The 71,119-nt window shown below is 50.5% G+C and overlaps 4 protein-coding genes and 2 pseudogenes across 4 annotated transcripts; 2 read left to right on the forward strand and 4 right to left on the reverse strand.

Annotated features, from left to right (window-relative positions):
- Nucleotides 1-6,206: 6,206 nt before the first annotated feature.
- Nucleotides 6,207-7,064, reverse strand: LOC119448786 (CCR4-NOT transcription complex subunit 7). Its single transcript, XM_037712004.1, has one exon. It carries the CDS (start codon nucleotides 7,062-7,064, stop codon nucleotides 6,207-6,209), a length of 858 nt encoding a protein of 285 aa, XP_037567932.1.
- A 14,668-nt stretch (nucleotides 7,065-21,732) lies between these two features.
- On the reverse strand, nucleotides 21,733-22,764 carry LOC125944992 (CCR4-NOT transcription complex subunit 7-like). Its single transcript, XM_049666504.1, has one exon. It carries the CDS (start codon nucleotides 22,762-22,764, stop codon nucleotides 22,087-22,089), a length of 678 nt encoding a protein of 225 aa, XP_049522461.1. The 3' UTR covers nucleotides 21,733-22,086.
- Nucleotides 22,765-28,976: 6,212 nt separating this feature from the next.
- Nucleotides 28,977-29,913, reverse strand: LOC119448787 (CCR4-NOT transcription complex subunit 7-like; annotated as a pseudogene).
- A 930-nt stretch (nucleotides 29,914-30,843) lies between these two features.
- LOC119448788 (CCR4-NOT transcription complex subunit 7-like) lies at nucleotides 30,844-32,839 on the reverse strand (annotated as a pseudogene).
- Nucleotides 32,840-35,311: 2,472 nt separating this feature from the next.
- Nucleotides 35,312-36,193, forward strand: LOC119448789 (protein DEK). The gene has a single exon (XM_037712005.1). The coding sequence runs from the start codon at nucleotides 35,312-35,314 to the stop codon at nucleotides 36,191-36,193; it is 882 nt and encodes a 293-aa protein (XP_037567933.1).
- A 3,742-nt stretch (nucleotides 36,194-39,935) lies between these two features.
- LOC119448790 (CCR4-NOT transcription complex subunit 7) lies at nucleotides 39,936-40,918 on the forward strand. The gene has a single exon (XM_037712006.2). The coding sequence runs from the start codon at nucleotides 39,936-39,938 to the stop codon at nucleotides 40,791-40,793; it is 858 nt and encodes a 285-aa protein (XP_037567934.1). The 3' UTR covers nucleotides 40,794-40,918.
- Nucleotides 40,919-71,119: the final 30,201 nt, after the last annotated feature.

Here is a 71,119-nt window from a genome sequence, read left to right on the forward strand (position 1 = left end):
AGCTATTCCGCAAGCAAACTGATATGAAGTGGCCAAGTTCTTCGTCCGCCACATCGTCCTACGACACGGTGCACCGTCTGTTCTCATCACCGATCGCGGTACATCATTTACAGCCGAACTTACGCAGGACGTTCTCCAACTGACGCATAGCTCTCAGCGCAAGAGCACTGCGTATCATCCTCAAACAAATGGATTAACGGAACGATTGAACGGAACGCTGGCTGATATGCTTTCCATGTATATCGACGTGCAGCACAAGACGTGGGACGAGATTTTGCCATATGTGACATTCGCATATAACACTGCTGTACAGGAGACCACACAGTTTACGCCGTTTGAACTTGTATACGGGCGCCGCGGCACGTCAACACTCGACGCCATGCTACCTGTGGCTGATAATAGCCCGACCAGCGAACAGGTGGAAGAGTTCATTCAAAATGCCGAAGCAGCACGCCAGCTTGCTCGGCATCGTATCCAGAGCCAACAGCATACCGACGCTCTTCGATACAACCAGGGTCGTCGCGACGTCCATTACAATACCGGCAGCCGCGTGTGGGTCTAGACGCCCATCCATCACAGTGGACTTTCGGAAAAGTTGCTCCGCCGGTATTTTGGTCCCTACAAGGTTACACGCCGCCCCAGTGACGTGACCTACGAAATCGTCCCCTGCAGTTCTAACCCCGGTTCACTCCGTCGTCGTCCCCACGCTGAAGTTGTTCATGTAGTGCACATGAAACCATACCATGCGCGTACGTGAACGTCCAGATGCACCTCAGAAGCTCCATTTCTTGCCGTCTACTTCGCTGACAGAACTTTTGACGCGACCGAGACGGTCGCTTTTCGCATGGAGGGCAGTTGACACAGTGGTGGGGCTTCCGCACCACGGGACGGTGAGCGCAAAGGTCGGCGCCATGAAAGACGATGAAGCGCGTAACCTACTCGTTCTTCTTCTGGCCCGCCATTAAAGGGGCGCGTCCATTTTTTTCAAGACTCCGTCTTCAGCCTACGTTACAATATATCTACTGTATGTCTGATTGAAAAGAAAGATATGCCAAGGTCGATGCAAATGGTCGCGGAGCTTCGGGCGAAAAGCGGTTCAGAATGAATTGTCACCGATATCAGCAAGGGTGGTTATGGGAGCAGCGATTGAAGAGCGACTATGTTTGGAGGGAACAAACATTGCGACAGAAAAAAGCGTTTTTTAATTAAAGCGATACACAGTTAGATTCACTCAACAAAAATAAAACTACTAATCAATTTTATATACGCATGGCGAGAAAAAAGCAACACTATTCTACTTGATCCTTATCAATAAATACCTTTTTTTCAGCGCCCACCGTAACAGAACCCACCGATAGCCGCTGGAGTTGACGCCGCTATCACTTGCAATGCAATGCAGCTCTTGAAGTAGGCAGAAAGGGGCACTCGTAAAGTTCACTTGTTACAATCCGCCCCCTCACATGTTGTGTTGCTTTGCTTGTCGACGTTTGCCTGAATTTGGTGGCGCGTGTAGTTTCATTTTTCTTAACCTGTTCCGTCAAAAGCAGTGAGTCGCGACCGCCAGATAATTGTTCACTTTAACTCAACGCCCTTATTTGAAAGGTTGTGAAACGAGCCCTCGGCCTCCCTATCACCACTTCCACGTATAAACTCCTCGAGCTCGGCGTGAACAACACGCTATGAGAGATCGCCGAGGCTCAGGAGCGAACGCAGATGATCCGACTCACGACCACTAAGGCGGGCCGCCACATTCTGCGCAAGCTCGGCTTTTTCTCCTCCATGACCAGGAATCCCCCAGATTTGACGCCGGTCCTCCGCGAGATCCGAGACCTTATCACGATCGCTCCCATTCCGCGAAATATGCATCCCGACCTAAACAGAGGCAGGCGCCTTGTGCGAGCGACCGACCTTCTGAGGCGCATAGACATGAAAACGGACGATGCCTCGTTCGTGGACGCCGCTGCCTATCGCAACAACCGAGCGTTCGCCGCGGTCGTGGTCTCATCCTCGCAGCGGATCCTCAACTCCGCCACGATCCTCACTCGAAAGCCCGAAGTAGCGGAGCAAGTAGCCATAGCCCTAGTTGTGCTCGACAGCAAACGGCCAGTCATATACAGCGACTCCAGACCGGCCATCAAAGCCTTCGAACGCGGCGTCGTCTCGGACCAGGCGTTACGCATCCTCCGCAGCGCAGATAAGAGTACCCTCAAGCACCACACCGTCATCTGGTTCTCCGCCCATCTCGGCCAGGTGCCGGGTGGCCCGCCAAACCTCAACGAGATCGCCCACGACGCAGCGCGTGCGCTTACTGACCGCGCCGTCCCAGGGCAACCCCACCTCGCCGAGATAAAGACCAACCGGGATGCACCCATAACGTACAATGAAATCACAAAACACTTCTATTCTACCTTGGACGCCGCATCTTTCCACCCCCACACCCCAAACTTAACAGACCGCAGGCGCCAACCCCACGCTTATTACAAACAGACACGTACCCAAACCCCACCAAACTCCACGTTCTCTATCATGACCCCAGCGACATGAGCCCCTCGTGCGGATACACAGCGACACTCGCACACATGCTCTGGGAGTGTAGAAACGCTAATCCCGACTCTACCTCGGACAAGTGTGAGAAGCCCCTCAGAAGCTCGCTTCTCGCCGACCAGCAATGGGCCGTCGAGCAGGCCCACGAAGCTTCCGCCAGGTATTCCCTGTCGGTCCCTACGTGGGAGACGCTCGCTACGCCCTAAGCGCGTCCTGCAGGACCCAAATAAAGTTTGTCCAGTCCAGTCCAGTCCAGTCCAGTTGTTTTCGTGGGACAGCGCTGGCCGATGGGCTTAGCGTTCGACGAAAGGACGAGCACTCTATGCCGAAAGCGTTCGTCGGCCTCCAAACAAAGTATGTTCTGCGCAAGGGTGCAGTTTCGACACCAGTATGGCTGAACTTTTCCTGCATCGGTTTCCGCGCGGAAAGCTCGAAACGCCCATCACGTCGAGTGGCGGGGCATTTGAATATACAGCTCTAAAGGCGGGCCCTCGAAAACAAATGTCGCACCTTTGAGAACAAAATCACGTCACTTCTGTTTTTAACGGATATAACGTCACATTATTTTCTTCCGCCGGAAGTGGTCCCTCCTCACACAGATGGCGCTAAGCCCCATGAACTGCCGACGAACCGCCTTTTTTTGAACGTATGGGCTTCTATGGAAGCTTCGCTACCAGGTGTATTTACCTTGGATATGCCGTTTGCTTTCAATTGTTAACCTGGCGTTTTGTGTTTACGCCACGAAATTTTCCGACGAACGAGAGGTATACAACTTCGCTCTAAAAATTATGCGTGGCTCTGCTACCGCAAACACCAGAGACCAGCAGAGCTGGAGTAGTGGCAAACCACACACTTGGTTTCCTGGCGCTCAGGATTTCTTCGCGATGTTCTGCGTAGTATCGCGATGAATTCAATTGGCCACGTTCACACGCCTCCGGATCTTCATTTATTCGCCGAGCCATTGCGGAATTGTCGGCAACGACAGCGCAGATGAAGCGGCACGCTCGGCTCATCACAAACATCACCTGGTTCCTATACACCACTCTCAAGAACGGATGCTGAGCAGCGACTTCAATCGATTGCTCTCCAAATCACACTTCTGCGATGAAATTCACCTGGTTCACCAACTCACGTTTGCACACTCTTGACCCTAACTTGCGACTTCGCCTACCACCTGTACTCTCCCGTAGTGAAACAACTTTACTGTGTCGCATTTACCAACGCCTATTCGTTCCTAATAGGGATGACTAACAGTGCGGCGCGCAATTTGTGCGGGTGCGACGAGACTCTTGAGCACCTTCTGTGTCACTGTCCATCTTTTGACACTCAACAACGTATTCTCCAAGCTAAACTCAACCTCTTAGATAACAGAACGCTCTCGGAAGAGAAGATTCTTGGGCCTTGGCCTATACATCCTTGCATGCAAAAGGCCACAAAAGCCCTTCTGGAGTTCGTGAAGAGTACTGGATTGTACGAACGCTTGTGATAGCGGAGATTCTTCTGTGACTGTCTCTGCGAATGACTGGCTTCATTTTTGTAGCGTTAGCTACACTGGCCTAGCCAAGCCCGTTTCGAGCGGCACATCAAGAGCCGTGCTGCGCATGCGCAAGGATCAGTGATGTCACACGGCTGGCGCACCGGAGCCACCGGAGCCGGCACCTCTCGCGCACTCCGCCGCCGCCGCGCGCGACTCACCGCCGCCGGTCTGCGCATTCCAGAGGAGTGACGTCGTAGCCGTGGTAGACGCACTGGCGCCGGCGCGCGCTCGCTGTGCAGTCGCCGTCTGACACTGCGCTGGAGCCGCTGCGCTTCTGACTGGCGTTTGCCAGTGTGGTATAGCCATGGAGAAGGAGAGCGCAAATGCTGCTCAACAGCGCAGAAGAACAGAGAAGCTTGACTCATAAGAATAATCTTATCTTAAGAATAATCTTAAGAATAAGCTAAGAATAATCAGCTGAACCTTTGCTAACGCTACGTATATCCTGGCATAGCCGAGCTAAGCCACTGCAACTTTTTTCTTTTCTCTCCTTATCTATTCTGCCCTTTCCCCCTCCCCAAGTCTAGGGTAGCCAACCGGGCACGTCCTTGGATAACCTCCCTACCTTTCCCTCTCCGTTTGTCTCTCTCTCTCTCTCTAAGCGAACTCTCGGCTTCCCCCAATATAAACTCAGGACGTTCTCTTCTGCGACGCTTGGTTTCAGCTTCCCTAGCTCTCGCTTCAGTCTTTGGGAGGCAACCAGTGTCCAGTTGTCTGGTCGAAATCTGCCGAGCCGCCGCCAGAGGCATCGGCTGCAGTCACGAACACCGTTCGAGTTCGGCGCGAACGCGGGCAAACGCGATCGGGGTCCGCAGCAGCTCTACGCGTCCCACTACCTCATCCCTTCACTCCTCTCCACCTGGCATCCGCTATGCTGCGCGATGCTATTTTTATACGCTGCTTTCACTCTCTCTCATCTCTCTCTCTCACAGCTCGACGAAGCTATCGCACAGCTGGTATGGGGTATGGAGTTTTCTGTTTACGCCACGAAAGTTTCCGACCAACGAGAAGTCCACAGCTTCGCTGTAAAACAAAGCAAACATACTGTTGCCCGAAACAATAAAGAAAAAAAAGAAAGAACCAGAAAGCACCAGACCAACTACAATACTTGCTCAGTAAAAACATTCAAGGATCTTTATCTATTTCAAGTTGAAATAACTGCCAATAGCTTTAAAAGTAGTGTTCTCCAATTGAATCGCTTCGCTGTTTAATCCATTTAGTAATCTTGGTAGGCTATTTCGAAGCGTCTGCTGTCCATATAATGTTCTTACTGTTGGTACTTTCCGGGAGTACTTTTTGCGTGTTGCATATATAGTGGTATTGCTTTATAACTTGGCAAGTTGCCTAAGAAAAAGAAAAAAAAGTATAATTGATAAGATTAGAAAATTTGGAGGCGTAGAATAGGGTCGGGAAACGCAGTAAACGGAGATCGCCGGGAGAGACCTTCGTCCAGAGTAGTACTTAAATCGGCGGATATAATAATGGTGGCGATGTAACTTACCTTTCCACTATCCTGAAAACTTACAAACGCGCGTTAACACCAGTGCCTTCTTGAAGTCATAACCGCACAAAAAGTAAGAGTATTTTTAAAATACATAGTGCTGTAAAGCCACCAACAATCTGAACCAGCGCCAGTGCCAATTTCCGCATACATTGCAGCGTTGCTTCGGTAGGTTTAGATTTACTGATAGCAGCGGGTTATTCAGCACGTCGCCTTAAGCACTAATACAACTGATGTGCTCTAATCACCTTCGGCGTTGGCGGTGGTAGTTTTGAAGCGCATTGTCATACATAGCAAAGATCACGTGAAATACAATATAAAAAATTATGAGCCATTCAACTCTGTGAAGGTGGATAACCAGCGCAGCTGTTTAGCGCACGAAACAGAGGTGAGACAATTTTTAAGAAACGTACGATCATATTTATTGTCCTAATGGGTGGTGATCGGTGGTGATCAGTGGTGACGACTGGTACGCGCACACATTCTCGAATCACCTTCGTAAATAAAATCTACACAATTCTTCCTCAGAAGCCAACACTGGTCAGGGTAAACTGCAGCGGCACAGTCCAATGAGACGCCAAAATGGAAGTGGGCTGGGCGACGCTGGGACCAGTGTTGGCAACCTTATGCGGCACAGCCCGCCGACGCTGCCATCTTCTCGGCGACGCTGGAACCTACCGCAAAAGCCGTGGGCACGTTCTCCGTCTCTTCTCCGGGCTGCGGGTGCAAGATTTTTGGCTTGGTCAGGCCGAGCATGTGGCCGCAGTACTTGCATTGGTCGATGTAGCCTTGGAAGTACAGTTCGCGCATCCTGAAGAACGCCATGCCCTTCAGCAAGCTGTCGTTGCTCGCCTGGTGTTGTGGCCAGACTCGTTCAACCTGCAGCTCCTCGGCCAGTCCTTGCAGACCTCCTCTCAGGTTTCTGCAGTCCTTCATGAGGCACGTGAGGTCGTGGATGGCCGGGAAGGATATCTGCAGGAGCTCGAAGAAGTCGACTTGGCACGCAGGCAGGTTGTCAGCCGTCAGCAGCTTCAGCATGTAAGCGAAGTCGTAGCAGCTGTGAAAGGCGAGCCACGTGATCTCGTTGGACAGGACCATCCCCGAGGTCTTGATAAGCTGGGCGAATTCGTACGGGTCGATGCCTTCGTTGTTGTGCTTGCCGAATTGTATCCCCGAGTGCATGAGCAGGTCGAGCGAGTCCTGCACGTAGGTGTCTTCCGAGAGACTGACCTTAAAATTAAGCTGCCAGGTGGAGCCTCGGCAGGCGACGAACGGCGATGAACGCCGTGGTGCTGTCTGTCTCGGCAGCGACAGAAGCCTGGGCGAAGCCCGACCACGGCAGGATCCGCCAGGTAGCTGAGCCTCCGAGGACATCGCTGTAAGCCAGGGCGAAGGACGGTTCAGTAGGGTCAGGCCCGGTGACTTCGGGAAGTGGCCCGCCGCTCGGCCCACAGTCATCGGCGAGAGAACACCGTGCTGCATGCCCCGCTCCGTTCAGCTCGTCGGCCCCGTCGCTCGAGCCGATCTGGCGGGACACGCGCACAAATCACGTGCACACTCGCGCTTTTCGGCCCCGCATGCCGACACCAGCACTGATTCCGACACCCGCGCACTTCAATTGCCGTCCCCCCACTACGCATGATGCCTTGCCAAGTCGGTTCTTATTACCGACTGGCATGTTAAGAGCGCGAAAAACTTCGGGGCAGCTTCCACTGGTGGCGTAAGGCTAAAGACACAGCGGAGCTGATCGGTTCCTAGCTGGTCCTGGCTATTGACCCTTTTCGCGGAGCAGTTTGTTTTAGAGAAACGAGATGGCGCTCACGGCGGCGCGCCATACCTCTCCTCAGCGACCGCGCACGAATACGAAACCATTACCGCTTTTACCGCTTTTTCTGTGCGATCAGCTGTCAGAAATGCAACTGAGTTTTCGCTCACTCACTGTGCTCCAATCATGCTAGATTTAATCATGTGTATTGAAGACGTGTGCAGTAGTTGGCTGCAAAAATAGTGACTGGCATGTTAAGGAATAGAATGATTCTGTGTGGCCAAGTTCGCGGACCACTGCTCCAACTGTCCGAACGTGTTACCGGCACTTCGTGATGTACGGCTTTCCTCGAGGATACAGAAATTTGCTCATCCGCCAGCCTTGTATCGCTAACCTTCAAGGAAAGGGCTTCACCCCCAGAATGTCGGAAAGAGTGAGTACCACTCGTTAAACAATGACAAAGGGAGTAGCGCTGCTTCCTGTCATAGTAAGTTTCGCGCACGTTATCTATATACATCTGTCCCAAATGGCAAGAAAGCTTATGCCCACTCTATAGCCGACGCATCAAGAATAAGTGAATGGGCGCACACTTGAATATATGCGCACTGCATACGCACAATAAATGACGGACTACACCTATGGCGCACGAATGGTCGAAGCTGAATGTTTCGTGACGGTCCACAAGAGTAAGCGATTTGATAGCTGTAATATATATTTGCTACAAGGTATTACAATGTACAAAACAGCTACGGTTCAAGCATTGTGCGCAGCAAGAACAAATCTATCGGAACTGAGCACACCCGCGAGCGATTAGGCAGAAAATGATCAGATAGTGTCCGCACCGAAGAACTTCACTGAGTCAGAAACTGACAAGCCACTGCTTCAACATATTTGCCGAATAAAGAACAAAGAGTAAAACACACTTATCCTGACTCAATTCATAATCTGAAAGCTTGGATAGCTTGTTTTACATATTTAGCCCCGCCTTTAGAACAAGCACCATATACGCTGCTTGCGCCGTTTGGACATAGCCTAATCAGCTCCGAAAGCGCTTTGCATGTTCTTTGAAGCTGTGATCAAAGCTTCGTGTCGTCCACCTAGTCACCGTCTACGATATCTCCGAAAACAGAGGTTTTCTAAGCCGCGCCGGCGTCATACACTTCCATTGTAAACAAGGAGGCAACGGAGGCAGTTGAGGCAAGCAATGGGCTCGTCACCACGTGATAAAACATGGCAGCGCCCACGGGATCGCCGCGAAAAGGGTCAATACAAGCGATGCTGTAAGTTATACGAAATAGTAATGCCAAGTGAGTAAGTTATATGAAGTGTATACGCATTTCCTCGTGGTCGCGGCATCGGGGAACGCCTCGCGAAACACTTGCAGTCCGAGCACACGTAGTCCGGGAAGTGGGGCGAAAGCTGTGCACAGTGTACGGGCGGCGCGCAGCAGATGACGCGCCACGATGACGTCACGGCGTATGCGGAGTAGCGCGCAGCTTGAAACAGCGGGCGCCGCCGCGAGCGGCGCCTGCTGCAATCACGGACACCGCGAGCGTTGGCCGCAATGCGGGGAAACGGAGAAGCGCGGATGGCGCCGGCAGCACCTCTTTGCGTTGCCTCGTTGGTTCTGCTACAATTTGTTTCTCTGTATCTCTCTCTCTCTCATTTTATCTTTCTCTCTCCCGAGCATAGCGCGCGACGCGCACACTCTCTCTCGCTTTCATTTTCTCTTTCTCGCTCCCGGGCATAGCCAATGCCACCTATAAAAATTTTGTTATAGACTGGCTGAAGGCCGGGGGGCTGCCTCCATGACGTAGACGGGATGGGGCCGGCGTAAGCATAGGAACCCTTCAACAGAAGTCCGTATAACAGTGTGCTCTGGCCTGACTTTTTTTTTCGGCTAGGCGTGGAATACACTTAATAAAGTGAGACAGAAAAGGGCAACAGAGAGCCAATCATGCATGTTTTTCAAACATGCATCGGCTTTCTATTCATTCATTTGTTAGAGTTTGCAGCTTCCGCTTCTTACCCCCGTATTCAGAAATGCATCCTAACTTGAAGCCCATGCTTCACTTGATTTTAATGACGCATGTCGTGAACGCGCGGTAGGAAGCTTAATGCTCGTTTTGGGCTTATTTACGCCAGACATCGGGCTCGCGACGCAGCAGAGAGGCTCGGCCTTTCTGTACCGACGTGGCAGTGGCCCGCTATGCTTTGACGCAAGTTCTGAGGGACCGTAATAAAATTTTCTCATACTATACCATTACTTACAAGGAAGCTTTAGCTTGGGGGCTCCTATCTAAATACATGGGAAAGGAGAAATCGTTTATCTCGGCAACCACCGACGAGGTTTGTTTCATTTAAAGAAAAAGTTAAAATCTGTAACTGTTAGTTGCGAATTTTTATTTACGTTGTCCATTCTTTAATAAAAACTGGCAAAAATCCAAAATTCTCAGAACATTAAACTATCATGCTTACAACTTTGTAACTCAGCAATAAAGAACGAATAATGCAAGAACAAAAAAATTACACCATCTTCCCGTAGGGGAACATTGAGTAGTATGCGAAGCAGCCATGGGGTCGACTCAAGTTCCCATTAGTTTTCAGTTCGTCGTTTCCGTTAGGTTGAGGTACGTAGCTAGCGTTATATTTACCGTGCGTTGCGGGAGGAGAATGAGAGGAGCGGAGCGCGCGCGCGCGTCATTATACCGCGAGCTACAGTGGCGCCCCCCAGCGGAGTATGCAGCGCCTACCGTCGCTCCTCTAACCTAAGCTGCTTCGCGGAGCCGCAGGTGTTGCCATTCGTTGCGCAATCCGGAGAGTAGAGGAGCGTCGGAGAGGAGAGGAGGAATGCCGAAAGGAGAGGAGACAAGGAGAGGAGATGAGGGGAGGAGGATGTGCATGCGCAGTAGGGGTGTGGACGCCGCACGGCGGATGGATGGATGGAGGGAGGGAGGCAGTGACATAGCCCCGACTATAAGGTGCTTCGCATCTAAAAAAATGTCCGCACTTTCACTGAGGTGGAGATGGAATACAAGCTCAGCTGTACTACGGTGGGAGTCATGTATATTCAATTATGACTATTGAGATGTTATGGTGTAATTGGTTATTTGAATTATGAAAGAATGAGATATATATATGATCCGGTGTTTTGGATTTAATTAATGATCACAGGGACCATGGCCTTATGGTCGCTACGGTACACCGCCATAGGCTGTACGGCTAAGGTTGGCACTGGGGAGTCTACATGCAAGCGCTTGCATGTAGGCTCCCTAGTTGGCACGTTCTTCATAAACAGGTAACCAACGCCACGCGCGTTCAGTGCGAACGTGGGCAAAACGCCGCCGCCGTCGAAAACAGTTCTGTGCATTGCTGGTGCTGCTACATGTCCAAATTTATACAGCTCCTCAGAATTTTGAGAATGACAGCCCATAAACAAAAGTCATGAAACAAAACACGGCTGCGCATGCCTTTTATGTTAAATCTTCTCAGACTGAAATATTAAAAGTGCGAAACAAAAAGCCGGCAGATCCCACGCCCTGTAGGAATCGGTATTATGCGAAGCATAACGAAACGACCATGAGAGCACCAAGACGTAGGCGGATTTTATTGCGATAGCAATTATATGGACGCTCCAAGGCGGATTTCTGCCGTGGGCGTCACCGTCGCCGTAGCCGTGAGGTTCCGCATAACGTCAACGGCGATGAAATTGTTGCCGCGCTCCGGACGCTGTATGTGCGAGTGAAGGAACGCGAGGGACGCACGCTTTCACGGGAAGCGTACGCACGGCGGAGAACAAACGCGCGTTCTGCGCCGTGTCTCCCTGAAGGGCTGCAGAATTAAGCGTCTCGACGAGTGTCCCATTCTGATCTCGTCGAAAACCTCTGAGCCGCCCCCAGAGACACCGGCAACAATCACCAACGCCGCACGCGTTCGGTGCGAGCGCGGGCAAAACGCTGACTGCGTCGACAACAGTTCTGCCGTTGCTGGTGCTGCTGCATGTCCAAGTTTGTACAGAAAATAAAACTACTATACTTACTCCGTATAGCTCTCTACTAATTTGCTATTGCAATTGATGCTTCGCCTTTCGGGTGAAACTGCGAGAAGTGTTTAGGGGCGAAGCTCCTTAGGACGTGGGTCTGTCCTTCCTCCGTATGTAGCCACCTGTAGTTATATGAAGTGTTCACTAGATGGCGTAAGTCCGCAGCTCTGGTTGGCATGGAGACCGCTATGTATGTATGTATACGCATATATATATATATATATATATATATGTATAGTATAACCGGAAGCCGACTTCCGCTTCCGGTTCCGCTTCCGCTTCCGGTTCCACTTCTGGTTCCGCTTCCGTTTCCACTTCCGGTTCCGCTTCTGGAAGCCAGCTTTCGGCTTCCGGAGAACGCTTCCGGCGTTTTTCTCTCTCGTCCGTAGCTAGGTGCGCTGCAGTGCACAAGGGCGTTCGTTCCCAACGCGCGTTCTCTTTCTCTCGTTCCCGACGCGCGCTCTCTTTCTCTCTCGTCCGTAGCTAGGTGCGCTGCGGTGCACAAGGGCGCTCGTTCCCGACGCGCGTTCTCTTTCTCTCGTTCCCGACGCGCGCTCTCTTTCTTTCTCGTCCATAGCTAGGGGCGCTGCGGTGCACAAGGGCGCTCGTTCCCGACGCGCGTTCTCTTTCTCTCGTTCCCGACGTGCGCTCTCTTTCTTTCTCGTCCATAGCTAGGGGCGCTGCGGTGCACAAGGGCGCTCGTTCCCGACGCGCGTTCTCTTTCTCTCGTTCCCGACGCGCGCTCTCTTTCTTTCTCGTCCATAGCTAGGGGCGCTGCGGTGCACAAGGGCGCTCGTTCCCGACGCGCGTTCTCTTTCTCTCGTTCCCGACGCGCGCTCTCTTTCTTTCTCGTCCATAGCTAGGGGCGCTGCGGTGCACAAGGGCGCTCGTTCCCGACGCGCGTTCTCTTCTCTCGTTCCCGACGTGCGCTCTCTTTCTTTCTCGTCCATAGCTAGGGGCGCTGCGGTGCACAAGGGCGCTCGTTCCCCACGCGCGTTCTCTTTCTCTCGTTCCCGACGCGCGCTCTCTTTCTTTCTCGTCCATAGCTAGGGGCGCTGCGGTGCACAAGGGCGCTCGTTCCCGACGCGCGTTCTCTTTCTCTCGTTCCCGACGCGCGCTCTCTTTCTTTCTCGTCCATAGCTAGGGGCGCTGCGGTGCACAAGGGCGCTCGTTCCCGACGCGCGTTCTCTTTCTCTCGTTCCCGACGCGCGCTCTCTTTCTTTCTCGTCCATAGCTAGGGGCGCTGCGGTGCACAAGGGCGCTCGTTCCCGACGCGCGTTCTCTTTCTCTCGTTCCCGACGCGCGCTCTCTTTCTTTCTCGTCCATAGCTAGGGCGATGCGGCGCTGCACAAGGGCGCTCGTTCCCGACGCGCGTTCTCTTTCTCTCGTTCCCGACGCGCGCTCTCTTTCTTTCTCGTCCATAGCTAGGGGCGCTGCGGTGCACAAGGGCGCTCGTTCCCGACGCGCGTTCTCTTTCTCTCGTTCCCGACGCGCGCTCTCTTTCTTTCTCGTCCATAGCTAGGGGCGCTGCGGTGCACAAGGGCGCTCGTTCCCGACGCGCGTTCTCTTTCTCTCGTTCCCGACGCGCGCTCTCTTTCTTTCTCGTCCATAGCTAGGGGCGCTGCGGTGCACAAGGGCGCTCGTTCCCGACGCGCGTTCTCTTTCTCTCGTTCCCGACGCGCGCTCTCTTTCTTTCTCGTCCATAGCTAGGGGCGCTGCGGTGCACAAGGGCGCTCGTTCCCGACGCGCGTTCTCTTTCTCTCGTTCCCGACGCGCGCTCTCTTTCTTTCTCGTCCATAGCTAGGGGCGCTGCGGTGCACAAGGGCGCTCGTTCCCGACGCGCGTTCTCTTTCTCTCGTTCCCGACGCGCGCTCTCTTTCTTTCTCGTCCATAGCTAGGGCGCTGCGGTGCACAAGGGCGCTCGTTCCCGACGCGCGTTCTCTTTCTCTCGTTCCCGACGCGCGCTCTCTTTCTTTCTCGTCCATAGCTAGGGGCGCTGCGGTGCACAAGGGCGCTCGTTCCCGACGCGCGTTCTCTTTCTCTCGTTCCCGACGCGCGCTCTCTTTCTTTCTCGTCCATAGCTAGGGGCGCTGCGGTGCACAAGGGCGCTCGTTCCCGACGCGCGTTTTCTTTCTCTCGTTCCCGACGCGCGCTCTCTTTCTTTCTCGTCCATAGCTAGGGGCGCTGCGGTGCACAAGGGCGCTCGTTCCCGACGCGCGTTCTCTTTCTCTCGTTCCCGACGCGCGCTCTCTTCTTTCTCGTCCATAGCTAGGGGCGCTGCGGTGCACAAGGGCTGCTCGTTCCCGACGCGCGTTCTCTTCTCTCGTTCCCGACGCGCGCTCTCTTTCTTTCTCGTCCATAGCTAGGGGCGCTGCGGTGCACAAGGGCGCTCGTTCCCGACGCGCGTTCTCTTTCTCTCGTTCCCGACGCGCGCTCTCTTTCTTTCTCGTCCATAGCTAGGGGCGCTGCATTGCACAAGGGCGCTCGTTCCCGACGCGCGTTCTCTTTCTCTCGTTCCCGACGCGCGCTCTCTTTCTTTCTCGTCCATAGCTAGGGGCGCTGCATTGCACAAGGGCGTTCGTTCCCGACGCGCGCTCTCTTTCTCTCTCGTTCCCGACGCGCGCTCTCTTTATCTCTCGTCCGTAGCTGTGGTTTACCCGAATGATCACCCGGTGCTTCGCCCACTCATCATCATTCACTTCGTGGATATGCTGCGATTTTTTTTCATGACCTACATGACACGCATGTCATGAGATTCACGTCATGAGTTCTCAGCAGTCGCTTTAGCAATGCCCAGGATACCTTAAGGTGAAAGCTTTAGCCATGCTCATGACTATGACTTCAACCAATGACCTTTAGCCTTTTCCTTCACTTAGTACCACATCCGAACCCATTTCATTGGTTTTTGAGTGTTCATATTTTTTCTCTGAGTCATTGTCATTTTTGATGAGTCATTATCATGACTATGACTTCTAACCACCATCCTTTACTGTTTCCTTCACTATGTACCCACGTCCGAACCTAATGCAGTGGTTTTTGAGTGTTAATCTCTTTTGGCTGAGTCACTGTCATTTTTGCTCCATCCTGGTCATGACTCTTACTTCTACTATCACCGTTTAATGTTTCCTTGACTTAGTATCAATGTAAGAACCCATTTCACTTGTTTTTGAGTGTTTAATTTTTTGATTTTGAGTGAGTGAGTGAAACAACTTTATTTAGACCAGCGGATTGAGGCCTGGGCCTAGGCCGCGCCAGGGGCGGTAGAGAGACCCTGTCTCCCGGCCGCCTCTCGAGCTCGCTGGATGGCCCATAGTTGATCTTGCAGATCTGAGCTGATCAGCGCGGCTTTCAACCGCGCCCCAAGCTGTTCTGGGGAGACTGCATATTCATCCTGAACATGTGCGCACTCCCAAAGAATGTGTTCTAGGGTGGCGTGTTCTGTCCTACAGAATTTGCGCAAGTCATCTGGGTATAGTTCGGGGTAGATGAGATGTAGGTGCACCGGGTTGGGGAAGGGTCTAGTTTGAAGTCGCCTCCAGTCAACCGCCTGAGATCTGTCTAATTTGGTGCTAGGAGGTGGGAATATGCACCTCGACTTTTGGTAGAAGCGGGTGACGTCGCAGAATCTGAACATTCTGTCCTTCTCCTTCCAGGTCTCGCCTCCCGTTCCTTCGGGGGAAGCTTCTTCGCGAGCGCGGTAAATGAGACCTCGCACGACGCGGTGGGCTTCCTCGTTGAGGTTGGGAGCTAGGGACTCACAGGAGGTGTGGGCTGGCAATCAAATTATGTATCTGTCTTCGAATTCCTCTGATGATATGAACTGTGCTTTCCCGTGGAGTATGTTAGCGGCCTCGGGCGATATTCTTCCTCGCGCATAGTTTCTGATGGCTGACTGCGAGTCGCTGATGACGTATCTACATTTGGGGGAAATTAAGGCCTGAGCGATAGCTACTTCTTCTGCAATTTCACTGTTATTAGAGTGTATCGAGCATGCGCTTATGTACTCGTGGTCGGAGTTTATTACTACTGCAACGTAGGATTCGTGACTCGGGTACTCCGCTGCGTACACAAACAACGCCTCCTTGTCTCTAGCGTATGCCTTGAGTATAGCTTTAGCTCTGCTTTCCCTCCTTCCCTGATCAAGTTCGGGGTGCATATTTTTAGGCAGAACTGGGGACCTGGATCTTTTGCCTGATTATCTTGGGAACCGACACTTTACATCCTTGTTGATGGTGATAGGTTATCTCTAATTTGCTGAGGATATTCCTGCCCGTGCGCGAACCGGCTAGTATCTCCAACGGAGCAATCTGTTGAGCCTCTATCAGCTCCTCTAACGTGTTGTGTACACCCAGTTGAAGTAGTGGCTCGGTGCTGGTGCTATCTGGAAGGCCTAGAGCTTGCTCGTACGCCTTTCGTATGAGTGCGTTGATCTTAGCTTTTTCGGCTGAATACCAATTGAGGTATGCTGCCACGTATATAATGTGAGTTATGGCGAAGGAATATATAAGTCTGACGACGTTAGCTTCTTTCATTCCTTGGTGTGTGTGACTCCGTTGATTAGCCTTATTGCTTTGGTGACTTTAGTTACTAGCCTCTTGACGGTTTCTCCGTTAGTGCCCTTGGATTCGACGATGAGTCCTAGGATTCTGATCTGTTCCACTATGGGGATAGTCCTGCCGTTTTTGGTGCGAATTTGGATTTCTTCGTAGGCTCGGTTCCGGTTGTAGCCCTTGGGTGGTCTGCCTTTGAGTGTGGGTCGATAGAGGAGGAGTTCGGGTTTATCCGGCGAGCACTCGAGGCCAGTACCTTCGAGATACTCCTCGATCGTGTCGACGGCCTCCTGTAGTCTCTGCTCTATCTCTCCGTCGCTACCTTCAGACACCCAGATGGTGATATCATCTGCATATGAGGAGTGATGTATTCCATGTACAGAGTTGAGCCGTTGCGGAGTCCTATCATTATTAGATTGAACAGCATGGGCGATATGACTGAACGCTGCGGGGTGCCAGCGCTACCCATGTGTCTCTCCTCATATCTGAGTTCTCCCACTACAAGGGATGCCGTTCTGTCCGTTAGGAAGTCCTTGACATAATTATATGCTCTCGATCCTAAGCTTAATTGGCTTATCTGATTTAATATAGCTGCATGCGCTGCTTTGTCGAAGGCTTTCTTGAGGTCTAATCCTAGTATCGCCCTAGTTGATCTTGTTTTATTGTCTAGGATCTGCTGTTTAATTTGCAGCATGGCATCCTGTGTGGATAGCTGGGAGCGGAACCCCAGCATGGAGTCTGGGTAAATTTCCTTCTCCTCAAGATAGTTATTGATTCTATTGAAGAAAGCATGTTCCATCAGCTTTCCAGCGCAGGACGTGAGTGAAATGGGGCGTAAGTTCGACAGATCGGGTTGTTTTGCGGGCTTGGGGATAAGGATTACTTTAGCATCTTTCCATTGTGCTGGGATGACGCCTGCGGCCCAACATTCGTTTATATATTGCGTGATGTTCTCTATTGCTTGATCGTCTAGGTCCCGCAGAGTTCTGTTGGTGATCCCGTCCGGTCCTGGTGCGGATTTGGTGTTTAGCTTCTGTAGCGCTGCCCTAATTTCAGCTACAGTCAACTCCTCGTCCAGGAGCTCGTTTGTGTCTCCGGTATATTGCCCGTGCTCTATGATGGGGTTTATGGGGATATATATGTTGCTAGCCTCGGCGATAAAGTCCTCCTCGCTGCCTTTATACTGGTGCATCAGCTTACGCAAGGTTTGAGTATGTTCCGATTTGGTGTTATCTTGGTCGAGCAGGTGTTTGAGCATGCGCCATGTCTGGCCTGCGTGCATTTGCCCATCCAGAGCATTGCAAACTTCGTTCCATTGTTGTTTGCTTAGCTGCTGACAATGTTCTTCAATCTGCTTGTTGAGCTTGGCTATATGCTTGCGCAAGCTCCTATTGTGCCTCTGCCCCCGCCATCTGTTCTGTAGTGATTGTTTGGCTTCACACATGTGCGCGAGACGGCTATCAATCTTTTCTATGGGGGGGGGGGGGATCTGATGTGATCGTTTGCGTAGCCTCGTTGACGTCTTGTATAACGTCTTTGACCCATTGCGCAATATTCTTGATGGAAGCTTGTTTTTTGGCATCTATGACTTTTCGAAACTTATCCCAGTCTGTCCATCTAACCGGTCGTCTATTGAGTTCTGCGTCTACCGCCTCTTCAATTTTGGTTTCTACTATACGATGATCGCTCCCCAAATCTTCAAATGTGTTTTTCCATTTGGCGGTCCCCGCGTTGCGAACTAATGTTAAATCTGGAGTTGTGTCCCTCGCGAGACCAGTCCCTATACGCGTGGGGGAGTCGGGGTCGGTGATGAGAGTTAAATCGGTTTCTTGAATATCCTGCCATAGCATTTTGCCTTTGGCTCGTGTGTATCCGTATCCCCATGCGCTGTGTGGGGCATTAAAGTCTCCTGCAATGACGAGGGGTTTGGGTCCCGCTATTACTACTGCCTTCTTAAAGAGAGAAAGGAAGCGTTGTCGTATGTGCGCATGATTGCTATACAAATTTAGGATAAACGTACTTGGAAGTTTTTTTGTTCTAGGGGGAAGTTCTCCGAGTATGTGCTCGATTTCTGTGATCTGGGTGTCGTGGCGCATTGCTACGAATCCCTTCCTTACCAGGGTGGTTAGTGTTCTATTATCCCCGGTCGTGTGGCCGATCGCCTTATATCCCGATAGCTTAGCTAAACCGTGCGTTTCCTGCAGAATTAGAATATCTGGTTTGGTTTTGTTCCTAAAGCGTTGTTGCAGTACTGCTCTCTTCCCCTCATAGCTCCTACAATTCCACTGCCAGATAATTAACTCTTTTTATTGCGATAGCAATTATATGGACACTCAAAAGCAGATTTCTGCCGTCGGCGTCGCCGTCGTCGTCGCCGTCGCCGTCGCCGTGAGGTACCGTATGACGTCAATGGAGATGAAATCGTCGCCGCGCGCCGAACGCTGTATGTGCGAGTGAAAGGGCGCGAGGGACGCGCGCTTTCACAGGGAGTGAACGCACGGCGGAGAACAAACGCGCGTTCTGTGCTTTGCTCCCTTAAGGGCTGCAGAAGTAGGCGTCTCTTTCCTCGTCTACAATCACCATATATGTAGAGCAAACGTGCCTTCTTCCGACGCACGAAAGGCCGTGGGGGGGGGGGGGGGGGGAGGGAAGGGAGGCGACGTTTAGCTGCGGCACCAAGTGCCTACTTATAACAGAGGCTCCGGCAACAGTCACCAACGCCGCATGCATTTTGAGCGAACGCGGGCAAAACGCCGACGGCGTCGACAACAGTTCTGCGTGTTGCCGGTGCTGCTGCATGTCCAAGTTTATACAGCTGATAAAGCTGCTATCATTACTCCGTATAGCTCTCTTCAAATTTGCTATCGCAATTGATGCTTCGCCTTTCAGGTGAAACTGCGACAACTTTTTTTCTGTACTTCCCTATTTTGGTTTCGGTATTAAGTCTTTTTTCCTGTACGCCTCTAGTTTGATTTGGGTATTGAGGAGGGAGGGGGATGGAAGGAGGCAGGTCTCATGACATTAGTTGGGACAGTTGCTGTTGTGGTGCCCTGCGGTAATTGTGAATTGCCCACGGTGCTGATCACCAGGGTGTTGGCTGGAGGCGCCGGAGGTGCCCTAGGGTTGAGACTGGCTACGTTAGCCTCGAGTTTATCTAGTCTATTCATGATCATGCAGATTGCAAGCGAAATGTTGTTGGTTGCCTCAGCATGTTCTTTAACTGCCTTCTGTATTTCGGACAATGTTTGATTCAGGTTTGAATTTTGCGTAGCGGTTTTGTCACTAGGCGCCTGAGATTTTCTTTTCAGTGGCGGAGGGGTGCTGCCCTCTTCCATTCGATTATCTGGGATTTCCTCGGGTCTCTCCAGGCCCGCGGAACGTGTTTGACTGGCAGTTCTTTCAGTACAGCTTTTAAGGCTTTGAATTTCTCTAGTGAGTTGCGATATTAATTCTCTAAGCTGAGCGTTTTCTTTTTTGATCTCGGCAATTTCATTGAGATTATGTGCAGTCTCCCCCGAAGACCCGGGGCGCGTCCCTTTAACCGCGTCTGACCAGCTCACCGCGAGTGGCGGATCGCGTCGATGGCCATGGCCGCCCCTTGGTCTGGACCGGGATCTGGAGCGGGACGGAGTCCGGCCTCATCTCAGGTTCGGTCCGGTAGACTGAGGGGTGCGTCCTCTTCCCGTCGTGCGGGACTCAGATCGGGATCTGGACCCAGGCGTTGCCCTCCTCCTGGACCTGGATCTCCCACGATCGGTCGGCCCGGTGGTGGGGAGATGCTCTTCCTGCTGTTGCTGCTGCATTTGTTGGAGCCATTGGCGTTGCTTGACGATGTAGGGTTTTTTGAATTTGGCCTGACAGGCTTTGTCGGCCGTGGGATGATTCATGCCGCATAGCTGACATCTTGGCTGACACTTGTGGTTGGGTTGGGCGTTCCACATCCCATACATAGTTTGTCGTTTGGCCTCGGGCACACGTCGCTCCTGTGTCCAAGTCTGTTGCACTGTCTGCAAAAGTCTATTTGCTTTCTGCATAGAGAACATAGCGTGAGGATTCCTCTGTATAGGACGTATGACGGAACTTTGTAGCCGTCGAAAAGGACTATGACCGTCGTGGTGTTTCCGAGACGTTTAGCTGCGATCGCCGTAGGATTTCTGGGTGTGACAACTGCCGCGGTGATATCTCGCGGTGTTTCTTCCAAGGGGACATCTCTGATTACTCCTTTAGCGGTTATTTCCGGTGCCGTCTCGTAAGCTCTCACCTCATACACCTTGTCATTGGCCTTGATGTGCTTGATCCCTTGGTATTTGTCTGCATGCTCTTGATTTGGGGTGCTGACGACCAAGATGTTCTGGAAGTTATTCGGGCAGATCGTGTCCATATCTCGTTCTTCATAACGGATCTCGGCTGCTTCGTACACAGCTTTGTCTAGCTCTGTTAAGCTTAGCTGGGATATTTGCAGTCCTCCTCTTGGCCTGATGACTATCTCGTAGTCTCCTGTAGGCAGTCTTGGCATTCTGCTGGCCCTGTTTATCTTGGATTTAAGTTGTGCGCCATGCCTTCTTGGCGGTCGGGTAGGCTAGGGCTAGCACGGATATGCTGCCTGCCCTCCTTTGCACGTTTTCTGTATCTAACTTCTTTCCATCCGTTGTCTCCGTCGTCCTCCCGTCGGGTGACTTCCCCATACTGCTCATTATCCATCGTTGACGATTATTGCCTCTTGGGCGCGAGCGCCGAGTACCTGGGTCTCGTGAGGCGGCTCGAGGCAGCTCGGAGCAATGGCGGGAATAGCAGGCAGCAGGCGCGAGGTAGTTTTCGGCCGTAAAATCTCGTAAAACTGCCACCCACCTAAGAATTTGGTATCTTCGGGTTCCCGGTGACGAGCTGAATCCGATGGTGTATGATTCCGGGTGGTGCTTGGCTGGTGTCGCTGCGAAATCATTTGATGAGCATCGAAGCTTTTGATGATGATGATGATATCCTCAGCACATGGCTCGTACACTTTTACTGAAGCTATGCTCTTCTTCTGCTTCTTCTTCTTCTTCTTCCATGTGCCTGTTTTTGATTAGTCGTTGTAATTTTTGCTGAGTCATCCTCATAATCGAATATGACTTCTACCATCATCCTTTAGTGTTTCCTTCACTTATTAATCACATCAGATTGTTTCCTTCACTTAGTAATCCCATCAGAACTCATTTCAGTGGTTTTTGAGTGTTAATGTTTTTCCTCGGGGTCATTGTCATTTTAAGCGGCTCTTTTATGACCTACATGACACACATGTCGTGTCATGACCTATCATTTCGTTCATACGACTACTTAAATCGGCAGATATAATGGTGGCCATGGAACTTACCTTTCCACTATCCTGAAAACTTACAAACACGCCAGTGCCAAACACCAGTGCCTTCTTGAAGTCATAACCGCACAAAAAGTAAGAACATTTTTAAAATACATAGTGCTGTAAAGCCACCAACAATCTGAACCAGCGCCAGTGCCAATTTCCGCATACATTGCAGTGTTGCTTCGGTAGGTTTATATTTACGGATAGCAGCTGGTTATTCAGCACGTCGCCTTAAACTAATACAACTGATGTGTTCTAATCCCCTTCGGCGTTGGCTGTGGTAGTTTTGAAGCGCATTGTCATGCATAGCAAAGATCACGTGAAATACAATATACAAAATTATGAGCCATTCAACTCTGTGAAGGTGGATAACCAGCGCAGCTGTTTAGCGTATGAAACAGAGGTGACACAATGTTTAACAAACGTACGAACATATTTATTGTCCTGGTCGCTGGTGATCGGTGGTGACAACTAGTACACACACACATTGTCGAATCACCTTCGTAAATAAAATTTACACAATACTTCCTCAGAACCCAATACCGGTCAAGGTAAAGGGCGGGGGCACAGTCCAACGAGACGCCAAGATACAAGTGGGCTGGCCGACGCCTGGACCAGTGTTGGAAAGCGGATGCGGCTACGCCGACGCAGCAATCTTGCTGAGCGACGCTGGAACCCACCGCAAACGCCATGGGCACGTTCTCCGTCTCTTCGCCGGAATGAGGGTGCATGATTATCGGCTTGGTCAGGCCGAACATGTGGCCGCAGTACTTATATTGGTCGATGTAGCCATGGAAGTACACTTCTCACATCTTGAGGAACGCCATGCCCTTCAGCAAGCTGTCGCTGCCGGCCTGGTGTTGTGGCCCGACTCCTTCAACCTGCAGCTGCTCGGCCAGTCCTTGCAGACCTCCTCTCAGGTTTCTGCAGTCCTTCATGAGGCACTTGAGATCGTGGATGGCCGGGAAGGATATCTGCAGGAGCTCGAAGAAGTCGACTTGGCACGCAGGCAGGTTGTCAGCCGTCAGCAGCTTCAGCATGTAAGCGAAGTCGTAGCAGCTGTGAAAGGCGAGCCACGTGGTCTCGTTGGACAGGACCATCTCCGACGTCTTGATGAGCTGGGCGAATTCGTACGGGTCGATGCCTTCGTTGTTGTGCTTGCCGAATTGTATCCCCGAGTGCATGAGCAGGTCGAGCGAGTCCTGCACGTAGGTGTCTTCCGAGAGACTGACCTTAAAATTAAGCTGCCAGGTGGAGCCTCGGCAGGCGACGAACGGCGATGAACGCCGTGGTGCTGTCTGTCTCGGCAGCGACAGAAGCCTGGGCGAAGCCCGACCACGGCAGGATCCGCCAGGTAGCTGAGCCTCCCGGGACATCGCTGTAAGCCAGGGCGATGCACGGTTCAGTAGGGTCAGGCCCGGTGACTTCGGGAAGAGGCCCGCCGCTCGGCCCACAGTCTTCAGCGAGAGAACACCGTGCTGCATGCCCCGCTGCGTTCAGCTTGTCGGCCCCGTCGCTCGAGCCGATCTCGCGGGACCCGCGCACCAATCACGCGCACACTCGCGCTTTTCTGCCCCGCATGCCGACACCAGCACTGATTCCCACACCCGCGCAGTTTAAATGCCGTCCTCCCACTACCCATGATGGCTTTCCAAGTCGGTTCTTATTACCGACTGGTATGATAAGAACGCGAAAAACTTAAGGGTAGCTTCCGCTAGTGGCGCAAGGCTAAAGCGGAGCTGATCGGTTCCTAGCTGGTCCTGGCTATTGACCCTTTTCGCGGAGCAGCTTGTTTTAGAGAAACGAGATGGCGCTCACGGCGGCTCGCCATACCTCTCCTCAGCGACCGCGCACGAATACGAAACCATTACCGCTTTTACCTTGCTTCTGTGCGATCAGCTGTCGGAAATGCAACTGAGTTTTTGCTCACACACTGTGCTCCAATCATGGTAGATTTAATCATGTTGATTGAAGACGTGTGCAGTAGTTGGCTGCAAAAATAGTGACTGGCATGTTAAGGAATAGAATGAATCTGTGCGGCCAAGTTCGCGGACCGCTGCTGCAACCGTCCGAACGTGTTACCGGCACTTCGTGATGAACGGGTTTTCTCGAGAATACAGGAATTCGCTCATCCGCCAGCCTTGTATCGCTAACCTTCAAAGAAAGGGCTTCACCCCCAGAATGTCGGAAAGAGTGAGTACCACTCGTTAAACAATGACAAAGGGAGTAGCGCCGCTTCCTGTCATAGTAAGGTTTGCGCACGTTATATATACACATCTGTCCTAAATGGCAGGAAAACGTATGTCCACTCTATCGCCGACGTATCAAGAATAAATGAATGGGCGCACACTTGAATATATGCGCACTGTATACGCACAATAAATGACGGACTACACCTATGGCACACGAATGGTTGAAGCTGAATGTTTCGTGACGGTCCACAAGAGTAAGCGAGTTACTAGCTGTAATATATATTTGGTACAAGGTATTACAATGTACAAAACAGCTACGTTGCAAGCCTTGTGTGCAGCAAGAACAAATCTATCGGAACTGAGCGCACCCGCGCGAGCGATCAGGCAGAAAATAATTAGATAGGGGCCGCACCGAGAAACTTCACTGAGTCAGAAACTGACAAGCCACTGCTTCAAAATATTTGCCGAATAAAGAACAAAGAGCAAAACACACTAATGCTGACTGAAATCATAATCGGAAAGCTTGGATAGCTTGTAATACATATTTAGCCCCGCCTTTAGAACAAGCACCGTATACGCTGTTTGCGCCGTTTGGACATAGCTTAATCAGCTCCGAAAGCGCTTTGCATGTTCTTTGAAGCTGTGATCAAAGCTTCGTGTCGTCCACCTAGTCACCGTCGACGATATCTCCGAAAACAGAGGTTTTTTAAGCCGCGCCGGCGTCATACACTTCCATTGTAAACAAGGAGGCAACGGAGGCAGTTGAGGCAAGCAATGGGCTCGTCACCACGTGATCAAACATGGCAGAGCCCAAGGGATTGCCGCGAAAAGGGTCAATACAAGTGATGCTAAGTTATACGAAATAATGCCAAGTGAGTAAGTTATATGAAGTGTATAAGCATTTCCTCGTGGTCGTGGCATCGGGGAACGCCTCGCGAAACACTTGCAGTCCGAGCACACGTAGTCCGGGAAGTGGGGCGAAAGCTGTGCACAGTGTACGGGTGGCGCGCAGCAGACGACACGCCACGATGACGTCACGGCGCATGCGGAGTAGCGCGCAGCTTGAAACAGCAGGCGCCGCCGCGAGCGGCGCCTGCTGCAATCACGGACACCACGAGCGTTGTCCGCTAATGCGGGGAAACGGAGAAGCGTGGATGGCGTCGGCAGCACCTCTTTGCGTTGCCTCGTTGGTGCTGCTACAATTTGTTTCTCTGTATCTCTCTGTTTCATTTTCTCTTTCTCTCTCCCGAGCATAGCGCGCGACGCACGCACTCTCTCTCGCTTTCAGTTTCTTTTTCTCGCTCCCGGGCATATGCAATGCCACCTATAAATTTTTTTTTTATAGACTGGCTGAAGGCCGGGGGGCTGCCTCCATGACGTAGACGGGATGGGGCCGGCGTAAGCATAGGAACCCTTCAACAGAAGTCCGTATAACAGTGTGCTCTGGCCTGACTTTTTTTTGTCGGCTAGGCGTGCGATACACTTAATAAAGTGAGACAGAAAAGGGCAACAGAGAGCCAGGCATCCATGTTTTACAAACATGCATCGGCTTTCTATTCATTCATTTGTTAGAGTTTGCAGCATCCGCTTCTTACCCCCGTATTCAGAAATGCATCTTAACTTGAAGCCCATGCTTCAGTTGATTTTAATGACGCCTGTCGTGAACACGCCGTAGGAAGCTTAATGCTCGTTTTGGGCTTACTTACGCCAGGCAGCGGGCTCGCGACGCAGCAGAGAGGCTCGGCCTTTCTGTACCGACGTGGCAGTGGACCGCTAAGCTTTGACGCAAGTTCTGAGGGACCGTAATAAAGTTTTCTCATACCATACCATTACTTACGAGGAAGCTTTAGCTTGGGGGCTCCTATCTAAATACATGGGAAAGGAAAAAGTTGTCGCAGTTTCACCTGAAAGGCGAAGCATCAATTGCGATAGCAAACTTGTAGAGAGCTATACGGAGTAATGATATTAGCTTTATCTGCTGTATAAACTTGGACATGCAGCAGCATCGGCAACACGCAGAACTGTTGTCGACGCCATCGGCGTTTTGCCCGCGTTCGCTCAAAATGCGTGCGGCGTTGGTGACTGTTGCCGGAGCCTCTGATATAAATAGGCACTTGGTGCCGTAGCTAAACGTCGCTTCCCTTCCCTCCCCCTCCACCACGGCCTCTCGCGCGTCGGAAGAAGGCGCGTTTGCTCTACATATATGGTGATTGTAAAGGAGAAAAGAGACGCCTATTTCTGCAGCCCTTAAGCGAGCACGGCGCAGAACGCGCGTTTGTTCTCCGCCGTGCGTTCACTCCCCGTGAAAGACGCGCCGCTCGCGCACTTTCACCCGCACATACAGCGTTCGGCGCGCGGAGACGATTTCATCTCCAAATGACGTCATACGGAACCTCACGGCGACGGCGACGCCGACGGCAGAAATCTGCTTTTGAGTGTCCATATAATTGCTATCGCAATAAAATCGTTTATCTTGGCAACCACCGACGAGGTTTGTTTCATTTGAAAGAAAAAGATAAAATCTAGTAGCTGTTGGTTGCGAATTTTTTATTTACGTTGTCCATTCTTTAACAAAAACTGGCAAAAATCCAAAATTCTCAGAACATTAAACTATGATGTTTACAACTTTGTAACTCAGCAATAAAGAACTAATAAAGCAAGAAAAAAATTACACCATCTTCCCGTAGGGGAACCCTGAGTAGTATGCGAAGCAGCCATGGGGTCGACTGAAGTTCCCATTAGTTTTCAGTTCGTCGTTTCCGTTAGGTTGAGGTACGTAGCTACCGTTATACTTACCGTGCGTTGCGGGAGGAGAATGAGAGGAGCGGAGCGCGCGCGCGCGTCATTATACCGCGAGCTACAGTGGCGCCCCCCAGCGGAGTGTGCAGCGCCTATCGTCGCGCCTCTAACCTAAGCTGCTTCGCACTATCGCGCACGGAGCCACAGGTGTTGCCATTCGTTGCGCAATCCAGAGAGGAGCGTCGGAGAGGGGAGGAGAGGAGGAATGCCGAGAGGAGAGGAGATGAGACAAGTAGAGGAGAGGAGGGGGTGGAGGATGCGCATGCGCAGTAGAGGTGTGGTCGCCGCACGGCGGATGGATGGATGGAGGGAGTGACATAGCCCCGACCATATGCTGCTTCGCATCTAAAAAAAAAAATGGCAGCACTTCCACTGAGGTGGAGATGGAAGACCAGCGCAGCTGTACTACGGTGGGAAATATGTATTTTCAAATATGACTATTGAGATGTTATGGTATAATTGGTTATTTGTATTATTAAAGAATGAGAAATATATATGATCCGGTGTTTTTGATTTAAGTAGTGATCCCAGGGACCAGGCCTTATGGTCACTACGGTACACCGCTATAGGCTGTACGGCAAAGGTTGGAAGCTAAATGCAAGCGCTGTAACAGTGCTTGCATGTAGGCTCTCTAGTTTTTCACGTTCTTCATAAACAGGTCACCAACGCCGCGCGCGTTCAGTGCGAACGCGGGCAAAACGCCACTGGCGTCGACAACAGTTCTGTGCGTTGCTGGTGCTGCTACATGTCCAAATTTATACAGCTCCTCTGAATTTTGAGAATGACAGCCCATAAACAAAAGTCATAAAACAAAACACTGGCCGCGCATGCATTTTATGTTAAATCTTCTCAGACTGATATATTAAAAGTGCGAAACAAAAAGTCGGCAGATCCCACGTCCTGTAGGACTCGGTGTTATGCGAAGCATAACGAAACGACCATGAGAGCACCAATACGTAGGCGGCTTTTTTTGCGGTAGCAATTATATGGACACTCCAAAGTGGATTTCTGCCGTGGGCGTCGCCCTCGCCGTCGCCGTGAGGTTCCGTATGACGTCAACAGCGATGAAATCGTCGCCGCACTCCGGACGCTGTATGTGCGAGTGAAAGAACGCGAGGGACGGGCGCTTTCACGGGAAGCGAACGCACGGCGGCGAACAAACGCGCGTTCGGCGCCGTGTCTCCCTGAATGGCTGCAGAATTAGGCGTCTCGACGAGTGTCCCATTCTGATCTCGTCAAAAACCTCCGAGCCGGCCCCAGAGACACGGGCAACAGTAACCAACGCCGCACGCGTTCGGTGCGAGCGCGGGCAAAACGCTGACGGCGTTGACAACAGTTCTGCCCGTTGCTGGGGCTGCTGCATGCCCAAGTTTGTGCAGATAATAAAACTACTATAATTACTCCGTATAGCTCTCTACTAATTTGCTATAGCAATTAATGCTTCGCCTTTCGGGTAAAACTGCGAGTTTTTTTCATGACACGCATGTCATGAGATTCACGTCATGAGTTCTCAGCAGTCGCTTTAGCAACGCCCAGGAGACCTTAAGGCGAAAGCCTTAGCCATGCTCATGACTATGACTTCAACCAATGACCTTTAGCCTTTTCCTTCACTTAGTACCACATCCGAACCCATTCCATTCGTTTTTGAGTGTTCATCTTTTTTCTCTGAGTCATTGTCATTTTTGATGAGTCATGCTCATGACTATGACTTCTACCACCATCCTTTAAGTGTTTCCTTCACTATGTACCCACGTCCGAACCCATTGCAGTGGTTTTTGAATGTTAATCTCTTTTGGCTGAGTCACTGTCATTTTTGCTCAGTAATGGTCATGACTATTACCTCTACTATTCCCCTTTAGTGTTTCCTTGACTTAGTATCAATGTAAGAACCCATTTCACTGGTTTTTGAGTGTTTAGTTGCTTTTGCTGAGTCGTCGTAATTTTTGCTGAGTCATGATCATGATCGAATATGACTTCTACCATCATCATTTAGTGTTTCCTTGACTTAGTAATTACATCAGAACTAATTTCAGTGGTTTTTGAGTGTTAATGTTTTTTCGCTGGGTCATTGTCATTTTAAGCGGCTGTTTTATGACCTACATGACACGCATGTCATGTCATGACCTAGAATTTCGTCCATAGGAGTACTTAAATCGGCAGATATAATAATGGTGGGCATGTAACTTACCTTTCCACTATCCTGAAAACTTACAAACGCGCGTTAACACCAGTGCCTTCTTGAAGTCATAACCGCACAAAAGGTAAGAGCATTTTTAAAATACATAGTGCTGTAAAGCCACCACCAATTTGAACCAGCGCCAGTGCCAATTTCCGCATACATTGCAGCGTTGCTTCGGTAGGTCTATATTTGCTGATAGCAGCGGATTATTCAACCCGTCGCCTTAAGCACTGATACAACTGATGTGCTCTAATCACCTTCGGAGTTGGCAGTGGTAGTTTTGAAGCGCATTGTCTTACGTGAAATACAATATAAAAAATTATGAGCCATTCAACTCTGTGAAGGTGGATAACCAGCGAAGCTGTTGAGCGCACGAAACAGAGGTGACACAATTTTAAAGAAACGTACGAACGTATTTATTGTCCGGATCGGTGGTGATCGGTGGTGATAACTAGTACGCACGCACATTCTCGTATCACCTTCGTAAATAATATTGTAACAATTCTTCCTCAGAACCCAATACCGGTCAAGGTATACGGCAGCGGCACAGTCCAACGAGACGCCATGATGGAAGTGGTGTTGGCAAGCGGATGCGGCACAGTCCGCCGACGCTGAAATCTTGGTGGGCAGTGCTGGAACCCACCGCAAAGGCCATGGGCAAGTTCTTGGCCTCTTCACCAGGTTGCGGGTGCACTATTTCCGGCTTGGTCAGGCCGAACAGATGGCCGCAGTACTTGCATTGGTCGATATAGCCTTGGAAGTACACTTCGCGCATCTTGAATGCTATGTCCGTCAGCAAGCTGTCGCTGCCGGCCTGGTGTTGTGGCCCGACTCATTCAACCTGCAGCTGCTCGGCCAGTCCTTGCACACCTCTGAGGTTTCTGCAGTCCTTCATGAGGCACTTGAGGTCGTGGATGGCCGAGCAGTATATCTCCAGGATCTCGAAGAAGTCGACTTGGCTCGCAGGCAGGTTGTCACCCGTCAGCTGCTTCAGCATGTAAGCAAAGTCGTAGCAGCTGTGAAAAGCGAGCCATGTGATCTCGTCGGACAGGACCATCCCCGACGTCATGATGAGCTGGGCTAATTCGAACGGGTCGATGCCTTCGTTGTTGTGCTTGCCGAATTGTATTCCCGAGTGCATCAGCAGGTCGATCGAGTCCTGCACGTAGGTGTCTTCTGAGAGACTGAACTTGAAATTAAACTGCCAGGTGGAGCTTCGGCAGGTGACGAACGGCGATGAACACCGTGGTGCTGCCTGTCTCGGCAGCGACAGAAGCCTGGGCGAAGCCCGATCACGGCAGGATCCGCCAGGCAGCTGAGCCTCTGAGGACATCGCTGTAAGCCAGGGCGAAGCACGGTTCAGTAGGGTCAGGTCCGGTGACTTCGGGACGTGGCCCACCGCTCGGCCCGCAGTGCCCGGCGACAGAACACCGTGCTGCATGCCCCGCTCCGTTCAGCTTGTCGGCCCCGTCGCTCGAGACGATCGGGCGGGACACGCGCACAAATCACGCGCACACTCGCGCTTTTCGGGCCCGCATGCCGACACCAGCACTGATTCCGACACCCGCGCACTTCAATTGCCGTCCCCCCACTACGCATGATGGCTTGCCAAGTCGGTTCTTATTACCGACTGGCATGTTAAGAATGCGAAGAACTTCGGGGTAGATTCCACTGGTGGCGCAAGGCTAAAGACACAGCGGCGCTGATCGGTTCCTAGCTGGTCCTGGCTATACAAGTGATGCTAAGTTATAAGAACTGTATGAGCAGTTCCTCGTGGTCTGCGGCATCAGTGGACGCCTCGCGAAGCACTTGCAGTCCGAGCACACGTAGGGGTAGTGGGGCGAAAGCTATGCACAGTGTACGGGCGGCGCGCAGCAGACGACCCGCCACGATGACGTCACGGCGCATGCGCAGTAGCGCGCACCTGGCGGGAGCTCGGCTGAGCTGCCGCCAGAGGCGCCTGCTGCAATCACTGACACCGCGAGCGTTCGGCGCTAATGTGGGTATGGTGGCTAGCCACCATAATGCGGGGAAACGGAGAAGCGCGGATGGTGTCGGCAGCACCTCCTTACGTTGCCTCGTTAGTGCTGCTACAATTTGTTTCTCTGTCTGCGGCCTGGATCGCGCGATTTAGTGGGTGTCTACCTCTCCTCATATGTCCCTCCTCCCCCACCAGCGACCTTCGGTCCTCCCTTTTCTTTATAAAAGAATTAATTCATTCATTCATTCTCTGTCTCTCTCGCTCTCATTGTCTCTTTCTTTCTCTTGAGTATTGCGCGCGACGCGCGCACTCGCTCTCATATCTCTTTCTCTCTACCGAGCATAGCGCATGACACGCGCACTCTCTCTCGCTCTCATTTATCTTTGTCTCTCCCGAGCATAGCGCGGGAAGCTCAGCTAGGTGGTTCTGCTGTTAAAGGGAAATGCGATGAGATACAGCATGACATGGTGCCTCATGGCAACTATCAATTCCGGTCGCTGTACCAGTGCGAGACACTCCAAGAAAAATTGGAGGACGCTTAAGCTTCGCCTTTAAGGATGGAACGTGATTCAAGGAACTTTACCTGCTTTAAGTTGAAATAACTACGAATAGCTTTAAAGATAGTGTTCTCCAATTGAATCGCTTTGCTGTTTAATCCATTTAGTAATCTTGGTAGGCTATTTCGAAGCATCTGTTGTCCATATGATGTTCTACTGTTGGTACTTTTCAGGATTGCTTTTTGCGTGTTGCATATATAGTGGTATTGTTTTGCAACTTGGAAGTTGCTTAAGAAAAAGAAAAAGTTTAATTGATAAGAATAAAAAAATTGGAGGCGTAGAATAGGTTCGAGATACGCAGTAAACGGAGATCGCCAGGAAAGACCTTCGTGCAGAGGACTACATAAATGGGCAGATGTAATAATTGTGGCCATGGAATTCATGTTTCCACTATCCTGAAAACTTATAAATGCGCGTTAACACCAGTGCCTTCTTGAAGTCATAACCGCACAAAAGTAAGAGCATTTTTAAAATACATAGGGCTGTAAAGCCACCACCAATCTGAACCAGCGCCAGTGCCAATTTCCGCATACATTGCAGCGTTGCTTCGGTAGGTTTATATTTACGGATAGCAGCTGGTTATTCAGCACGTCGCCTTAAGCACTAATACAACTGCTGTGCGCTAATCACCTTCGGAGTTGGCAGTGGTAGGTTGAAGCGCATTTTCATACGTAGCAAAGACCATATGAAATTCAATATAAAAAAATTATGAGCCATTCAACTCTGTGAAGGTGGATAACCAGCGAAGCTGTTTAGCGCACGAAACAGAGGTGACGCAATGTTTAACAAACGTACGAACATATTTATTGTCCTGGTCGCTGGTGATCGGTGGTGACAACTAGTACGCACACACATTGTCGAATCACCTTCGTAAATAAAATTTACACAATACTTCCTCAGAACCCAATACCGGTCAAGGTAAAGGGCGGGGGCACAGTCCAACGAGACGCCAAGATAGAAGTGGGCTGGCTGACACCTGGACCAGTGTTGGAAAGCGGATGCGGCTACGCCGACGCTGAAATCTTGCTGAGAGACGCTGGAACCCACCGCAAACGCCCTGGGCACGTTCTCGGTCTCTTCGCCGGAATGAGGGTGCATGATTTTCGGCTTGGTCAGGCCGAACATGTGGCCGCAGTACTTATATTGGTCGATGTAGCCATGGAAGTACACTTCTCACATCTTGCGGAACGCCATGCCTTTCAGCAAGCTGTCGCTGCCGGCCTGGTGTTGTGGCCCGACTCCTTCAACCTGCAGCTGCTCGGCCAGTCCTTGCAGACCTCCTCTCAGGTTTCTGCAGTCCTTCATGAGGCACTTGAGATCGTGGATGGCCGGGAAGGATATCTGCAGGAGCTCGAAGAAGTCGACTTGGCACGCAGGCAGGTTGTCAGCCGTCAGCAGCTTCAGCATGTAAGCAAAGTCATAGCAGCTGTGAAAAGCGAGCCATGTGATCTCGTCGGACAGGACCATCCCCGACGTCTTGATGAGCTGGGCGGATTCGTACGGGTCGATGCCTTCGTTGTTGTGCTTGCCGAATTGTATCCCCGAGTGCATCAGCAGGTTGATCGAGTCCTGCACGTAGGTGTCTTCCGAGAGACTGACCTTAAAATTAAGCTGCCAGGTGGAGCCTCGGCAGGCGACGAACGGCGATGAACGCCGTGGTGCTGTCTGTCTTGGCAGCGACAGAAGCCTGGGCGAAGCCCGATCACGGCAGGATCCGCCAGGCAGCTGAGCCTCTGAGGACATCGCTGTAAGCCAGGGCGATGCACGGTTCAGTAGGGTCAGGCCCGGTGACTTCGGGAAGTGGCCCGCCGCTCGGCCCGCAGTGCCCGGCGAGAGAACACCGTGCTGCATGCCCCGCTGCGTTCAGCTTGTCGGCCCCGTGGCTCGAGCCGAGCTCGTGGGACCCGCGCACCAATCACGCGCACACTCGCGCTTTTCTGCCCCGCATGCCGACAACAGCACTGATTCCCACACCCGCGCACTTCAAATGCCGTCCTCCCACTACCCATGATGGCTTTCCAAGTCGTTTCTTATTACCGACTGGTATGATAAGAACACGAAAAAACTTCAGGGTAGCTTCCACTAGTGGCGCAAGGCTAAAGACACAGCGGAGTGTTAGCTATTTCACAAGCTGCTTGCTAGCGCCCCCTACCTTGTACATCACGATCTGCGGCCGAGACGCGTCTATTGTGTTGTGGGATTGTGTGACAGTGCGAGTGCGCGTTCGATAGTGCGACGACGAGGCTGTGCGAGTGTGAGCGCGAGTTACCGTGTCCGTGTTCGACGGACGCTATGTGCGAGTTCCTGTGCGATAAACGTGAGCCCCTGCGTTGCTCTCTGTGTGAGCACTCTTCCCTTTCCTTTTTCCCTTAATAAACCAAGTTTCATTCAATCAAACCACTGTGACTTGTGAGACGCGGCTGTCTTTAACATCTCAGAAGTGGGATTACTAGCCCCAACGGCGGTCTTCAACATCTCAGAAGCGGCATTACTAGGCCCAACGGCTGTCATCAACACCTCAGAACCGGGATTACTAGGCCCAACGGCGGTCTTCAACACTTCAGAAGCAGGATTACTAGCCCCAACGGCGGTCTTCAACACCTCAGAAGCAGGATTACTAGGCCCAACGGCGGTCTTCAACACCTCAGAAGCAGGATTACTAGCCCCAACGGCGGTCTTCAACATCTCAGAAGCGGCATTACTAGGCCCAACGGCTGTCATCAACACCTAAGAACCGGGATTACTAGGCCCAACGACTGTCTTCAACATCTCAGAAGCGGGATTACTAGGCCTAACGGACTGAGCGGCACCATGAATAGAAGGGAAGTTCGGAGTGGAGACGCCCCAACCGACAGCGACAACGAGAGTGGTGTTACTGGTGAGACTGTGCGTGAGGCGATTTCCTCCATGGGCACCGACCAAAGTGATGGTGTTACCGTGCGCGAACTATTGAACGCCCTTGTGGAAAAGGACCGCGTCCTAACGACTTTGTTGGAACGCTTGACTCCGTCAGCGACGCCACAGCCCATGTCCGCGGGAACGCCTGGTGGAATCGCTGCGTTCCAAGTGATGCCCGACCTAAGCAACAACATAACAAGCTTTAACGGTTGCGAGGACGCACCCTCAGCAAAGGATTGGATTGAAAATATCCGTACAACTGCGACGCTGCACAGCTGGCCTGAGTCTTTCATGCTTGAGACCGCAAAGTCCCGTTTGACCGGACCGGCGAGAGACTGGCTGCGTTCGAGGAGATCCGAAGTCAAAACTTGGAGCGATTTTGAAGAGCGTTTTCGGCGAACCTTCGTGAGCCAGACGCGTGCGGCAGAACGCTGGCGCAAAATGCACGAGCGAGTGCAACAGCGCAACGAAAGCTCGGTGGCCTATTTTCACGCCAAGGTGCGGTTGTGCAAGGAGGCGAACTTGGATTTTTGGGACACTCGTGAGCAGGTAATTACAGGACTACGTTCGAAACAACTCAGCACGATGTTACTCGGAAAAAGTCATGAGGACGACGACGATATTCTGCACGACATTCAGGAATTCGAGAGGATCGAGCGTGAAAGGCAAGCGTTTTTTGGTTCAGCGCGCGACCATAGAGCGGCGAGCAACGAAGCACGTGCTCCGTACGTGAGCGCGCTGCATGCAAGAAAATCCGTCGAGGAGGGAAGTACCAAGGACAGGCGACCCCCTCTGACTAACGAAAAAGGAGAGCGAAAGTGCTACAACTGTAGCCAGTACGGACATATAGCGAGAGACTGTCCGCAACCAAAACGACCGATGAAATGTCTCCTCTGCAACGGAACAGATCACACGCAGCGTCACTGCAAGGAGGCATTGCAGCGTAACGAGGCGAACACAGTAACGGAGCCAGTATGTGAAATCAAGAGCGCAAGCGTTTTGCTGAAGGAAGTCACTTTGAATGGAAAGTTCACTGTCGTTGGACTCATTGATACAGGCAGTTCTGGCTGTCTCCTGCGTGCCTCCGGAGCAGCGCGATGCGGCATAGAAATCGTTCCTGAGACAACAGACCTGTATGGTTTTGGAAATAGCACTGTGCCTGTGGCAAAAAACATTGGAAGGTGCAAGACTGATTTATGCATTGACGGTGTTTTGGCAAAGGACATACCCATTCTTGTAGTTCCAGATGAAGCGCAATCTGTCGATTTACTGGTCGGAAGGACATTCACAGAGTTGCCTTACATCGCGTATGCAAGAATTGAAGGTTCTCTGCGGTTTTGGCATTGTAGTGACAGTCCGTTCGCTCATCAGGAGCCCTATGAAAGTCACCAAAGAATGGAGCCTGTGGACCAAGCTGCAGCCGTGATGTCGGAATCGGAAAGCGTGCCGGTTGAAAACAACGTGAGAAAAGCTGCATCGGAAGAAAAGGCCCCTGCTGATGACAAACAGGATGACGGAAACTCTGCTGCTGAGGAGAGAAGTCACGATGAGGAGCCAAAGCTTGGCCTGCTGTACCAGGCACTGGAGCTGTCAGGTTCTCGGCAGCGCAAGAAGGTCGAGCGGCTGGACGTTAGCTTCCGCACAGCGGCACGCGAGCGGCCCCCACCAGAGCAAGGAAAAGGCACACCACTGGGTGACTGCCCCCGAATCGAGCACAACATCAAACGTGAGCGCTCGGAGAGTCTCAAGGGCTTGCATCGACTGCTCTTTGGCCACCCAGGAGCGCCATCCGAGATCAAGAAGAATTTGCGCAAGTTCAGTGGGTTTCCCTTTGAGAAGGACTCTGCAGAGTATGTGAAGAGAGAAAAGATGGTTGCAAAGCTCAAAAAGACTGCGCACAAACACTTGCTGGGTATGCTTGATTTGGAGAAGAGTGGCACGGTCGAGGAGTGGACGGATCGCATTCTCAACTTCCTGCTCAAGCCCTTTGATAACAAGAAGCCGCTGCCAGCTACCAAAAACAGAAAGAGAAAGTCTATGACACATGCTTCCGCTGGCAAGGGCCAGGCGAAGAAACGAAAGACGGTAAATCCCAAGGCAGAGAAGGGGAAGGCATCTCGAAAGCGGCCTGCAAAGAGGACCAGCACTCCTGCCAAGCGGAGGAAAGTAGCAAAGAAAGAGGAGTCCGACGAGGACGACGAGTCTGACGAGAAAGAAGTACGCAACGACGGCGCACGTATCGCAATTGAAGGCGTGGTCATCGACAACCAAAACGTCTCATCTAGACGACGACGAGGAGTCAGATGAATCCGAGCTCCAACTTGACCAGGATCAGTACGACGAGCCTTTGGCAGTTAGACGCCCACGCAGGCAACGAGTAGTACCTGCCAGACTACGCGACTGCATACCATAAGACAGCTAGCGTTCTTCGTGTGTGTGTGTGTGTGTGTTACTGCGATTACCTTAACGAGGACGTTAAGATTTCAGGACGGCCGAGATGTTAGCTATTTCACAAGCTGCTTGCTAGCGCCCCCTACCTTGTACACCACGATCTGCGGCCGAGACGCGTCTATTGTGTTGTGGGATTGTGTGACAGTGCGAGTGCGCGTTCGATAGTGCGACGACGAGGCTGTGCGAGTGTGAGCGCGAGTTACCGTGTCCGTGTTCGACGGACGCTATGTGCGAGTTCCTGTGCGATAAACGTGAGCCCCTGCGTTGCTCTCTGTGTGAGCACTCTTCCCTTTCCTTTTTCCCTTAATAAACCAAGTTTCATTCAATCAAACCACTGTGACTTGTGAGACGCGGCTGTCTTTAACAGGAGCTGATCGGTTCCTAGCTGGTCCTGGCTATACAAGTGATGCTAAGTTATACGAAATAATGCCAAGTGATGCTAAGTTATAAAAAAAATGTGGTTGATCCCTCTTATATAGGAATCGGTATAGAACACGAAAGTGAAACGTGTCTTCACAGAAGTAGTGTAATGTTTATTGCACATTGATATATAATGTCTATTGGTGTTTTGTGGCTAAAGCGCCCTTAGGCGTTGATGCACCCACGCTGACGCCTGGTGGCACGTCTCCTCCATCACGACTACCAACGTCGATGACCATGAGCAACCGTCGTGCATATGGAAGCTGCACTACGCTGCACACGCTAGCACAACGCGAAAGACGAAGCACGTAACTGACACACTAATACAACGCGCAAGACAAAGCACGTAACTGAATCGTCACCGAGTCAAATCAGCGCGTACAGCGCGTCGTAATTGCAGCCTCCGCGATCAACTTCAGAAACATTTTCAGAGCTAATTGCGGAGGCCATGCTCCGCTGTGCTGAGTACGGTGAACGCCACCTAGGTGGCGTTGGTAGTGCTTCTTGATGCCAGCGTCCCTTCGAATGCTGGCATCGAGGCGTCGTAGTATAGTGCCTAGAATATACTTACTAGTGTGCCGACCGCCGGGCGTTTCCAATGGGAGACGCTGGCACCGCCGGTGATGCCTTCCGCCGGAGGCCCCCAGACGGCGACACTGTTTGGGACCATGCTAACCGAGCGGCGCATCACGCGTCCCTTGCGCTTCGGGTGCACTTCGGATGCGCGTTCATAAGCGCAGTCGGTTGCGGCGCGTTGTAGCTTTCGAGCAAGTAGCATGTGGTGCCTCCGCATGTCATTGCTGGGTTTCTTTCTGTGCGCGTGGTTCGCACTTGTGTCTGTTCACGGACGGAACCGAGATGTCGCAGAAAACGAGGTGTAAACACAGCACCTGTTTTGTCCCATATTGTACAACTGGATAGCGCTCAAACAACGAGCAAGTCTCATTATTCAGCGCCTGTTGACTGGCCAGAACGTTTTGGCGAGTGGGAGAAGAATATAAGAGGGCTGATCGAAGGCTAACTCTGGCGGCTGTCGCTTGTGAGAAACACTTTAATAATTGCTACATTGAGCGCTCCTTCAAGATTAGTCGACGGCGTGTCGCCCATGAAAATGTGCCCTGTTTAATTACCGTCATTTATGGTAATTAATTTAATTTATGGTAATTAGATACAACTTGGTGCGAATTTAGCATTTGTGGACATGTCTCGCATATAATAGTTTACTGTGGAAAAAATTTACGCTTCGGAAACCACTTATTTATTTATTGGTATTTTTCGCAGAAACACCCCGTATCGTGTAGCGTTATAATGATAACTGTGCCTACGATCGTTTGTAAGTGCAACGAAATCATATTCTTTCGATTACGCTTTGCACCTCAACCAACGCTCCGCAGAACGAAACGGGCTGGGACAGCCCATTGGCGTCTGTCGCACACGCGCGCGTTTGCTAGAGACGCCGCTCGGCATAGCATGGTCCGTACGGCTATCGCCGTCTGGTGGCCGCCGTTGGAAGGCATCATTCTCCGTGCCACCGGAAAGCCCACGGTCGGCACACTAGTATGTATATTCTAGGCACTATAGTCGGAGTGCTGAGACCACCGAAGCGTTCTCTGTCGGTGCGCGTTAGTGTCATAATGCAGTACTTCTCTTTTCTGCTCGTAGGCGGCGGCACCGCCCCGAGCAAGAGCGCGGGTACACGGAGGAGTGTTAGATATATAAGGCGCGTCTGTGTAGCTCTCTGCAGATGCGTTTGTGGCGCAATGGGTTAAACGCTCGGCGATCTATCGTCGCGGACCGAGAGGTCGTGGGTTCGATTTCCAAATTTTGCATGTTTGTGGAACTTTTTCTTCTGGTTTCTTTCTTTGTATTATGTTCTATGACGTATTTCCGTGACGGAAATACGTCAGTGAAGTCTTGGTGGACCCCGGCATTAAACACTTTCGTGTTAAAAAGTGTATAAGCATTTCCTCGTGGTCTGCCTTGCTGGGCTGCAGAGCTCAGTCGCCACTCTCAATGACTGGATCCTTCCTAGAGGGACCCCTCAACACCGCAAAGCTATATATGACAGCTTGCTCACCTACCTTATAAGAAGCGAAACCATTAACTTAATCTAAGCACCTCACCGGAAAAACCACTGGGGTTGCCTTTTCATACAAGTACAATTTTCTATTTTTTTATGACTGAATAAACGTATTTCTCTCTCTCTCTCTCTCCTCGTGGTCCGTAGCATCGGGGAACGCCTCGAGAAGCACTTGCAGTCCGAGCACAGGGGAAGTGGGGCGAAAGCTATGCACAGTGCACGGGCGGCGCGCAGCAGACGACATGCCACAATGACGTCACGGCGCATGTGCAATAGCGCGTGGTTGGCGGGAGCTGGGCTGAGCTGCCGCCAGAGGCGCCTGTTGCAATGACGGACACCGCGAGCATTCAACGCTAAAGCGGGGAAACGGAGAAGCGTGGATGGCATCGGCAGCACCTCTTAGCGTTACCTCGTTGGTGCTGCTATAATTTCTTTCTGTATCTCTCATTTCCTCTTTCTCTCTCCCGAGCATAGCGCAGGACGCTCAGTGAAGTGGTTCCCAGTGAGGTGGTTTTAACAGCTCCGCAGTTAAAAGGAAATACGATGAGATACCGCATCACATGGTGCCTCATGGCAACAATCAATTCATGTCGCTGTACCAGTGCGAGACACCCCAAGAAAAATTGGAGGACGCTTAAGCTGCACCTTTAAGAGTGGAACGCGATAGCATTCAAAGCTCCCCGAATGCTTGTCAGGCTTCCCGGCAATTGCATCTTTCTTTTTCTCTCGAGTAGAGCGCCATACTATGGCGCGCCGCCGTGAGCACCATCTCGTTTCTCTAAAACAAACTGCTCCGCGAAAAGGGTCAATAGCCAGGACCAGCTAGGAATCGATCAGCTCCGCTGTGTCTTTAGCCTTGCGCCACCAGTGGAAGCTACCCCGAAGTTTCTCGCGCTCTTAACATGCCAGTCGGTAATAAGAACCGACTTGGAAAGGCATCATGCGTAGTGGGGGGACGTCAATTGAAGTGCGCGGGTGTCGGAATCAGTGCTGGTGTCGGCATAAGGGGCCGAAAATCGCGAGTGTGCGCGTGATTGGTGCGCGAGTCCCGCGAGATCGGCTCGAGCGACGGGGCCGACAAGCTGAACGCAGCGGGGCATGCAGCACGGTGTTCTCTCGCCGATGACTGTGGGCCGAGCGGAGGGCCACTTCCCGAATTCACCGGGCCTGACCCTACTGAACCATACATCGCCCTGGCTTACAGCGATGTCCTCGGAGGCTCAGCTACCTGGCGGATCCTGTCGTGGTCGGGCTTCGCCCAGGCTTCTGTCGCTGCCGAGACAGGCAGCACCACGGTGTTCATCGCCGTTCGTCACCTGCCGAAGCTCCACCTGGCAGTTTAATTTCAAGTTCAGTCTCTCAGAAGACACCTACGTGCAGGACTCGATCGACCTGCTGATGCACTCGGGAATACAATTCGGCAAGCACAACAACGAAGGCATCGACCCGTACGAATCCGCCCAGCTCATCAAGACGTCGGGGATGGTCCTGTCCAACGAGACCACGTGGCTCGCCTTTCACAGCTGCTACGACTTTGCTTACATGCTGAAGCTGCTGACGGGAGACAACCTGCCTGCGTGCCAAGTCGACTTCTTCGAGCTCCTGCAGATATCCTTCCCGGCCATCCACGATCTCAAGTGCCTCATGAAGGACTGCAGAAACCTGAGAGGAGGTCGGCAAGGACTGGCCGAGGAGCTGCAGGTTGTACGAGTCTGGCCACAACACCAGGCGAGCAACGACAGCTTGCTGAAGGGCATGGCGTTCTTCAGGATGCGCGAACTGTACTTCCAAGGCTACATCGACCAATGCAAGTACTGCGACCACATGCTCGGCCTGACCAAGCCAAAAATCTTGCACCCGCAGCCCGGCGAAGAGGCCGAGAACTTACCCACGGCCTTTGCGGTAGGTTCCAGCGTCGCCGAGAAGATGGCAGCGTCGGCGGGCTGTGCCGCATAAGGTTGCCAACACTGGTCCCAGCGTCGCCCAGCCCACTTCCATTTTGCCGTCTCATTGGACTGTGCCGCTGCAGTTTACCCTGACCAGTGTTGGCTTCTGAGGAAGAATTGTGTAGATTTTATTTACGAAGGTGATTCGAGAATGTGTGCGCGTACCAGTCGTCACCACTGATCACTACCGATCACCACCCATTAGGAAAATAAATATGATCGTACGTTTTTTAAAGATTGTCTCACCTCTGTTTCGTGCGCTAAACAGCTGCGCTGGTTATCCACCTTCACAGAGTTGAATGGCTCATAATTTTTTATATTGTATTTCACGTGATCTTTGCTATGTATGACAATGCGCTTCAAAACTACCACAGCCAACGCCGAAGGTGATTAGAGCACATCCGTTGTATCACTGCTTAGGGCGACGTGTTGAATAACCCGCTTCCATCAGTAAATATAAACCTACCGAAGCAACGCTGCAATGTATGCGGAAATTGGCACTGGCGCTGGTTCAGATTGTTTGTGGCTTTACAGCACTATGTATTTTAAAAATGCTCTTACTTTTTGTGCGGTTATGACTTAAAGAAGGCACTGGTGTTAACGCGCGTTTGTAAGTTTTCAGGATAGTGGAAAGGTAAGTTACATCGCCACCATTATTATATCCGCCGATTTAAGTACTCCTCTGGACGAAGGTTTCTCCCGGCGATCTCCGTTTACTGCGTTTCCCGACCCTATTCTACGCCTCCAAATTTTCTAATCTTATCAATTATACTTTTTTTTCTTTTTCTTAGGCAACTTGCCAAGTTATAAAGCAATACCCCTATATATGCAACACGCAAAAAGTACTCCCGGAAAGTACCAACAGTAAGAACATTATATGGACAGCAGACGCTTCGAAATAGCCTACCAAGATTACTAAATGGATTAAACAGCGAAGCGATTCAATTGGAGAACACTACTTTTAAAGCTATTGGCAGTTATTTCAACTTGAAATAGATAAAGATCCTTGAATGTTTTTACTGAGCAAGTATTGTAGTTGGTCTGGTGCTTTCTGGTTCTTTCTTTTTTTTCTTTATTGTTTCGGGCAACAGTATGTTTGCTTTGTTTTACAGCGAAGCTGTGGACTTCTCGTTGGTCGGAAACTTTCGTGGCGTAAACAGAAAACTCCATACCCCATACCAGCTGTGCGATAGCTTCGTCGAGCTGTGAGAGAGAGAGATGAGAGAGAGTGAAAGCAGCGTATAAAAATAGCATCGCGCAGCATAGCGGATGCCAGGTGGAGAGGAGTGAAGGGATGAGGTAGTGGGACGCGTAGAGCTGCTGCGGACCCCGATCGCGTTTGCCCGCGTTCGCGCCGAACTCGAACAGTGTTCGTGACTGCAGCCGATGCCTCTGGCGGCGGCTCGGCAGATTTCGACCAGACAACTGGACACTGGTTGCCTCCCAAAGACTGAAGCGAGAGCTAGGGAAGCTGAAACCAAGCGTCGCAGAAGAGAACGTCCTGAGTTTATATTGGGGGAAGCTGAGAGTTCGCTTAGAGAGAGAGAGAGAGACAAACGGAGAGGGAAAGGTAGGGAGGTTATCCAAGGACGTGCCCGGTTGGCTACCCTAGACTTGGGGAGGGGGAAAGGGCAGAATAGATAAGGAGAGAAAAGAAAAAAGTTGCAGTGGCTTAGCTCGGCTATGCCAGGATATACGTAGCGTTAGCAAAGGTTCAGCTGATTATTCTTAGCTTATTCTTAAGATTATTCTTAAGATAAGATTATTCTTATGAGTCAAGCTTCTCTGTTCTTCTGCGCTGTTGAGCAGCATTTGCGCTCTCCTTCTCCATGGCTATACCACACTGGCAAACGCCAGTCAGAAGCGCAGCGGCTCCAGCGCAGTGTCAGACGGCGACTGCACACCGAGCGCGCGCCGGCGCCAGTGCGTCTACCACGGCTACGACGTCACTCCTCTGGAATGCGCAGACCGGCGGCGGTGAGTCGCGCACGGCGGCGGCGGAGTGCGCGAGAGGTGCCGGCTCCGGTGGCTCCGGTGCGCCAGCCGTGTGACATCACTGATCCTTGCGCATGCGCAGCACGGCTGTTGATGTACCGCTCGAAACGGGCTTGGCTAGGCCAGTGTAGCTAACGCTACAAAAATGAAGCCAGTCATTCGCAGAGACAGTCACAGAAGAATCTCCGCTATCACAAGCGTTCGTACAATCCAGTACTCTTCACGAACTCCAGAAGGGCTTTTGTGGCCTTTTGCATGCAAGGATGTATAGGCCAAGGCCCAAGAATATTCTTTTCCGAGAGCGTTCTGTTATCTAAGAGGTTGAGTTTAGCTTGGAGAATACGTTGTTGAGTGTCAAAAGATGGACAGTGACACAGAAGGTGCTCAAGAGTCTCGTCGCACCCGCACAAATTGCGCGCCGCACTGTTAGTCATCCTTATTAGGAACGAATAGGCGTTGGTAAATGCGACACAGTAAAGTTGTTTCACTACGGGAGAGTACAGGTGGTAGGCGAAGTCGCAAGTTAGGGTCAGGAGTGTGCAAACTTGAGTTGGTGAACCAGGTGAATTTCATCGCAGAAGTGTGATTTGGAGAGCAATCGATTGAAGTCGCTGCTCAGCATCCGTTCTTGAGAGTGGTGTAGGAACCAGGTGATGTTTGTGATGAGCCGAGCGTGCCGCTTCATCTGCGCTGTCGTTGCCGACAATTCCGCAATGGCTTGGCGAATAAATGAAGATCCGGAGGCGTGTGAACGTGGCCAATTGAATTCATCGCGATACTACGCAGAACATCGCGAAGAAATCCTGAGCGCCAGGAAACCAAGTGTGTGGTTGGTGCGCATGCGCAAGGATCAGTGATGTCACACGGCTTGCGCACCGGTGCCAGCGGAGCCGGCACCTCTCGCGCACTCCGCCGCCGCCGCGCGCGACTCACCGCCACCGGTCTGCGCTTTCCAGAGGAGTGACGTCGTAGACGCACGGGCGCCGGCGCGCGCTCGCTGTGCAGTCGACGTCTGACACTGCGCTGGAGCCGCTGCGCTTCTGACTGGCGTTTGCCAGTGTGGTATAGCCATGGAGAAGGAGAGCGCAAATGCTGCTCAACAGCGCAGAAGAACGGACAAGCTTGACTCATCGGATCCCGAAGTAGTTGCCTGGCAATTAGCGGTTGAGCGTAGGAGACAACCAGGAAAGCTAAGAATAATCAGCTGAACCTTTGCTAACGCTACGTATATCCTGGCATAGCCGAGCTAAGCCACTGCAACTTTTTTCTGACGGGTTTTACTTTGAGAAATTCAATTTTGTTCACTATTGCCTTGCGCCACGCGGATGGTCTGCGCGTTCGGGGTGGTTTGGGATGATTTTCTCCGCCACCGACGCCGACGCAGGATTTTCTGCGTCAAGGGACCCTTAATAAACGCTGTTGCATTAAAACGGTGAGAGCGCTTGTCTATTGCATAAAACGCGAACAGCTGGCCCTACGATAGCCACATACTCTCACTCGAGCAAACATATCACACCCTTTTGAGAACTTCTCTAGTACGCTTATCTTATGGCATTTTAGTCCTCAGGTGCATCATGGTTACTTTATGAGACATCATTAGAAATATTCTAAAAAGTTTACCAATTTATTTCCCGAATGGCTGCTTAATATTAGGTTGATGCTCACACTTGTCGCAAACGCTTTGTGATGCACACACGATCAATCTCTATTCGACATGATATATCGCCTATGCAAATTTGCAACTTGGTCGCGTAAACAGGATGTCGTAATCTGCGCAGCAGATCGAATTCAAGATAACCAAACGAGCGAATGTGGACGTTGTCATGACCCATAGACGTCCATGGCCGGCTAGCTGTAGCCAAGGTGGGTACGGCGTATAATTCATGGGTGATGTCAATGAGCATGAAAAAGCAGCTGAGTGCTAGCCTTAGCATAAACTACAAAAATATCGAAATCACGCCGCTGACTTAGCTCATTTGCAATTAATTTCCAGTGGTGGTGATGACCCTCCATGACATGCAGGAAGTTTTTGCGCGCGCACGTTCAGACACTGCGCAAATAAACAGTGGGTAGCTCCTTTTCAAACAAGCGGCTGCTATATAACTGCGATTCAACAATCAATGCTACACGTACATTTCTTCTTTGGAAAAAGGAGCTACGGTACATAGGGGGTTCGAGGGTCCAAAAGGGGAATCGTATAGGGGCGGCGTCAAACACACCACGGCAGTTTTCCGAGAGTCAGTCGCTCGTTTTCCTCGCGCGAGGTCGCAAGGGCGGCAGCCTTTCTGACATACGGGACGAGCACGAGTACCATTCCGGGTCCGGCGAGGCCATAGGGGCCCCGTACGCGGGGCTCCTCGGAGGCGAGGCGCTGCGTCGCCTCTGTTCATCCCTACGCTCACGCCGAAGCACTTCCCGCTCGAAGGACAAGGCGTCGGCGCACGAGTCGTCCACGATGATCGACTCCGTATCACTGGTCTCGACCACCGAGAAAGACGTCGACGGCTCGGGCCACACCCTGGGCAGCAGTGTCGAGCTGGGCGCGCCGCCACTTTCGGGACCGGATATGGCTCGCTGCGCTGACGCGCCGTCGGCGTTGCTAAAGTGGCCGCCACGATCGCCGGCGCCGTGACGCGAAGGTAGCACCGTCTCTAGCGACGATCCACCGTTGTCCGTCGTCGTAGTCGACGACGAGAAGAACCGGTGCGAAGAAGGCCGGATGCCCAGCTTGGCCATGATCACCGACAGTCGCAGGCCATCGGTGGTACCGCTCGATTCCGACCGGACGCTCGACGCGTCGTCACCGCCGTCGCTGTCGCGGTGTCGGCCAAAGAAGAAGCGCGGCAAAGAGCTGTTCTTGCGAGTCGCTTTCTTTTCCTTCCTTCTAGCCGTCTTCGATTCGCTCTTGGAGGAAGACGCTTCGACGACGGCGCTCGTACTACATATCGTCGCTGCTCCCGTAGCCTGGTCGTCGCAGTCGTGCGAGATAGGCGTGTCGCGCGGCCGACTTCCATAGGTGGCGCTCGCGTGCACCTTGCAGCTGGACAGCGTGACCGCCGTGGACACGGGAAACGACGTACTCGGTGAGATTCGAGGCGTTGGTGACGTTTCTACTGTGACCGTCTCCGCGAAGGTTGCGCACACTGTTACCGCTGTATTATCCCGCGACGTCCGCCACACGCGGCTGACGTTGCTGGACAGAATTTCCTTTATCCTCCGAGGCAGAGGCATCGGTTGCGATGGACCGGCGACCTTTGCTTGTAGATCGGCTCCCGACTTTTGGGCCTTGTGCTCTTTCGGAGCCGCACTGTATCCCACAGCCACCGCTGGCGGGGCGTTTGCCGCTTGAATACGCTGCCGGACGCGGGGGACGACTGTTGGCGGCGTTGGCACCTCTGCGGCTTGGTCCAAGATTTCCAGCTGGGACGCACTGCCAGCCGTTATCGCCGAGAGGTGAACGTCCGTCTCGGGGGTGGAGCCAGCGGCGTAGAGCGAACTGTCGGCCGGCGGCAGCAGCACGTACGCGGGTATGCGGTGGCGGCTGTGCGACTTGCAGAGGATAGAGGACAGCGTCGGGTCGTTGCACGAGGCCTCGTCATCCTGTTCACTCGTGGCGGTGACCGTCGGGATCGAACTCGGCATCAGGGCGTCGGTGTCGTAGGTGCAGTCCTCCGTAGCCGCGCCGCGGGCAGCTGACGAGGAACGCGTCATGAGCGAGTCCAACTCGCTCGATCTGAAGGGCGAGTTCAAACTCCACTCCCGATCTCGGTGGCCGGTCTTATCGGTGACAGCGGCGAACTCTCTCGCGTTGAGCGGCTCCGAGAAGTGCTTGCGCATCGCGAACGGGCTTCGCGCCCTGAGTGGCTCAGAGCGCACGTTGGCAGCTCGCGCGCGCGGCTGCGTGGGCTGGGACGTGTCTTGGGCGTCGGCGGGGGGATCCAGCGTGGTTGCGACCTGCGAAAGAGAGTTCAGGATTGCAGAAACCCACGGTGCCTGTTGAATGGGTCTCGTTTTTTACAGCGTAAGCTGTTATGGGCTCATTCCAATAGCAGTTTCGGGTCGCAATGATGCCGCCGCCGCCGCCCCCGCCGCGGAACCGCTATCGCTGGAAATGCGAAAAAAAGCACCCGGTCTCCACCGGGATCGAACCCAGGACCGCTGCGCGCGAGTCGGATACTTTACCACTGAGCCACGCAAGCACTTGTGATAGCGGAACAAAACCTTATAAACGCAGACGCAGACGATCGCAGCCTCCGCCAGTATGGTGGCGCCATCTGGTTCAGGCGCAGACGACGAGATGCCATTCAAACGAGGTGCGCAAAAAACGCGATCCCCAGTCTCCGCTAGTATGGTGGCGCCATCTAGTTAACGTGCCTGCAAACGCATCGTGCGCAGCTCACCATCGACGCCGGGCGCACAGTTCAGATCGTTCTCGTCAAAACGAGGCGAACAGACTTTCTGGCGAAGACCCTGGTGAGCGTGGTGCCGAAATTGGAGCTACTCTTGAGCCGCTCCACCAGCTTACGCTGTGACTGTGCTGCGTGTGCCGCGCAGGTCTGTGACTTGTTTTTTTTCAAGTCCACGACATTGAGTCCTAATGTAGGCAATGTTTTATTTCGCATCCCCGATACTTAACACTGTTGGCGCCATCTTCTGACACGTGTACCTGACTAAACAACATCGCACGAAAACGTGTCTCAGAAATAAAAGTAGGGTGACGCGATGATGCTGAGAAGCATAGGAAAACAACCTTGTCGCAGAGAAAGCAATATTATAAACTTCTTCGCCTTGTCACTTACTTCTCTAGAAACTTCTAATTTAAAACACTATATTCAGACAACTTTGTGAAATATAACGGCTAATGGCTTTAGCGCATGTCGAAAATAGCAGGGGTGTCTTTGAAAAGAAATCCCAACTCGAAAGCAGCGCTAATATCTTGACCAGCTTGAGATAGAAATCGATTAATTTTGTGGTTTCCTCTACGAGTGAACAGCGCACGATCCTCTGGTGGCTTGCTATCGACAACCACGCTCACTTGGTTGATGACGGATAGCGCGTTGGCAGAATGTGACCAATACCGGTGTACTCGCCGAGCTTGAATAAGCTACTTCCCTGATGTACGGCGGGTGCCTTATATCCACTAGGAAGGCTAAATCTGGCCCCGCGGTGTCCATTGAAGGGCATTGAATGGACTATTTCTCATTCCCCCTTGAAGAGGGCGAAGATAAAAACTGCAGCAGCAGATTCATGAACCTAGCGTCCCTTTCAGTTCGTGGCAGCAGTCGGCAATATATCAAACAACATCAAACAGAAATCGACTGGTCATTCACCAAAATGGAACAAGTTTAAACATACATGAAAGAGCACAAAAGGAAAAGCATTTTTTTAAATACGATAAGTGGGTGTAGGCAGTCGAAAGCAAGAACAACAACAGTATAAAGATAGATCATCAAGAGAAACTAATTATCGTACATTAAAATGCTCAAACAACACAGATGGCGGTTATGAGAAAGACTTTACACTAGACATAGCGACGATTTCGGTGCGCACTGAAGGTATATAGATGCAATTTAGCACAAACGAACGAGCTACAACACCGTTTAGCAACTGAGAACGTAAAAATAAATAACCACGCATAGATAGACCACAACAGGACCCATTTGGGTTACCCTGTTTCCCGGAAGTGCCACCTTCATCGACATCCTTTAAAGTGAAGCCGTTTAACAAAGGCGGCAGTGCATTGCCTGAGCTCTTATGCCACGCGCCACCGAGGCTGCCTTGTGATGAAAAGGGTTGGCCGAAATGACACCTCTTACTTACCACATTACGTTCTCGGGGTTCCCTACTGTTGTTCGCCGCGCCGCTATCTGCCCTTGCTTTCGGCTCGGGAGGACTACCTCCTTCCAACGGCTGCAAGATTTTACCGTCGAGAGCGACCGGTGACACAGCAACCGCTTTTTCCGGCGACGCTCCGCCAAGCCTCTCGCCTTCGCCTTGAATTGGTGTCTTACGCGCCAGGGGAGTCGGTGAGAACATTTGTGCGCCGTGGAACACTTCGGCGATGACCTGCACGAAACGCGATATATGCTTATGTATAGCCCAAAGAAAGCCAAATCGCTTTGCGAGTCAGTTTTAAAGTAAAGCTCGACTTCTCTCTTCCGCTTTCCTGGCTGCTATCGCAGCTGTCTTGCACAATGGGCCGGTCTCGGAGCTAGTGCAAACCGTGGCGACTGAGGTAAAACGCATTATGCACAGGCTGCAACCGCGAGACTCCAACAGAAACAAAGGGGGGGCGAAGCGCGTACTGAGTCTGAAGGAGAGAAAGGCGTGGAAGAAACCTCGAGCTAAGCAGGAACGTCTTCCATACTCATACAAGTCTGGGTTAGAACGCGAGGGCGTGCTGGCTTGGAAACGAGAAATGAAGCAGTGTCGAGTGGCGGCGAGGATCACGGAGGATCGCGGTGCAGCGCCATAGCACAGATATGCAGCGAGGAATGGTTGCGAACACGTAGCTAGTAAAAGTGAAGCCGAGCGGCGTCAATGCGCATTGACGAGATAGCAGTGGAACCGCACCTTGTCGTTCCACATGTGCAAACATGTGCTTTGAGAGACGCTTCGAGCAGGCCGACTTTGGTTCAGTGTGTAGTGCGAGCTCTAGGGCGAGGGTGTGTATCTTACATATCTGCATTGTTGAATTGCCACAATGTTACGAGTCGAGCGAGACGTTTCCCAGTGAAAATGTGTCAAACTCGATCGCATGGCCTATAAGTTACAAATGACCGGTAAGCGAGAACATCGTTTCTTAAAGAAAGCACAAACAAATTTAAAGCTTCACAGAAAAATATCCCCACTGCGTGTGAAACCTTAATTGACCAGGCGTGTTCTCCCGCCTGGTGTATTACGAACCTGAAAAATGTTAGAACGACATTAAGCTGAGCGAGTTGGAAATGTTCACGTTTTGGAAGTAACGCACAAAATAAGAACACGCTCCCTTGTACCTGTGCTTTCTACGTGCAACCTTCAAAGCTGAAACAATTTGTGTTTCTCCAAACACCACGGTTGCATGCCAAAAGCATAATCGACATGTAAGTGGACAAAGTTGCTGTCTTTCATACTTTCGCTAGGTAGCATTTGTTCACCGAGACGCGTAGATAAAGATGTAACATCGTTGGGTTCGTTGGCATGTTGGTGTTGCACACTCAATTGCGATGTCTCCTCGGAACCATATGAAACGTACTTAAGGCACGCGTTTCGCTGCCGGTGACGATAAAAAGGTGTCACGCAAATGAGTGTCAGCTGTTTTCATTAACTTTTCGAAAGATCGTGCGAACGAAAACTTAAAGGGGTTTGAATAGTAAAAATTACGAATTGATTCGAATGAGAATACGACTGCGTACCACCCCCAAACGAACGGCCTTACTGAAGGTCTGAATCGCACTATCACTGATATGCTCTCTATGTATGTTTCGTCTGATCACCACGACTGGGACACTGCGCTACCTTTTGTCACCTTTGCCTATAACTCCTCACGCCATGACACCGCCGGCTACTCTCCCTCCTATCTGCTATACGGACGAGAACCAACGCTCCCTTTCGACACACTTATTTCGACCCCTGACGCACTGCCTAGTGAATACGCGCGCGACGCCATTGCTACAGCAGAAAAGGCACGTCACATTGCCCGTCTTCGCCTCTCTGCGTCGCAGTCACGGCAGAAGTACGACGCCCACCACTGGGACGCCCGCTTCAGTGGGGGTGATCTTGTCCTTGTCTGGTCCCCGTCTCGGCGCGTTGGCCTTTCTGAAAAACTACTTTGGAGATACTCTGGTCCATATCGCGTCCTGCGACAATTGACAGATGTCACTTATGAAATAGCCCCACTCGATCCTACCACGTCTTCTCCTTCCTCAGACGTCGTGCACGTGGCCCGCCTCAAGCCATACCCCGCACCTCCACCAAAATGTCACGGGAAATGGTATAACTGAAAATATATTTACAAAATATATACAGCGAGCTGTAGCACTGCCAAGATGGCGGAAAGACAATATCTTCAATCGTCGTCTTCTTCACCCAAATTATCAACGTCCTCTTTGTCCCATTGCACGCAGTCTCGCAACAATATTGGACAAAATCTACCTTCGAATACTGAATCGAGCACCTAATATTTTCTCATTTCTAAACACATACAAAGTTTGTGTGCAGCCTGGGGCTCTATAACGTAGAGCTATTCCAATTTGTTTCTACTACAATTTTGCCATTAGCCTTCCACAACTGCCTAGTATTTTCGGGCCACGTCCAATTTGCCTGTCTGTCACGCGACATCAAGAAACCGCGAAAAGTCGAAACCTCAAAATGGCGTGTACGCCAAGGTTGATCGTTGGGCTAGTTGTTTATGCATTACTGAGGTATTGTTCAGCGTATTAGGCGGGGACAGGAAAGATAACACACACACAGCACTGATGGGCTTTTTAGTGCGTGCACGCACTAAAGATTTAATATGCCGAACAAAACTGAAACGTTTTTTTCAAAGAAGCTGCAGACTGCACCGTTCCGAAAGGAATAGAAGATGGCTGCCCGCCCATCACTCTGCCACTAACTACGCGGAGCTACCGGCCAGAATGGATTTCCTTGCGGATAATAATTATGTTTGCTTGGCAGTATAACATTGTCGAACCCTTTAGGCAAGTATACGACGCCGCTTCGTCCACTCTCCGTCGCTGAGGGCCCGTTTTAGCGGCATTTTTAACTACCTGTGGCACGCCACCATGATTTTGGACCTGCCACTGCAAGCTAAACAAGAGCATGCGAACCAATGGCGGACCGTTCTCCTCAACCGGCTATACGAGGGGAAGTCAAAAAGTAAAGGGACTTTTGAGAAAAGGTACATTTATTATAATGATAGAAAACTGAAACATATGTTATTTTTCTACATAACCTGCCTGAACTTCCACGCACTTTGCCCAACGTTTCACAGGTTTTTTGATTCCGTCGGAAAAAAAGTTATTTGGTTGCGCCTGCAACCAATTTTGCACCGCATCGATGACTTCTGCATCGGTTGCAAATCTTTTTCCCCAGAGCGCTTCCTTCAATTGTCCAAACACTTGAAAAACGATTGGGGCCCGATCTGGACAGTATGGCGTGTGTTCCAGTAATTCGAATCTCTACTCGTTTATTGTTTCGGCCGTCCGTTCGGCAGAATGTGGCCGAGCGTTATCTTGCTACAGGATGACACATTTTCGCAGTTTTCCACGACGTTTGGATCTGATTACAGATTTCACTTTTCAATTTACTTTGACTTCCCATTTCACCCCAAGAGGCGAAACTGTGAACAGTGAGAACTACTGTGATGTGTTGCGAACTAAATTGAAACCTGCAGTCAGATCCAAACATCGTGGAAAACTGCGAAAAGCTTTCACCCTGCAGCAAGATAACGCTCGGCCAGATCCTGCCAAACAGACGGCCGAAACAATAAAGGAGTTGGGATTCGAAGTGCTGGAACACCCGCCATACAGTCCGGACTTGACTCCAACCGATGCAGAAGTCATTGATGTGGTGCAAAATTGCTTGCAGGTGCAACCAAAAAAAAAAAAAAAACATGTTTTTCCCGACGGAATAAAAAAAAAAACTTGTGAAACTTTGGGCAAAGTGCGTTGAAGTGCAGGGAGGTTAGGTAGGAAAAATAACGTATGTTTCAGTTTTCTATCATTAGAATAAATGCACCTTTTCTCAAAAGTCGCTTTACTTTTTGACTTTCCCTCGTACTTTCACTGCGCTAGCTCGGCCCCACCGAAACACTCTACACTTCTGCGCGCTCCTCGCCTCTCGACAGCCAATTAGATAAGGAAGCCCTGTCAAAGTGGACAATGCTGCTCACTTTGAAAGCAAACAGATGCGACCTCCTTTAAAAAGGGAGAGTGTTTGATTGGGCTGTTCAAACAACGGCAGCAGCTCACCGCCCTATGTTTTCGTCTGTGGTTACATTATCTTGACGTCAGGAGATTGGAACAAAGTCAGAATGGAATAGCTTTACCTTATAGAGCCCCTGTTCGGTGAAAAAAATGAGGCCTACATACATTATTCTTGCGATAGCAATTATATGGACACTTCAAGCGCATTTCTGCCGCCGTCGTCGGCATCGGCGTCGCCGTGATATTCAGTAAAAGTCCAAGATGGTGGCTCAATCTCGTTGGCGCAAGGGCGGAAAGCGGGGAGGAAGCGCGCCGTCTTTCATCACGCGCAAGGCACCGGAGAGAGGGGAGGGAGGGGGGGCATTCTACTCCCGTAGCGGCTGCGTATGGCTCAACAGCGCTGGCCTTATCTTGAAAGTGATCTGCGATGAGGACAGAGTGCGCCGAGTGCTGATAGCTTCGTGTGCGCTGTATTCTCGCCGCTTAGTTCGGGCTGAAGCGAGAGGCAGCACGAAGGTCAATTCGCTCGCCGCTGCCGCCGCGCTTTCTCACTCTAGCGTACTGGCAGCGAGTGTGCGCGGTCATCGAGTGAGATATGTTCATGTTTGCTCGTGCACGCGTGACACCCTGCTTGTTAATTTAGCTAGTAAGCGAATGTTTACAAGTTTATACGGCCGATAAAACTACTATCCTTACTTCGTCTACTAATTTGCTATCGCAATCGATGCTTCACCTTTCGGGCGAAATGGAGACTTTTTGGACGTCTGTATTTAATAATGTTCGCAGTTGCCACGTCCCGTTAACTGCGGAGCCTGTAAATGAGTAGCATCTGTTTTCACTTATCTGGGGTACCATAACAACGGTGGTATTGAAACAAGAAACCAGCACTCCACCAGATGCACGTGTATAGTATTGCATTCGTTGAAGGAGAGAAGTGCGATGATACACAGCACCGAACTTCGTTTTAAAGAGATACAAACAACGGAGAATGGCCAGATTAGAAATCGAAACAACAAAATTCGGTTATACACTGCCTAAAAGCAAAGCATTCTTATTGAAGTTCAAGAAATAATTGATTGAGAGCAAGAAACAGCGGGAAAAACGTGAGAAGGAGGACAGACTTGTCCTAGCTATTTCTTGCGCTGCTTTTGTCGTTAGCGTTCCCTCTCCATTGAGGCTCCAATATTCGAAAGAAACGAATATTCGACAGTTCCCAGTATGAAACTTTCCAATCGATAACGAAACAAATAGCAGATACTGTTCGATTCGTGTTCAATATTTCGAGTAAATGTGCATCCCTAAATGAAACCGATGTTCAATGTAGTGTATAAAGCATCTCCGCATGGCATTGAGCTCCGTTCTTTTTCCTTGACACGAAACGGAGGAGTCGCCGGAGAAAGCTACCTACATTTTGCTGCTGGCGCGCCCTTAAACCAGCATTGAATTTTATATACGTAAGCAAAGGAAATATTTTGATAAGAAAATCGTTTCGGTTGTTTTGTTTGTCTGCGTTTTAGCTGGATTTCGTTGTGATTTTCTCAATGCTCCTGCTATATATCTATATATTTTTGCGCATGCAAAGGTTAGACAATAAGCCCTCCCATATGGGCTTATAGTCGGCACCCCATTTTGTCTTTGTATTTTCAACAAATTGAATCAATAGTCTAACATGAATTATTAAACTGACACTGCAGATGCGCCCTATCACCTGTCGCTGAAACATTCTCGGCACCTAAAGCACCGCATCTAAAACGTGCAATCATTCACTTAATTTTTTTACTTCGAAATGTACTAACAACTTAGTATTCGGTGTCAGCAATGAAGCCGAACCACATCGTCAGCAGCTCACCTGCAGCTGGCTCGCGGTGGTCCTGCGGAAGCGGACGGACCTCTTGAGTGGCACCGGACGGCGCGAGGAAGGCACTGCAGGGGGCACCAGTCGGCTGGACGCGGTTCGCGCCCTGTGCAGCTGCGCCGGCGAAGGGCGTCGGCGCTGGACCGGTGGCTCTGATGCCGCAGCGGTCGTCGTTGCGGACGAGACGGCGTCGTCGTCCCGCTCGGCTTCATCGTCCTGGCTGCTCTCGGACTGAATCTCCGCGGGCGTTCGGAAGTCGCTCGGCAGACACGCGTTGCTACCTTCACCGCTGGGTGGGAGCTGCACACAGAGAAGGGCCTGTTTTAAAGTGGAGGCTTTTGGGCGAACATGCGTGGAGTGGCCGCCTCTGCTGCTGCTGTCTTGCTGAGTAGCTCATTCACAGGACAACGCTCCTATAACGAATCGGCTTATACGTAGCCCCATCTGCGCTATCCTTACATATGTGCCGGTGGCTGGATCTGCTGTTTACGGAATTACGCAGTGAAGGATCAAACGGTACCTGAATATCCTGAGTGCAACAAATGTGCACCTTTAGCTGCATAATTTCTTTATTAAAACGAAGCTTTCTATGACTGTTTCCCTGGCTTTCGGTGTGTCTCCTGGTCAGCTCCTTGACAAGTAACCTGGGCCGGTCCTGGAGGCAGTGGGCCAATCCCGGTGATGTTTTTTTTTAATGAATAGGGGGTTGATGCCGCAGACAGCAAGTTCCGCCGTCGCGTGCAACCACGTGGGTCACATGTTGTGTGTTTGCGCGTCTTGCTGATTTCCCGGGAAGGCACGTAAACGCGTTACAGTTTTACAGAATTTAAATAACCGCTCCACGAAATCTTCATTTCACATAGATTTCGAAATGTGCGTTGGACCTGAGTAAGTTTTTTTTGAACTCTCTCTGAATTACACTGCGCCGGGTTAGTGCTTCGCGAACTCGTGGGTAGCTGACCAAACAGGCTCTTACGACAGTTTCGTTGCTTGCTCGTTAGCGTAACGTGGTGCATTTGTTAATGCAGTGAGAAATCCTTCTCATTAACCGCGCGACATGAAATTGCTGAAGCAGTTGAAGCTGCTTATAATAGACTCGCCACCATGTCAGTGACTATAGGGCTCCATCCGCCGAAGTTCCTCCATCCGACGTTCCTGCTAGTTCCTGCCGAGTGCTTATAGCTTCGTGTGCACTGTATTCTCGCCGCTTAGTTCGGGCTGAAGCGAGAGGCAGCACGAAGGTAAATTCGCTCGCTGCTGCTCCCGCGCTTTCTCACTCTAGCATACTGGCAGCGAGTGTGCGCGGTCATCGAGTGAGATGTGTTCATGTTTGCTCGTGCGCGCGTGACACCATGCTTGTTAATTCAGTTAGTAAGCGAATGTGTCCAAGTTTATGCAGCCGATAAAAGTACTATCCTTACTCCGTATAGCTCTCTACCAATGTGCTTTAATTTGCCTAATCTGCTTTAGCGTGATTTATTGAAATATGCGTGTGGATCGGGTAACTCACGCTTGTACGTCGGCGCCCGCTGCTCCAGATCACGCATAATGAGAACGCCGATCATGCGAGCGGGATTGCGGTATTAATTTACTGCGTCTGCCGACCCTATTCTACACCTCCAAAGTTCTTAATCATATCAATTAATTTGTTCCTTTAACAACATTAAGAGATGAGAGGCAAACAGCTTAAATTAGAGAGCAAGCATGGGCAGATTGTACTCGAGTTCTAATCAGAAATAGCAAGTCATGTCATGGAAGGTTTGTCATGACGTGCAAGGTTTTAATAAACCTGTGGTTTATTAGAGTAAAATCATGGGCATGGGTGCCGAGGTAAGAGACATGCAATCGAGAGTTTAATTCAAATTGAGAAGCAAAACTGTTTTAAGTGCCATCACAATAACAACGCCATCGTGTTATTAGCGCACATGTAATTTGCACTACCCTATCAACTTCCAAAGTACCCCGCCTAATTTAGAACGTAAACCAAAAAGTCACAGTTCCGCCCGAAAGGCGAAGCATCGATTGCGATAGCAAATTAGTAGACAGACATACGATGTAAGGACAGCAGGTTTATCGGCCATATGGTGACACGTGCGCACAAGCAAACATGAACATGAATATGAACATGCGCACATCTCACTCGACGACCACGCATACTCGCAGTCAAAATGCTGGAGTGAGAGAGCGCGGCAGCAGCTGCGAGCGAATTGACCTTCGCGTAGTTCGCTTCAATGCGAACGAAGTGGCGAGAACACAGCGCACAGGAAGCTATCAGCACTCGGCGCCCTCTGTCCCCATCGCATATCGTTTTCAAAATAGGGCGCGTGCGGCCGCGCCATAAGCAGCCGCCGTCGAAGTAGAACGCCTCCCTCCCTCCTCTCGCTCCGGTGCCTTGCGCGCGACGGAAAACGGAGCGCTTCCTCCCCGCTTTCTTTCCTTGCGCACGCGAGATTGAGCCACCATCGTCGGCGCACCCCCGCACGCTTTCACGCGCACATACAGCTATACGGAGCCCGTCGACGACGTTATCGCTCTTGGACTTTATACGGAACATGACAGTGACGGCGACGGCAGAAATGCGCCAGGAGTGTCCATGTAATTGCTATCGCAATATAAAGAACGCGTAAAAAAGCGTGCAAGAAAGTGTCCCCCACTCACACATGCTCAGCGTCAGGAGATTAAGAGTGTAGCCCGGCCATGGCGCAGTCCGCGCCCTATCTTGGAGGTAATCTCCGGCGGGTGCAAAGTCTAGGCGAACAGATTTGTCTGGTGGCTGCTGAACAGATATGTTGAGTGCGCCTAGTGCCTGGAGGCCATGTAATCTCAAATTTTGGAGACACCTTGAAGGGAGAGGCAGCAGAAGCGTTTGGTCTTCTGTGTTTGCGCTCTTCATAACGCCTGTGTTGTGACAGCAAGTGTTAGTGGCCATCGATAGATTCAAATCTGTTCATGTTTGACCGTAGAACGCGTCATACCATGCTTGTTAATGTATTTAGTAACAGAATGGTTACGGCAATCTATGCGACCGATAAAACTATTACCTTTACTTCATGTAGTTGTGTACACTTTGCTATCGCTATCAATGCTTCGCCTTTCGGGCAAAACTGCGACATTTTTGATTTGCTGACGTGACTCGTAGCTTTAAATACATTGCACGAAGTTGGTGCAACGTGATATAGAAGTGTTGTGGTTGGAGCTGAGTCAGCTGCTCACCTCCGTGGAGTATTCGTGTGATTCCCTGAGAGGCGGCAGCGTGGGCGTTGTTCTAGGCGCCGGCTCTGCCACTGTCGGAACACAGGGCGGGCTTGGCAAAGGCCTCGCTTTGGCAGGCGGCACTGCCGTCTCAATGCTAGGCCTGGTAGCCCCGAGTCCGGTCCCTAGTTCAACGGCGGGAATGGCCGTCACTGTGTTGGTGGCGATTTTTGGCCAACGCGGACCCACTGTGAGGCCAGGCAGGGTCGGCGCCACGAAGCCGTACTCTCGTTGCAGGGTCCGCTCGCGTCGGTGATGCTCGTTGCCCAGCTGGGTTACCTGCACAAACGCACGGTCGAAATCACGACATTTAGGCAGTCATGCTTGATTAGCATAATCGTTTCTGACTGCCAAACCTCCCGGTATTTCACTCTCGTTTTACTCCACCTCTTATTTCACAAATTGAATACAATCATCTGCTGTTATGGGTTCATTTGGGTGAAAGAGCAACGCAACTGGGTTTAAGGATTAGGAGTTTATTAGCTTGAGCTAAGTCGTTCATGCGTACATGCGGAAAAACATTCTCGAAGAATATTTCTTGAACAGACAAGGGCGTATCCACGAGCGAATGCCCCGTGGGTCCGAGTGTCACGGATCGCATACTCAAGGCTTTGTGACTGTTCTGCTGCAGACAGGGATAAATAAAGAGCTGGTGGTTTAGGTCAGCGCAAGCGTTTTGTTTACAGTTAGAACATCTGCTACCGCCCTCTGGGAGGATCTGTACGGTCTACGGCGGCTGACGAACCCCGTAGTGTGTCAGTGGCCACGGAGTGCTGCTGTTTGAGAAAGAGGTGGCTGGTTTTGCTTGCCGGATGCGACGGCCGCATTTCGTTGAGGGTAAAATCCAAGAAAGCTCTCGAAGATGGGCACATGTTTAAGAACCCCAGATAGACAAAATCAACCCGGAAGCGGTATCGTTATTAGCAGAATGGCAGCACTACGCTTAAACATTCCATTGTTTCGAGTTGCCCACTTTTCCATTTTCTGCGCTAGACCAGGCCAGCTAAGGCACACCAGTCCGTCGCTCGATAAGAAATGCTATCGCCAGCAAGGTTGCCGTCGTCTTGTCTTTTCTTTGTCATGGATACATCACACTGGATTGCCATTACTACGCTTTTGCCAGTGTGAAAGCGTTTGTTGCTGAAATGTTTCGCATAAGAATCACGTTCTGCGGAGTGTGTGCCGTGACCTATGGCTCTTAATCAAGGGAGGTCAACTGTGGCTTCACGAGTATACCACTGGTGGCGCTGAACTCACCACATACCCATGTGATGACAATGTAAAGCCAGTGTGATGACGGCGTGGCCATTATAAAATGCGGTAACCTTATCGGTTGATTCATTAGCGAAAGTTAATTTATTTATTTCTATTACAGGAACCGGAGCCAGAGCAAAACGCTGCGAACCATGACTAAACCTCCCGCTATGGTTGGCGGTGAGTTATTATTGAGCGTGTACGCAATGCACAACACAATAATATTACAGAACATAAAGGTGATAAAATGAAACTACTCAACGTGAGAGTTAACATTATGCCATACTAGCGTGAAAACACCTAATTACCTACAGTTCTGCCGAAGTATCACGGAAATAAATTCAACACAATAACAATGTTTTGTCGGAGAAAATTATTCGTCTATTTAGAATCTAAATTTAATGTTTCGCTATACGTAAAACATTACAAAAGAAAACACTCCGTGATGTAGCAATGTTTTGATGAATAGGTAACACAGGGCAAAAGTACACAGAGCCGTTCAATCCGAATTTCTGGAGGAGCAGCAGGCTTACCTTTAGCCTGTTGAGAATCTCGGCCAGGTTTTCGATATCAGTGGAGGATGGCGTACTTTCAACAGATTGTCCTGCCTTCTCACCGTAATTGGTGACATCTGTCGGTGGCTCCGTAGCAGCCGTTTCACACCGATCGGCAACGCTTGCCGCTGCCGGCGCCGTGATTTCTACAGCTGCCTTCGGCGAATCACCTACAAGGACCACAAGCGACACATGTAAGAAGTACACTATTTAGACGAAATCGTACACACTGCCTTCCCAGAGATTCGATTAGAAGATAATGAATTTATGTTTTCGTGCAAATAGTGCAGGACGTCATTGTTGGTGCTTTTTTTTCGTTCGCATTGATTATATTTTAGAAATGGGAATTAGGTACAGTTACACAAGTTAACAATGAAAAAGCCGATTCCCACCAAACACACTAAGATAATGAAAATAGGCCAATCGGCCTGAAGTGAATGCAAATAACAATTTTACCGGCCCTGCCATCACGACTTTGGAAGTAGACTCAGATTCGTGAATAATCAATATGAAATGGCAGTGCTAAGTACTGACACGTTAGTCGATGTATAGAGGCATTTGTTATTACTTGTCATGCCTTGTCCATTGGCGCCTTGATTCTTGGGATGAGGGCCTTGCATAAGGCTAGGCTAACGGACTTTTTAAGGCAGTATTAGGTTTGCAGCACGTCCTAGTGACGTTCACATTGCGATTGGCTGGTGCCACGCTCTAAACCACAAGTTAGATTTCCAGAAGTTAGCGGATGTCATACCATGGTGAGAGCAATTTTCACATGAGCCTTATGATGAAGCTTTAAAGGGGCACTGAAGAGAAACAATAAATCAGCTTAATCAAGTGTCTTTAAGAACTCTTTCCCTGAGTATCTCGCTAGGAGGTTGATTATTAGATGAGAAGATGAAAGCAATAGTTCAATTTATTTACATTTTGCGCCAGAGCACCAGCGCCGTCGCATATCAGTGTGATGTCAGAGATATTAATATATATTGAACCGTATTTGGGCCGCTGTGGCTTAGCAAAAGCTTTTGAAACTTGGTAAGGTAATTTTGGGCTCTTTTTAAATACTATGCAGCCATTCCATACCGATAAAAAATTACCTATGCCTGATCAGACGCCATCAACATCCGGGACGTCACGGGCGCGCTGATGCGGGAACTTAAAAACGCCGTCGCCACTTGTTTTCCGTATTATTCGACTCCAGGCGCATTTCTGCCGTCGTCGTCGCCGTCACCGTGAGGTTCCGTGTTAAGTCCAACGGCGATAAAATCGATGCCGCGCGACGTATGCTGTATGTGCGAGTGAGAGGGAATGTATGTGCGAAGGAGAGGGAAGCTGACAGGAATGAGACGTCTTACGTCACGCGAATGGCCATAATGGCCGTGGGGTGATGGGAGGGAGGCAGGGGGGGGGGGGCGGTGAAGTTCTCCTGCGTATTTTGCGACGCGCGGTTCAGTTGCGACCGCGCGCGATTTAACCGACGATCGCGGCTCAATCTCGCGCGCGCAGACAGGGCAGCGGGGAGGAAACGTGGGAAGGAGGGGGGGGGGGGCGGCGTTTAGACGGGCACCACCTGCGTAGTTTGCGCGGCCGCGCACGGTAGCGCGCGCCTTATTTTGAAAGCGATCTGCAGGCGGCTCATACTATTGTGCGTGCGGTGTTCTCGTCGCTCAGTTTGCATACAAGCGGTAGACAGCACTAACGTCACTTCGCTCGATGCTGCCGCCGCGCTTCCTCACGCCAGCGTTTTGACAGCGAGTGTCCGCGGCCATCGAGTGTGATGTGTTCAGGTTTGCTTGTGCGCTCTGCCACCATGCTTGTTAATTTAGTTAGTGAGCGAATAACCCCAAGTTCACACGGCCGATAAAACTACTACCCTTACTTCGTATAGCTGTCTACTAATTTGCTATCGCGATCGATGCTTCGCCTTTCGGGCGAAACTGCGTTTTTCTTGCGTATTTCCTGGCTTCCGAAGCAATTTCGCAGGGTAGGAGATGCTTTATTTAAATTTTTTTGGCATTGTGTAAAGCTGGCTTACTGATACAGCTCAAATTGTTTTTCTTTTGACTGCCGTGGTAGCACCGTGGCTATGGCGGTGCGCAGCTGATCTCGAGGTCGCGGATTCGATACCGGCCGCAGCGGTCACATTCTGACGAGGGCTAAACTGTAAAACCTTCGTGCGCCGTGCATCGGCTGCACGTTAAAAAAAAAGCCCTATAGGTGGACGAAATTAAACAGGAGTCGCCCACTACGGCGTACCGCATAATCACATCGTAAGTTTGGCACGCAAAACACAAGAATATTTACCTCCTTTCGTTTTTCTCTTTAGTGACGATTTGAGATCATCCCATGACTGTACCGTCTAGCATATCCCCCTCCCCCCCCCTTTTCTTCGGGATAGCTTACGAACCTCTGGGTGCTTCCGCGACGGCTGCTGACAACAATTTCTGCCCACCGGAAGGCGAGGAGAGTCTCGGTGACTGGACCGCCTTTTTTTCCGCGGATGGAACGCGCAGCACCGCCTCAACGGGTGCCTCCTTAGCCACACGGGCTGCGACTTGCTTTGCGTCACGCGGTACCATGGCGCCGCCAAGCGGACGCGAAAGTGGAGCTCCAGCGCCGTCGCTCGAAGACTCCCCGTGCAAGACGGCCGCCATGAAGTCGGCAACGAGACTGGCGTCCTGCTGCTCTTGGGAGTCGGCGACAGCTTCGTTTTCGCCCGCGCTTTGAAGCAGGGCGTCGGCCTCGCGCAACAGGCCGCTGCTGATGTCCGGCTTGGGCAGCACTTCGAAGCTGGGCGAGGACGAGGACAAGAAGGAGAGCGGGATGGAGGCAGACTCCGCCAGGGAGCCTTCCTCGGGCCCCACGAAGGGAGTACCGAGACCGAGACGGTTACGCGCGCCGGGCGACAGGGACTGGACCCGAGGGTCCCCTGTCCTGCAACACAAAGAAGCGCGCCGGAAAATTCGTGAGCGGGACGTTTGCTTTCGAGGAGAGAGCAGAAAAGAGAGTCTGAAAGGAACTGGTGGATAAGCGGGCAAAAATAAATCAAGCAAGTGGGCCATTATCATTCGTATATTTGAGGATGGCTGAAAAATATAAACTACCGATATAAAGTTCACAATAGCAGCTTAGGTGGGCTCTTCTGAAAGAAGAAAGAAAATTAAGAAACGACCCTAATCCTTGACTTAGGTGTCTACTAGTGGCACTCGCCCCTCGGTGTTGCTGTACCCTGGTGTATTGTTTGGGTTAACATTGTGTTTTCCTTCTGTTAACTTTGTGTTATTAGAGTGAAGTACAACACAGACACAGAGAATGCTGGTGAATTCTTGATGTAAACTACACTACACTACACTCCACTACACTAGGCCCGGCGTCCTCGCCGTCTACTTCCATAGCGAACGGAACTGGCGGGAAACCGCCACGAACATGCGGTCAAATCATTACTGATGCGGTCGGTATCTAAAGTGTACGATTGTGTGCTTTGGTTTACGACAATTAGACTTTCCTTAATTGTTTCTACTTATTCCTAACACTTAATTAGCTTTTTACTGCACTAAACCTGTGCTCTGATGTCATATCTATGTCATCAAACATAAGTCAAACCATCAATATCTACCTGTCTTTATTTTCTATGATTTATTTTTAATTTAGTCCCACCTCTGTGACAAACTGAAAATCGGTCCCTAACCGGAAGTTGCTGCGCAAGAAACACTAAGTGTGACTCAGTGCTCATGCCTCTAAAAAAAGGAACAAAAAGAAAACTAGTTAGAGAAATAATCGAGGCCGGGTTCCTAGACAGACTGGGCACACGATGTGTCAGCACGCCATCTGTAGTGTTATCTGGAAAAGAACTTGCATTTTTTTCGTGCCGATTTCAAATAGTTTTGTGACCATGGCTGTGTGACATGCGCGCTCACTGTCATTCATGCATGTATATGGGCATGCACCGCTTCCATTAAACATTTTCTTTAAAGTTAGCGCTTGTATTATCTTGCCTCCTCTGTCCTTGTCTGATGTTTGCGCTATTGCTCCGTACCGATATAAATTAGCAAGTATGTAGAAAACATTGCGCTGCGCATATTTTGGTCGGCATTCTACGTAGTTCAGTTATTTATATATTTTTTACTGCTTTACTGGGAACAGCAGTTATGAGCCCGCCGATAGTGTTGTGAGCTGCCTGATAGCTGTCATGTTTCTGTTCGTCAAGCTTTGGTTAAGGCACTTAGTGATCTGACACAAAAAAATATCGCGGCAGGTAGCTTGCCTCGAAACTACCAGAAGAAATTCTTCTTAGGAAAAGAAGAACGGGCAGCGTACCTGTCTTCCTAAGTGGGCACTTCAATCTTGCCGACCGCCAAATCATACGATCATGCGTTTTCAAGCGCCCGTTCCAAATAGGTAAGAAACTTGCGACCCCAATGACCGCACACAGAGTAATGCTTTATATGGAGGTCACTTGAAATTTCACATTTCTTCGAAGCAAAGTAATGGGTTGTGATTGGTAGAGCTTTTTTGCTATTTTTTTTATAATAATAGAGGTACAAGGCGTCCGAATCGTCTATACAAACATTTTCGACACTCGTCATTTTCTTTGCACCCTACACAGTTAAGTATACGTGGCATAATTATAACATTTACACCAACCAAATATTGTTGTGTAACTTAAGAATGAAGGATTTGGTAACAAGCCCGTATACGAATATTTCTTTTACACTCTCAGGATATTCAGAACATCTGGACATCTATCAAATTAGTAGTCCTACAGTGGCAGCATTTCGCTGTATGCCAAAGGGAATTTTTACGAGTGTTCGTTCGAAATGAGTAAAAGCAAGGCGTAGGAGATTCCTCTGCTAGGAAAGTCGGTAGGAAGGGAAGCACACTCTCCGTCAAATCTCGTTTGAACCGAGAAGATAGCACGGAGACATGTTCTTTTCAAAACGTCCATATGGAGTTTGTGTTCCAGCGCGAAAAAATTGCAATGAGAACATATGGAGGGAAGCTTAAGCCATTTAAGTCTCTCTACTTTGCCGTGACGGGGCAGAGCACCTGTGGGGCTGATGAACGACGTGGATGGACGCATCAACTGGTCAGGAGTCGATATAAGCAAGAGACGTTTAGAGTATTTGTGAAAAAAAAGCAGGGAAAAGACTGATAGGACCGGATGTGTTACAGGCATAGGTAACGGTACATAGCAGAAATAGAAGCTTCAAGGAAGTGAAAAATATTAAGGAGGTGTAGACAAAATGCAAGACTGAAAAGCATATATGACATACCTGATTAACTCAAGCAGCCTAGCTAACTATTTGTCACCGCGCCGTTTCAGAGGGGTACCAATAAATCATCATCATCATCATCATCATCATCATCATCATCATCATCATCATCATCGTATTTCGGTTACGCTCAAAATTCAACGTGATCTACTAAACTAGAACGTTTTGGCCCACTGATATCGATAACAGCATTCGCTCTACGTCGCTGTTCATTTGATGTGAGCCAATACGGAGCCTATCGCAAACATCTCTGTATGGCTACGTTCTTGGTTAAAACGCTCAATTCTCTGCTCTTATTGAGAGCACAGTGAAGTTATGTTCACGGCAGGTAACAGTAGTGGGCGCGCAGATGTATCGAATAGGAAAATGCTTTGCAAGATCGTTCATAATTTGCCTTACACGTAATACCGCGATGTCAATACGTTTCCACTTCTGGACCGCATACCTGATCTCCGCCTCATCCTTTTTGACACCCGTGATATCCCGAGTCTGTTCGATGCACGCAGGCTCCGACTTCCTAGAAAGCTGGCGTCCACTCGAAGCCGCATTCGCCTCGATGTCGGGAACAGGATCTTTCTGGCATAGCCAACGCGTCTCCGCCTTTAGAGAGCCGATCTTCATGCCACGCTCGTGTTCTGCAAAGGTCGTGACAGGCTTCGCCGTGACTTGTCCGGGCGTATTCTCTTCATTCAGGTGTGATCGCCCAGCCGCGGACGCCGGCGACACTTCGTCCAGGAAGGTGACATTCTTGCTCTGGCGGAAGGACGAGAAAAGCGTCCTTCCCGACGGGTCGTCGTCCCGTCCATATTTTAGCCCATCCTTAGTGGCACCTAGCTTTCCACCAGAAGTCGCAGCTAGACTGCTTCGGCGATCCCAATTAGACGTCGACGTTCCCCATTCGATGGGCAGTGACGAACCGTCGTCCGCGGGGCAGCCGTCGCCTTTGCGGAACAGAAGGCCCTCGCGCCGTTGTGGGTCAGTCGCCGTAAACGGCAGGGACGTCCTCTGGGTCTGCTTCGACGACTTGGACTGCGAAGCGGGATTGTAGTCGAGGACCCGCACGACGATGTTGTCTTCGTCGGAACTGTCGGCGCTTGACGAGAGCAGCTTGTTGATGAGCATCGTGGTTGACAGCCTCGATGGTTGTGGCGGGGCAGCGGAACGCGCGGTCGACTTGTCCAGCATCTGAGACGACTTTGCGAAAGGAACCGGAGGCGAGAAGCTCGATGTCCGCATTGCCGTGGTCGTGCTCGTGGGTCCCGGAGAGAAGGCGTCCGGTCGCAGCTGGTCCGGTGGCACACGAAGCAGACGCGTCGAGGGAAACAATGGCGACGGCGCGCTGGTTCGGTTGTTTTGAAGGGACAAGTTGGGCTTCTTCGCCCGCAGCGACTTCAGCGGTCCGATACGCACAGAAATGGAATTGCTGGGAACTTTTGTGCGCGGAGAAAATGAAGAGGACATGGGCCTCTGGTCTGGTCGCCGAAGAGTGGTGGCGGTACTGTTTTTCTTATCGTCGCTGGGAAACAACCTGGGTAAAACGATATGAGAACTGAAAACTTTTATAATCGATCTCGTTGGAATTATTCTCCGAAGTCCACTGCCGGTTGAAGTTGGCTCACTGCTATCAGCGACGTTTTGTTACTGAGGCGTCCTTTTTACAATATTTAGGACCTTTCATATATAGTGACGGTACACCAGTTCTCCATGGGAACAATGCAACAAGTTTGTCATATACTGTTCCGTCTGTAATGTTTCACGGTGAAGGGAAGTTATGAAGATATGGAAGGGCGAAGAAAGCGAATGTAATAATTTTTTTTGCGAAATGTGATGCACTTGTTTTTACGTTTGCCCAAAGCGTTTACTACGGTGAACATTACAGGATGATGTAGTAAATTATCACTTAAAACACATTTTCGCCATTAAATCTTTACTCGTTCAGTGACCACCCTCAATAACGTTACAAATAAACTACTCGGCCCGACGACATTTTGTCAGACTCTCGACTATTGATTTCTTTTTGATAAGTTCTAGCTTACATGCTATGACTGACATAGAGCTATAGCAGGCGTGTTTGCCGAAACCTTACCTTCGGAATATAAATGCACCTCCAATGCCAGCCACGAGGATGATTAAAAGCGAAGTCGGCGTCACCGCAGCAATCAATTTGCCTAAGTCCGGCTTCGCTGCAAATATGTATAGACGTGTGGTTAGGAGAACTCAGCGCATTCTATCGATAAACGATTCTGCCTGAAATTATAGTTAAGGGTCAACACAGAACTGGAATTGGTAACCAAAAAAAAAAAGAACGACAGCAGTTCGACCCACTAACCACACCCCACCCCTGGTTAAAAAAAATCCAAGACAAAAAAATGCAAGAAAAGCTGCTTAAGACCCCCAAAATAAATTGAACTTACTGTCAGAAATATGTTCAGCATATTAACTTCATTGCGTCTACATAAAATGCTCAGTTGAAATAATGACTGCACTAGAGACACCCTTGAGCTGCGGATTTCGAAAAAGTTCTGCTTCACAACAACATATATTTTGTCCGTTCAATATATTTCAGAATTTTCAGCAATCCACCTCGAAGCATGCAATGCTATGTCCGTTCTCTTGGAACTTTGAGCATGCTCCACTGACCTTATTCTCCAAGGCGATATTGTTTTGCCCGCAGAATTGGCGAAGGGTAGAATTGCTCCTATATTTGAACCCTCAAATCTTCGCAAACTTCTAGAAATCTTGAAGGAAGGTATCTATACACATGATAAGTGAAATGAAAAGCAAAGTACAGTTTGAAAGTGAGGGTGGTGCCAATCTCCTTTTTTTTTAGGTTCAGAAGACCACGAATAATTAGCATGCTTGACAACTGGAGCACCGTGTACATGATAAAAATATGACAAATTGCTTAAACAGCTCAAATAAAAAAAGAAAAAAAAAGATTCGCATGGCTTGAAAATCACCGAGAATTGCTTCCATTCGCCACAGAACTAATTCTCCTTCTTAACAGCGCGAAATATCACTTGTTAAGTTGGTAACCGAGGGTGACTACCTTTTATGGTTTTTTTTTTCCTGTTGGAGCGTGCGAGCCACGCATATTGATTTTAAAATGGCGCACGCTTTCAAGATTTCGCTAATTTAAGATCGCTGGCGCAATTGCACATGCGGCGAAACGTTTTTGTGACTACGATGGCCTCAATGGCGGGATAGACTCTGGATCTGTTTGTCTTTGACGGACAGGAACTTGAGTTCAGTCCTTAGTGGGTTCAAGCATGGGATAGTAGATTTTATGTGCGACAAGTTAATAGCTTGCTAGAGATGAAGTGCTACGCTCCCTTATTACAGAGTGCCACGTAGGTGGAGGTGGTGGTCGCCTGGAGTGACCATCATGCTTGAAGAGTCTTGGAGGGCTGGGTTTTACGATTTTTGCTTGATATTTCGTATAAACGTGTTTACGGAAATACAGTCGGTTACCGATACTTTCCCAGGGAGTGAAGAATCAAATCACGGAAATTGTGATTTTGATTCACACAATATAGCTATTAGAAAGCGCGAAGACCCGTCCCAAGAGAGGTAAGTAAACGCTATGTGGTTAAAGTCAACTGTCCAATGGGCTGATGAAGATGACGTTCCTTAAATGACTGTGATGGTACCTGCGTGGAGTCCGTTCTATATACTAAAGCAGTGGAGTAGCCAGAAAGTCTTTTCAGGGGTGAGGGGGATGGAGGGTCATCAGCTTGACCGGGGATGGAGAGAGAGATAGAGGGGGGGGGGGCACGTGCCCGGTGTGCCACCCCCTGGCTACTCCACTTCTTGTCACGCAGTGGAGTACCGCTTTCTATTCAGGTGATACACAAAATTAAAGTCAAAGTGCAATCTACAGTTAATCTCGGAAGTGATCGTCGAAACAAATGCTCATGTGAGACAAATCCCTACTACGCTCAGCGGTAGTAGAAATTTCGTAAGCTAACTACATTAGAGAAAATGCATTCTTTCATGGGGCCTCCGTCACCGAAACAGTGACGGAGGCCTACGGTGGTGCACTAGGGTGGTGCGCTATGTGCAGTGGAAGATCACAACCCTCGAGGACGACGTAGACGTGCGAGACATGCAATGTGTCCCCTTGTGCCTGCGAGTGAACAAGGGCTGCTTTGCTGGCTTCCACCAAATAAAACTGCTATACAATTATTGCATGATGATCACCTCAGGCCACTGCGTAGTTCTGCCAGACCGAAAAGAGAAAGTATTAATTTGTTGCGAGAACAGCATGTTTAGCGAGATTATAATAATAAAATTAGGTTTTACTCGCGAAAAAATGCTTCTCTGCATGAAATAGGTAACATAGGGAAAGATGCGCCAAGCTGGCTTCATTGCAGAGAAGTGCCCGAGACAACGTAGTATGTGGCCCTGTGGATTTCGCTATTTGGAGTGTGATAGCGTGAGATGCCGTTCATCCAGTTCTGCCTGCACCCGCATTTCTATTCAGACCACTCTGGAAGTTGCAAGTGACGAATATGGAATACGTCTCCTTGAGATTTGAGGCCTCCTCGCATCGACAAAATGTTATCACGCAGATCGGACACACGTTTTGGAATCAATGTTTAAGAGAACTGGTTTCACCCGCCACAGGTTTGCGGGAGACCACTCTCTATGTCTACTAGGAAAGACGCAGATGCCGAACCCGGAGAACTAAAGAGGCAAAGAATCGATGTGCGCATGCTACATCTGAGCGACTGCAATGTGACAGCATTTTCGGTGTGGCCATACCCACGCCTTTTACTCCACGGCCTCGGAAATTGGATCACCTTACAAACAACAGTACAATTTTGAGAGGAAACATCTTGCGTTAGTGTAAGGGTCGACCCACCGATGTTACGACCACTTTTATTGCTTAGTCTCCTGCGTCGAACCAGTTTTCATTGCACCATGTCTGGGGGAACCATTCTAGTTTACTATTACGCTGCCTCAGAGATAGGCGCAGTTTTCAAGGCATCATCTCCGGCATCGGCTCAGTTTATTCGGCGAGAAACTGAACACCAACTAGCCGCGCCAAACGTTCAGGAAGCAGGCTAAAAAATATTACTTTCAACATAAACCCAATATTGGAGTACTTAACACACTTCACAAGCACAATTTGGCTCACTTCGAGCCCACGAGAAAGCGTGACTGCACTTCCTTGCGCGTTTCGATCACCCCACATGTGTACCGCGTAAATGCGTCAGGTGAAACGAAGAGGTGAATGAAAAGGTTGCCACACTCACGGGCCAGGCAGTCGCCATTCCCTCGTAGCTCGAAGGGCAACGGGCAGTAGCAGAGGAAATCGATGCAGCGCATGTTGACACTCCGGTGGCTGCACTCCTCGTGGAATCGGCACGACTCGTACAAGGCCTTGGCTGCGCCCGAAGCGCGCAGAAAGAAAGCCATGAGTAGGCACACAAGGCATGGGTGTACTAGTCGCTCAGAAAAACTTGGTCACGCATGATGATTTGCACGAACGTGACACATAGGGAGAAGCCGAGTCGACAAACGTCGTCAACATGATCTAAAGCCTTAAGTCTTGCAACGTATGGTTAATCTTCTCTATGACTCGTTCACTAGGTCTTATTTGGCGTCGGTGAATCCTGATATATTTGGCTCCAGGATCTACCCGTGACACTGCCTGCACGAGTGGTCCATTAGGTCATGCTGTGTGTCGTTAAAACTTCGCATCAACTGGAGAACCACGGCTGACGGCGTGCAGTGTATATTGCAGTAAGCCTTGCGCGTCAGAAATGATTAACCGTAGAGTCACTAGAGTGCACGCACAAGTGTAGAGTGCTACACGTGTGCTCTATGAAATTAAACTGGACGCGTGCCTGCTCGAGTTCTCAGTCTATATCGTACAACCTGATCAACTAGTAACCCGAAAAAAATTAGATTAAGATTATGGGTTGCGTGTCTAAGATTTTGTGATTTTAATAAGGTTATATTTTGGCGTGGCTCCTTCGCTGGGCTATTGCTTGTGTACGATTCCGCACAAACTGACACTTGTACACTCTTCGTTAGTGAGATGGGAGTAGTTCATGCCTTATTCGTGATATTGCTTTAACTGGAACAACGAAAACCATTCATCACTATCAGTGCCATCAGTGCCAATTAAGGTGCCAAGGTGCGAATGGACTATAAATGCCAAGGTGTAAATCAATGTTCAATCTGTCTCAATCTGAGCGTCAAGACACGATAATCACCTGTCTACGCTAACGAGAAGCATG

Source organism: Dermacentor silvarum, chromosome 4, assembly GCF_013339745.2.
Source record: "Dermacentor silvarum isolate Dsil-2018 chromosome 4, BIME_Dsil_1.4, whole genome shotgun sequence".
NCBI lineage: Eukaryota > Metazoa > Arthropoda > Arachnida > Ixodida > Ixodidae > Dermacentor > Dermacentor silvarum.

Bases quoted from the DNA above. Each gene is read 5' to 3' on its own strand.
- LOC119448786 (XM_037712004.1), bottom strand. From the start codon at position 7,064: ATGCAGCACGGTGTTCTCTCGCCGATGACTGTGGGCCGAGCGGCGGGC.
- LOC125944992 (XM_049666504.1), bottom strand. From the start codon at position 22,764: ATGCAGCACGGTGTTCTCTCGCTGAAGACTGTGGGCCGAGCGGCGGGC.
- LOC119448789 (XM_037712005.1), top strand. From the start codon at position 35,312: ATGTCGGAATCGGAAAGCGTGCCGGTTGAAAACAACGTGAGAAAAGCT.
- LOC119448790 (XM_037712006.2), top strand. From the start codon at position 39,936: ATGCAGCACGGTGTTCTCTCGCCGATGACTGTGGGCCGAGCGGAGGGC.